General features: G+C 45.8%; 2 protein-coding genes and 1 pseudogene across 3 annotated transcripts; all 3 read left to right on the top strand.

Moving 5' to 3' along the window:
* The first annotated feature begins 10,266 nt into the window (after nt 1–10,266).
* LOC125516481 lies at nt 10,267–12,880 on the top strand (annotated as a pseudogene).
* A 13,557-nt stretch (nt 12,881–26,437) lies between these two features.
* On the top strand, nt 26,438–31,095 carry LOC125514918 (fructan 1-exohydrolase). The gene is made up of 7 exons (XM_048680289.1): nt 26,438–26,964; nt 28,631–28,639; nt 28,731–29,587; nt 29,694–29,852; nt 30,139–30,380; nt 30,472–30,565; nt 30,657–31,095. The coding sequence occupies exons 1-7, from the start codon at nt 26,739–26,741 to the stop codon at nt 30,861–30,863; spliced, it is 1,794 nt and encodes a 597-aa protein (XP_048536246.1). The 5' UTR covers nt 26,438–26,738; the 3' UTR covers nt 30,864–31,095.
* Nucleotides 31,096–35,677: 4,582 nt separating this feature from the next.
* LOC125517311 (fructan 1-exohydrolase-like) lies at nt 35,678–40,344 on the top strand. 2 transcript variants are annotated; one of them, XM_048682507.1, is made up of 7 exons: nt 35,678–35,722; nt 37,271–37,279; nt 37,367–38,229; nt 38,340–38,498; nt 38,714–38,949; nt 39,716–39,809; nt 39,897–40,344. In XM_048682507.1, the coding sequence occupies exons 3-7, from the start codon at nt 37,372–37,374 to the stop codon at nt 40,101–40,103; spliced, it is 1,554 nt and encodes a 517-aa protein (XP_048538464.1). In that variant the 5' UTR covers nt 35,678–35,722; nt 37,271–37,279; nt 37,367–37,371; the 3' UTR covers nt 40,104–40,344. The 2 variants fall into 2 exon arrangements, with proteins under 2 accessions (XP_048538464.1, XP_048538463.1); XM_048682506.1 differs by lacking the exon at nt 35,678–35,722 and adding an exon at nt 36,037–36,573.
* Nucleotides 40,345–72,089: the final 31,745 nt, after the last annotated feature.

Below are 72,089 nucleotides of genomic sequence, written 5' to 3' on the forward strand. Positions count from 1 at the left end.
TCTCGCATGTAATCCATCAACTAAATGTTTTATATTCTTATAAGTGTAACTAGCGCTCAATTTCATTTGATTTTGAATTAATAAGGTGGACTATACATTATATGTTCTCAATTGCTTGATTGGAACGTCATAGTTTTGCTAACCCATTGCAATGCACGAGCATTTTACTAGTATGGAGTAGTATCACTTTCAGTATGCGTGCTATCTTTATCAGGTTCTATTTGAAATCGCCTGGCTCACGGGTGGATAGACCCAACATGCAACTTATTTCTAGGAAAACTATTATACTCCGTACTAAAGTTGTACTAAAGCAACAACAAATAATTTGGATCGTAGAGAGTATTAAGTATTCATGAAAAAAATTATATGAGACCAGTCCTGATGGATGACACGTGACATTCACAAATCACAAAGCATCTAATCTCTCCCCCCCCCTCCTGATTTTAAGTGAGGGGTGAGGGATGATTTGTGATTTGTGAATGCCACATGTCATTCATCAGGATGGGTCTCGCGTGAGACCTGGTCTCATAGAATTCTTTTCCAAGTATTCAAAGATTGGGATCTCATCCCGGATTACATGCAAAACACAATCCGCGGGCGCATGGCATCATTCCTGACATATTTCATCTCCTATTGCAAGCTTAGCGAAAATATGAGCAGCTCGATTTGCTGAGTTGCCAAGCATCAATCCCTTAATATCTTCCATGATAGGCCCCATTCACGTGGCTCCCCATCACCCTTTGTTTTGTATAGAATTCACTAAACATCCCACTCCAATCATTAACCCATACTCCAAGTGCGGAATCGACACGGATAAGGAGTAGAATTTTATTTTCATGCCCATTCGGTGATGCATTTACGTACACTCTTATGACTTTAGAAGAATAGACGGGCGAGGTTCCGACAACTTGCGGGCTAACGCCGGTTTCAGTATGCACTTATTCTTTGCTGGATCCCACCGTGTTGAGTATCATGATTAGGAAACATAGGATGATGCATGGCTTATTTATACATTGTCTTGTATTTCAAATTGATCATGTACTTCTATATACATATGCCCACGAGGCTCACTCAATAAAAAACAATTCCATCAATCTTCTCTCTATTTTCTTGTACACATCGGAATGACCTAGGTCACGAGTAGACATGCTCAACACGCGAATTGCTTTGTCCCGTTGGGCAGCGGCACGTGCTTGTTACTCTGTCTAGTATTCCCGTTCGTGGAAACAAAGGCCGGCAAATAAAGTGTTTTTTTTCTTCTGTTGAGGCAGTTGAGTTAGTTTATTATGAAATTGGTTGTATACATTGTATACATACTCGCAGCGGAAAGTTAGAAATCGTCATGTTGGAGCCACCCAAGAGTAGCAGTGCCCTTTCAACAGACTGGAACGATAACTCAAGAAAGAAAGAAAGAAAAAAGAATTTAGAACGAAAACCACGTGAACATACTATAAAATCGAACGAGATAAAAAAGATTCCATGACAGAGGGAAAAGACACGCCGTAATGAGCTTCAGCCGCGAGACGCAAAGCGATGCTTCCACAGCGAAGAAAGGAAAAGGCATACAAGCTCGCGAGGCCCACGGCTCCTAATGGGGAACTCCGACGTTGTTGGGCATGGCGATCGTCCGCCAATTAGATTAGCCGTGCCATGGGCTGGTTTACCACAATCTGTCAAAATGAGCAGATTTTCGCTTGCGTGGCGACACGCGGACGCAGGTCGGCAAACGGCGCGGTCGAAACAAACAGTAACTAAACTTCAAAGCAGATAAGTATTGTAAAGTACTCGCTCTGAAAAAATATAAGATCATTTGGATCAGTAAAGAACAACGATCTTATATTTCTTTATAGAGGGAGTGCCTATTAGCGAAGCGACTTGCTGATGAACAGCAAACAGCACCACCAGGCGAAGAACGGCAAATGGTGCTGACGTTGCGCCGGTCAGGAACCAACGGGGCGCCAGTGGCGCCACTTGCATCTTGATTCCTGATCGGTGCTGATTAGGCCCAAATCGTCAAGTTTGAAGCCGGTGGACGACACCACGCACGCGGGATTGCGATGCGGCGTAGGCTAGTTGTGATCTGAGCTAAGCTCTGTTGTACCTTTCTCTCCCCTTCTGTGCCCATGATGGCCTTTACCTGTTTTGAGTGTGCCCCGTCAGCCACTGACCCCATCACTTATTCTTTTCCGTTTTGAACTCGCCGCACTTTGGTCTGTTGTAGACCGGGCGTCAACAAAAGGTTTTCTTCAGTGCAAAAAGAAAAAGAAGGTTTGCTTTGTTTTGTCTTAAACAAAGCAAGACAAACAGAAAGTGTAATTCAGATTTGGACTCCATTATAAAAAACGTTTTTGTTGAAGCATTTCTATAAGTCTGTTTTTGTATATGCTCTAAATATTGCACATCTAAATCTTATGTTATTAATTTACGCGGAGATGGAGTAGAAATCGTCACGCGGAAAACGGAAAGCTCATGGATGAAGTAGCAGTTCAAATTGAATGCATCAGCCACCGAAGTGTGGCAGTAGTAGTAGCGCCCTTTCATAAAACTGAAACGACAACTAAAAAAAAGCTGGAATGATAATCACGTGAACCTGCTATCAAACAAAGGTAAAAAGATTCCGTAACTGAGGGAAAAGGACACTTCGTAAGAGCATCTCCAGCCGTTCAGCTTCTCAGGGCGTCAAAAAAAAGCCTTCTGGGAGCAAGCCGACGCTAGGTTGGCCCCTGGAGGCGATCTAGCTCCCAGCCACACCCCCAGGCGCCGTCCCCCAATTTACGGCAAATTCAAACTTCGTCATTTCCGCTCACAAAAAAAACGTCCCAGTCCGGCGATCAGCGGCCCAGTTCGGCGATCGGATGAAAAGTTCGGCGTACAAAAAAAGAAAGGACGCATGGGCAACGCATCAAACGGCGGTGTCGTCCTCCCGCGTCGGCGGAGTCGGCGTGCGCGGGCTTGGCGGGGTCGGAGCTGCTTCTGTGCTGGGCGTCGCGGAGGCATCATCGCTCGGGCTTGGCGGCGGCGGCGGTGTGGGCGTGGGCGTGGGCGGCGCTAATGTCTACTACACAACCTTCTTTTGTAGACGTTGTTGGGCCTCCAAGTGCAGAGGTTTGTAAGACAGTAGCAAATTTCTCTCAACTGGATGACCTAAGGTTTATCAATCCGTAGGAGGCGTAGGATGAAGATGATCTCTCTCAAGCAACCCTGCAACCAAATAACAAAGAGTCTCTTGTGTCCCCAACACACTCAATACAATGATAAATTGTATAGGTGCACTAGTTCAGCGAAGAGATGGTGATACAAGTGGTATATGGATGGTAGATAAAGATTTTTGTAATCTGAAAATATAAAAACAGCAAGATAACTAATGATAAAAGTGGGTACAAAGGGTATTGCAATGTGTGGAAATAAGGCCTAGGGTTCATACTTTCACTAGTGCAAGTCCTCTCAACAATAATAACATAATTGGATCACATAAATATCCCTCAACATGCAACAAAGAGTCACTCCAAAGCCACTAATAGCGGAGAACAAACGAAGAGATTATGGTAGGGTACGAAACCACCTCAAAGTTATTCTTTCCAATCAATCCGTTGGGCTATTCCTATAAGTGTCGCAAACGGCCCTAGAGTTCGTACTAGAATAACACCTTAAGACACAAATCAACCAAAACCTTAATGTCACCTAGATACTCCAATGTCACCTCAAGTATCCGTGTGTATGATTATACGATATGCATCACACAATCTCAGATTTATCTATTTAAATCAACACAAAGTACTTCAAAGAGTGCCCCAAAGTTTCTACCGGAGAGTCAAGACGAAAATGTGTGCCAACCCCTATGCATAAATTCCCAAGGTCACAGAACCCGCAAGTTGATCGCCAAAACATACATCAAGTGGATCAATAGAATACCCCATTGTCACCACGGGTATGCCATGCAAGACATACATCAAGTGTTCTCAAATCCTTAAAGACTCAATCCGATAAGATAACTTCAAAGGGAAAACTCAATCCATTACAAGAGAGTAGAGGAGGAGACACATCATAAGATCCAACTATAATAGCAAAGCTCGTGATACATCAAAATCGTATCACCTCAAGAACACGAGAGAGAGAGAGAGAGAGAAATCAAACACATAGCTACTGGTACATACCCTCAGCCCCGAGTGTGAACTACTCCATCCTTGTCATGGAGAGCACCGGGATGATGAAGATGGCCACCGGAGAGGAATTTCCCCTCCGGCAGGATGCCAGAACGGGTCTAGATTGGTTTTCGATGGCTACGGGAGGCTTTCTGGCGGCAGAACTCCTGATCTATTGCGTTCCCCGATAGTTTTAGGGTATATGGATATATATATAGGTGGAAGAAATACATCAGGGGAGCCACGAGGGGCCCACGAGGGTGGAGGGCGCGCCCAGGGGGTGGGCGCGCCCTCCACCCTCGTGGCTTCCTCGTGGCTCCCCTGATGCGCGCCCTCCACCCTCGTGGGCCCCTCGTGGCTCCCCTGATGTATTTCTTCCGCCTATATATATCCATATACCCTAAAACTATGTGGGCGCGCCCCCTGCCTCGTGGCTTCCTCGTTGATCCCCTGACGTGCACTCCAAGTCTCCTGTATTGCTTTCTTTTCAAAAATAACTTTTCCGAAGGTTTCATTCCGTTTGGACTCCGTTTGATATTCCTTTTCTACGATACTCTAAAATAAGGAAAAAAACAAAAACTGGCATTGGGCTCTAGGTTAATAGATTAGTCCCAAAAATCATATAAAATAGCATATAAATGCATATAAAACATCCAAGGTTGATAATATAATAGCATGGAACAATCAAAAATTATAGATATGTTGGAGACGTACCAGGCGCCGTCGACGCAGCTGATTCAGGATGAGGCCGCGCTCTGCCAGGTACCACGCCTTTAGCTGCTCGTCGTTGCTCTAGAGCATGTCCGCCCCGCCCATCAGAAAAGCCGGGGCGGTGTTCCTCTTCTTCGCAGCGACGTTGGTTCGGAGTAGGTCGAGCTTGACGGCACTGTTCGTCATCAACACCGACCACTGCGCCTCGGTCTTCTCTTCACGCAGGGCGGCCCGGGCCTGTGCGTCGACGAGGCAATGGTCAATGGACTCTTGCACTCGCGCGGTAGCCGCGTCGGCGTGTTCCCCTTCTTGGCCCCTTTGTTGCTTTCGGGGCGCCTATTGCCCGCGCCCGGCGTTGGCGCGTCCGGCTTGTAGGTCTCCTTGGCCTTGACGAGGGTGCGCCGGACATCCGCCCATTTCTCGCACTTCTCAATCCACTTGAAGACGTGGAGGTACTTGAAGTCTTGGTCGCTGTTGTCCTGGTGATACATGACGAACATCCGCACCAGCTGCGCCGAGGAACAAACAGTTGACGGGCGCGCACGGCGAAAAGAAGTGGGAGACCAACGTGCCATACCTGATCCTCAGTGCTGGCGCCACTCTTCGGGCGAGCCGCGCTCCTCGATGATCCCATGCCTGCACGCCGACTGGATGAGCCCCCAATGATTCGCCATTGCCTTCGACCCGCACTGCATGTAGACGCCTTTGAAGTAGGGGTCGACGAGCTTGCGCTCGTCGAACTCGGCCTTGATGCGCTCTTAATACGTCTCGATGCTTTGGTTCGTGCCAGTGATCGGGTCGGGGCAGACGACTTTTCACGCTTCGGCGAGACACTCCTTCTCCTTGGACGCCCACTTGATGCGCGGCTCGCGGTCCTGGCCGCCCCCTTCTTCTTCTTCCGTTTCCTCACCGGTGCCGGCGCCAGCTCCTCCTCCTTCTCGTCCTCCTCCTCCTCCTCATCCGGCTCCTCCTCGCCGTAGTCGAGCTCGCCGTCCATGTCGCCATTGAGGTCCATTGTGTCGTCCTGGGTAGTGAACTCGGGGGACGCGGCGGCGGCGGTCGAAACTGCCGTGATGATGTCGTCCATGTCGGCTTCGGTCGCGTCGATGTCGCCGAGATGTGACGCAGAGGCTTGTGAGAAGGGCAGCGCGCCATGGCGGAGAAGGGGCGTCGGGGAGGAATCGTAGGCCGGCGGCGACTAGGTGTATGGAGGGTACTGCACGCCGGCGAAGGCGGGCGAGGGCGTGCGTTGGGTCGGGTGACCATGGGGAAGGTGATGTTGGGGTTGAAACCACCGTGCGCGTCCCCGTCGGCGTAGCCTCGCGATGGCGTGCAGCCCCAGGGTTGCGGCGATGACGAGAAGTCAGCCGGAGAACCGGCGCGTTGCTGGCTCCAGGGTGCGTACTGGCCGTGGACCCCGGGTGGATTCATCATCCCCACGCGAGCCGCCTCGGCTTGTTTGGCCGAGCGCTCCGCCTGATCCGCCGCAAGTGCCGCGCTGTCCCGGGCATTCTTGGCGTTGGCCCTGTTCCGCTGGTCGGTGGTGACAACCTCCCGGCGCTGAACTTCCGACATCCAGTCGGCGTTGGACATGCCCGGGGGCTTGGACGGCGGCGCCCTCGGCTTCCTCTGCTTCGGATGGGCGACGTCGGCAGTCGCGCCCGTCGCGGCGCGGGGGACCACGCACTTCTTCGGCCGCATGGTGGCCGGCCGGAAGGGGAGGAGGAGGAGATTGGCGGGAGAAATGAAGAGAATGAGAGGGAAGCCGGGGGAAAAGCGGGAAGAAACGGCGAAAAAAGACCCTTCTCTCGCCGACAAATCGGCCCCACGTCCTTTTCGCTTGTGCCGGCGCCTCCCAGCGCGCCGGGTTCGGCTCGGGTGCGTCAGCTGTTATTTCGGTCCAACCCGGCAAAAAACGAACTGCTGGAAACACGACCAAGCCGATTTTCGTCTGCCGATACTAAAAAATCGTCTGAAAGAACTTGTTAGAAGCGCAGCCGAAGATGCTCTAAGCATGAACCGCGATGCCACAGCGGAGGAATAGGGAAATGCGGCTCGATCGCGAGGCCCACGGCTGGAAATGGGAAACTCCGACCTTGTTGGATCTACCGTGGCTCGCGAGGCCCACGGCGATGAATATGATTGGTCGCCAATTAGCCTCTGCATAAGTACAATCTGTCAAAGCGAGCATTTTTGCTCTCTGACAAGCACAGTTTCGCTTGCAGGTCGGCAAACGGCGCGGTCGAAAGCGTGATTCTGGCCCAAATAGTAACTAGGCTCCGAGGAGAGAAGTGGCCAAGCTACTTGCTGGAGAACGGCAAACAGTACCACCTTGTTCGCGGGACTGGCCCCCACCTAATCCGCAACGGCCACATGAATGATTGATCAATAAACCAATGGTTGCCACAATTCCACGGAATGTCATGCGGTCGTTGCAATCAATCACCGGGACTGATCGAGCTCAAGTTGCCACGTTGATGTGATATTTTTCTTGTTGAGATGCCACGTTGATTTGAGCTTCCGTATACGTAACCTTTTTCTCTGTGCCATGATGGCTGATGTCCTTTATCTGCTCCGTAAGCTGGTGACCCCAGCATCTTACCTTTTTTTCTTTTCTCTTCCTCTGTTTAGAACCCTCTGAACTTTGGTCAATTATTGACCGGGCATCAATAAAACGTGACTCTTGTCTAAAGAAAAAAAAAACAAAGACATAGGAGCAGTGTAGTTTTCAAATTCAGACTACAAGAAAAGGCAGCAATAAAAGGTGTATTATGTCTAAAGAAATTAGTAGGCCACACGAACAGTTTAATTCAAATTCGGACTATGTTTTTCCTCTGTTTTTAAGATTCAACACTTTATTCAGTGTTACACATTATAGTCTCCAATATTTATGTATATTCCAATCGTTGAATAAAATCAGACGGACGCGCCAACCCACCCCATCGTACAAAGTAGTATCGCTTTTAGTATGCGTGTTATCTTCCTCGGGTTCTGTTTGGAATCGCTTAGCTCATGGGTGAATAGGTCAAACACGCAACTTTTTTCTTTAGGTTATTAAAGTTGTACTAAAGCTACGACAATTAATTTAGATGGTAGAGAGTATTAAGTATTCAAAGATTACATGCAAAACACAACCCGCTGGTGCATGGCATCATTCCTGACATATTTTCATCTCCTATTGCAAGCTTAGCGAAAATATGAGCAACTCGATTTGCTGAGTTGCCAATCATCAATCCCTTAATATCTTCCATGATAGGCCCCATTCACGTGGCTCCCCACCACCCTTTGTTTTTTATAGAATTTACTAAATATCCCACTTCAGTCATTAACCGATACTCCAAGTGGGGAGTCGACACGGATAAGGAGTAAGATTTCATTTTCATGTCCATTTGGTGATGAATTTACGTACACTCCTATGACTCTAGAAGAATAGACGGGCGAGGTTCCGACAACTTGCGGGCCAACGCCGGTTTCAGTATGCGTGTATTCTTTGCTGGATTCTACCGTGTTGAGTATCATGATTAGGAAACATATGATAGTGCATGGCTTATTTATACGTTGTCTTGTATTTCAAGTTAATCATGTATTTTTATATACATATGCCCACGAGGCTCACTCAATAAACAACAATTCCATCAATCTCCTCTTTATTTTCTTGTGCACATCGGAATGACCTGGGTCACGAGTAGACATGCTCAACACGCGAATTGCTTTGTTCTGTTGGGCAGCGGCATCGTGTTTGTTACTCTGTTTAGCATTTCCGTTCGTGGAAACAGAGGCTGGCAAGTAAAGTGTTTTTTTTCTTTCTGTTGAGGCAGTTGAGTTAGTTTGTGCAAATGGCTGTATGCATGCTCGCAGCGGAAAAGTCAGAAATCGTCATGTTGGAGACAGAAAGCTATTTAATTCGAGATGAAAATCACACGAGCCACGCAGGAGCAGCAGTGCCCTTTCAAAAGACTGGAACGACAACTCAAGAAAAAAAGAAAAAAAGAATTTAGAACGAAAACCACGTGAACCTATTATAAAATCGAACGAAATAAAAAATATTCCATGACAGAGGGAAAAGACACGCCGTAAATAGGCTTGAGCCGCGGGACGCAAAGCGATGATACAACAGCGAAGAAAGGGAAAGGCATACAGCTCGCGAGGCCCACGGCTGGAAATAGGAAACACCGGCCTTGTTGGATCGCTCGGGCTTCCGCGGGCATGGCGACCGTGCCATGAGCTGGTTTACCACAATCTGTTAAAATGAGTACAGTTTGGCTATGGCTTGCGTGGAGACACGCAGACGCAGGTCGGCAAACGGCGCGGTCGAAACAAACAAGCACGTCTCAGCAAGCACCTACACTACACTACACTACGCGCGTGTTTCTGGCTCAAACAGTAACTAGACTCCAAAGCAGACAAGTATTGTACACTGGTCGCTCTGTGTCAAAATATAATACAGAGGGAGCACTAGTACTAGCGAAGCGACTTGCTGAAGAACGGCAAATGGTACCACCAGCCGAAGGCTCGTGCTGGGGCAGAAATCACATATTCAACCTGAAAACGAAATCAAATCACAAACTAACCTGCTTCCGAAAAAAATTCATGCTGACCCTTTCATGTGGCGCCTGACAGCTAGGCGCTGCACACTACTATGCAGCGTCTCTACCTTAGGCGTCGCACCTCCTACCAGCGTGGCAGCCCTGGTCCAGTTGCGGCCCCGTAGACAGCACTGCAGCGCCTAAGGCTTAGGCGTCACACTTGTAATGTGCAGCGCCTAACGCTTAGGCGCTGCACAGTGACTTAAAGCGCATCGGCCCAGCCCGACCAGTCAGTTCTTCCCCCTCTCCGCTCTCTGGACAGAGAGCAGCGGCGGCGCCCCATCGAATCCCCTCCCCCCCCCCCCCCCCACATCCCTCTCAGATATGAAGATTTGATCCGTGGATTCAATCTCCGATCCATCCTACTAGGTAAACTCCTCTGTTCCTTTTCTTTTCCTCCGTAAATTTGTTGCCATTTTAGAGATTTGTCCAAGATTTGATGGAACCCTTGATTTGCTTGATTTAGGATGTGTAGTCATAGTGGTATTACCGTAGTGTTGTTGCTTAGTTCACAATATATGGTTCTTGTTAGTGAAACCCTAGATTGTTTAGTTTTTTTAGATATATATGAGATGCCTATTTTTATAGATAACTATGAGATGTTGAGTTTTGTAGACATATATGAGATGTTTGTTTAGATATATATTATATGTTGAGTTTATTTGAAATATTAGATGTTGAGTTTATTTGAACACATATGACATATTCATTGTGTGAGAAGGAGATGTTGAGATTCTTGTAATTGAACACATATTAGATGTTTAGTGTATACCGATATTTGAGATGAAGATGAACTCATATATGTTTATTGTTTGAACTTTGTAAGGATGGTTTGGCTTCCCGACGATGTCTACGACACGAAACACCAGGCCTACATGATGCGCGAGAAGGAGATGGTAATAACGAGTAATCTAAATATTTTGCAAATTTGCCTTAAGTTGAAATTTGCATGCCCTAAGATTTGTCATTACTTGTTTTTTGCAGAAGCTTGAACCTTTGAAGATTCGGTATCACGGGGTCTCTGGTCCTACCATGCCTTACGATGAGCGGTACACACTGTACATCAAGCAGGCAGGACTACTCCCGTGGATTCAGTTGGTCAGCCGGTCCACGCCGAATCTGAACGCTCCACTAGTGTCCGCTCTTGCTGATCGGTGGAGGCCGGAGACGCATAGTTTCCATCTTCGGACTGGGGAGATGACCGTGACGCTCGAGGATGTCTCGTTGATCACCGGTCTTGCTATCGACGGGATGCCTCTCTGTATGAGCACCGATTCTGATGGGTGGCGCGAGCAGATGATTGCTCTTATCGGTATGGCTCCTACGGAGGCTGAGGCTGATGTAGAGGAGGGAGAAGAGAAGAAGAAGAAGAGGGAAAGGAAAGCAGCCGGAGCTGCTTTCACGTGGATTCAAACTCACTTTGCGACGTGCCCTCCGGATGCCACTGATGATGTGATCCAGACACATGCTCGTGTCTACATGTGGTATGTTGTGTCGAGGACTTTGTTTCCTGACTCCACTGGCAAGAACGCTCCATGGATGTGGCTGAAGGCGTTGACCGTCTTTGATAGCAAATGGAGCTGGGGTTCAGCGACTCTTGCCTACTTGTACCGACAGGTAGTTGGTCTGTTTTGTGATCAACTCATTTCTTCATTAGCAATGCAAGCTTGCTGTCAAGTTAACATTGTTTTTCTTTCATATGCAGTTGGACGATGCGTGTTGCAGGATCACAGATAGTGCAGGCATTGGTGGTAATATGCTTCTACTTTCTGTATGGAGCTGGGAGCGTCTGCCTATTGGACGCCCGAAGAGCGTCAGGTTTAATCCTTGGTATGAAGATGAAGATGACGAATTACGGCGCCCCACTTGGGCTTACAAGTGAGATGTGGTTTCCGAGATGACGAACGATGTCAATCTCATGTACCAGAAGTACGTTGCCGAGTTGGACACGATTACGCCTGAGCAGGTAACGAGGTCATTACTTCAGTCATTTCTCATGTTTGCCTGAAAAAAGTCACCATTTTTGCATTGTTGCCCTATTTCATAGGTGGAATGGCAGCCATATGGCACCGATGACAGACTTGGGTACACCCCGGAGTTTACCATCAACCCGATGTGCTTGCGGGATAGGGATCTCTGGCTTATGCGGTGCCCACTGATATGCAACTGGGCTGTTGAGTTTCATTTTCCACATCGCGTGTTTCGTCAGTTTGGTCTGTTCTAGCCTCACCCGCCGGAATGGGTGGATACGGACAAAGCACTTCATAGGTAAGAGAGCATGAACCGTATTGACTAAGCATCGTCACTCCTTGATTTTGCTAATGTTTGGTTTTATACCATGCAGGTTGGACAGGAGAAGGCAGCGGAAGATAAAGGACTGGGACAAGCATCATGCTTCGTATGTTACCCGCTTCCAGCTTTGTGTGGAGCAAGCTCGTAGTAGTGCATGCGCCAAGCTTCGTGAGCATAGTCCACTTGCTTTTGATAACTACATACGATGGCATCTTGAAAATACTCGAGTTGAGATATTCCCGCCGGCATATAATGAGGATATTCTTGAAGAACCCGTAAACTTTGAGGATCTATCAAAGGGGAAGTACAACAGAGATGTCAGGGTAGGGCACGGAGTCCCTGCTGTTCCGGTGATTAACTATGTGGTAAAGTGTTCCTTCTTTACTTTCCCATTGGCCGTATTACACATGTTTGAATGGCTAACATGTTCATTCTTTCTCATCTGCAGTCCACCGAGATTAAGAAAGCAGCTGATGAGAGCCAGTCTATTCTAGAGGAAACACCGGTTGGAAAAGGCAATGATGATGGTTCACTATGAGCATTTCTCAAGGTACATATCGCATTCACTATGAGAGCTAGTCTATGTTGCGGAGTCTGATATCTTATACACTTGTTCATGTTACAGCAACATGCCAAGAAGTTAAGGCGGTTATCGAATCTTCTCAGTTGCCGCGATCCCGGATTTGATGAACCATCTGCCTCTAGGTCTGGTACACCATCAGACCCCTTATCTCACCATCAGAGGGACGATGTGAGTTTCTCATATGCTTATCTGGATGATGAGGGTGCGGTCACCCAAGAGGTAAGACTAATCCTTTAGATGTGATTCTCACTTGATTACGACGTCGGTCTTCACCATATTGTTTGATTGTGTGATAGGGAGATGAGCTTGATGATGACATGACTTTGGCAGACGCTCAACTTCGGTCCCCATATGTGTTCAAGCCTAGGCAGCCCAGACGCCGGTACACGCCCAACGACTTTGACAACAGGGGCAACCCAAAGATGGTCATAGGGACCTCGCGGATGGCTAGCTTGAATCATGAGGCGGAGGCGGAGGGGGAAGTGCAGGAAGAGGAGGCTCGTCCACCCAGGAAGAAGAAGATTGCCTGCAGGCGTGGCACTAGGAACACGCGGGGAAGGCATTAGTGCTTGTGTTTGTTAGTGCTCTTGTAGCCGTTTCATTAGGTTGATGAACTTGTGACGTTATGTTATATGTTGGTGAACTCTTACTAGTGTGGTATTTGTGTTTGCGAACTAGTAGTAATGTTGAATTGTCCTAAATGATGTGATGTTCAAGTTATTAGTTGTCTTTGTTCAGTATGTGCAGTTTACAGTAATTTTAGCGATGTTCAAGCAAGTTATGTGAGTGCTGCATGAGGCCAAAATGGCATCTGTTTCTATAGTTTGGCAGTTAACAGCACTGCAACGCCCAACACCCAGGCGCTGCACTGTACTGTGCAGCGCCCAACGCTTAGGCGCCGCACCATACAATGCAGCGCATGTCTCGTAGGCGCTGCTCAACTGGCCATGGCTATCCAGAAAGCCACAGAAGGCTTGCAGCACTGACCGTCAACGAAAAATACCAAGTCAGAGTGCAGCGACCAAGATCCAGGCGCTGCACTGTAGTGTGTGACGCTTATCCCTTGGGCACTGCAGTGTATAGTGCAGCTCCCGTGTTCTGGGCACTGCACGGCTGTTTACTGGAAAAACAGAGTTTACAGCACGTTCATTTCACCGGAACATCATAATACTTACAATGACTGCAGCATCACAGCAATTTGAACAAACACAAATTTTATGCCGATGAGTTCATAACTTAAGACAATTCAAACATTACTACGACATGGTTCATGACACATTCATTACAAATGACAAATGGCAGCTTGCCCTAGAAGATAGTTCACCAACATCTCACATGCCCTCACAAGTTCACGACACATTCATTAGAAGATAGTTGACGATGAGTGCACCGAAGTGAAGTCCCTACTGAGTAGAGCGAGGCCATTTTCCCTTCTTGTCACGTGCCGAGTCCTCCTCTTGCGCCTCGCGAGCCTTTGCAAGCTTTCTTTCCCTCTCCTCCTCACGAGCAAGTTTCGCTTGGCGTGCCCTCTCCCCTCTCGTTTCTTCCGCTCCATCCTCTCCTTCTGACGACGCTCTTCCTCCAAGCCTTTTCGAAACGATTCTTCGAACCGCCGTTGCCGCCTAAGACAATCTTGGTATTAGTCCTTTTTGACATCTTCTGGCACTTCAAGATCTATCCACGTGAAGTACTTGCATAGAGGAGGCGGTGACTACATACAACATTTTTGTTAGTGTTGACACACATTTGAGATTAACATTTTACTTCTCGAGCTTACCGGTGGTTGGTCATAGGCATTAGTTGGAAGTGCACCATCATAAGCATAGTTCGGGCATACAAAATATCTCCGCCCTTCCGTCCATGATTTCTTTCGGTCGGTGGACACCTTCACCTTGCAAACATCTCCACACCAACATGGCGGGATATTGACATCTTTCTCCTTCACCTTGTCCAAAGATGCGTCCTCTCACTTGTTCGGCATGTCTTCTTGGTTAGCACATGGTGGCCTCGTCATGGAACCGGATGAAGCCATGCCTACAAAACCGAGAATTCTTGGTTAACCCTAACCCCCACTTAACAATAACCACAACCCTAATCATAGCATAACCCTAACACCAACATCAAACACACATAACCCTAACCCTAGCATACTATGAAAGCCTAACCATACCAAATTAGCAAAGAAACATAACATGATTCAACACAAATTTCCAAAACCAAGCCAAAACTAGGGTTTCCCCAATGTAGCAAGATTTGAGCAAATGTGACAATTCCTATGAATGAAAACGAGGGGATCGGAGCAGAATACCTTAAGGGAGGGGTTGGCTTCGAAATCAACGGTCAAGGACTCCGGATCTAAGAAGGATTTGAGAGGGGGAGAGAGGAGGGCAGAGGGGAGGCACTAAGCTTCGGGTTTGTGTGGGGGTGGGGGTGTGTGGGGGTGGGGATGGGTGGGAGGGGGGTGAGTGCAGCCTAATAGATGTCTAGATGTGCAGCGCCTAAGGCCACGGCGCCACACTACATAGTGCAGCGCCTTGACCTTAGGCGCTGCACACCTGGACATGCCAGTCCAGAGAGCAACAGAGCCGTTCCAGTAGCTTTTGCACCCGCAATTCCGGGTCCGGCCATAGTTGAACTCCATGATACTCCGGCCATTGTAATTGGTCCAAGTATGGCTGAAACCGGGGAGCCCATGTATTCTTTACCGTCATGATTGAGAACTCGGACTCCCTCACGATAAGAGGGTGATTGACGTCCACATTCCTAACACGGGATGCGTTTAACAAGTGCGAGCCTGAGAGATGAAGCAACGATGGCCTCATGCAGCTGCAATCACACCGTGTTAGGGAGACCTTGAAAGCGCGACCTCCGTGTTGGTGGCCATCGTTTGTGATTCCTCCAGGCTCTTTCACCTCATACTTCCACTCGTTGTCGTCATATAGTATAGATTCTTGGGAGTCTGCCTTTCGTGATTGAAAGTCCAACCATTCTTCAACCTTTGGTGGGAAATAGCACTTGTGCTTATCCTTGTTCTCACCAGCAATCTGCTTATCCGTCTCCATTGAGTACTTTAAAAAGTATACATTCATCTTGTCAAATGTGTATTGAACTATTGCCGTCACGGGTAATGCATGTACACCCTTGAGCACCTTATTGAAGCATTCTGCCATATTGCTTGTCATTTGACCGTACCTCCGGCCATCTTCATCGAAAGCACGTGCCCACATATTCCTTTCGACAAGGTTCCTATTGAGAAATTGAAGACCACCGGGGTCAAGTTTCTTGTGTCTGAGCAATGCATTGAACAATGTGGCAAACCGCTTGTTGGTGAAAGCGAGACAACAATCTTGAAGATCATCGGCCAACTCCTTGATACCACATGCCCTATAGAAGTTTGCACAAAAGTGCCTCATGCACCATCGATGGTGCAACTTTGTATGTCCAGGAATGTCAACCACCACCGCATTTAGAATTCCTGGATGGCGATCCGATATGAAACAAATTTCCCTTTCAGCCGGTAATACCCTTGTTCTCAATTGACGCAAGAACCACTCCCAGTTATCATTGTTCTCCACCTCAACCAAAGCGAAAGCCAAAGGCAACACCCGGTTATTGGCATCACTTGCTATTGCAACCAACAAAGTGCCCTTGTATTGTCCGATCAAGAACGTGCCATCAATGGCGATGACGGGCCGACAATGCTCAAATGCCCTCACGCATTGCTCAAACCCAAAATGCACGGCCAAATACTCGGACGGTCCTCCCGTTATGAATCAATGTTTGGTGCCCATGAGGCTCAACCACGTGAACCATGCCTGGGTTTGTGGCGGCCATAGCTAACAACAACCTAGGGAGTCGGTTGTATGCTTCCTCCCAATTGCCATACAACATCTTGAATGCGGCTTGCTTCGCCTTCCATGCCTTGACGTACTTCACCTTGTAATGAAAGATGGCTTTCACAAGGTCAATGACACTCTTGATGCTCATTATTGGAAGTGTGGATATTTGGTTGGATAACCTGTAAGCAATGAACTCAGACATGAGTTGTCTGTGTTGTTGGTACACAAGCTCGCCATCCGCATTTTTGTGCCGGCACATGTGAGTTGGTAGAAAACTCACTATGCACCAAGTGGGACCTCCTTTCCATGGCCTTGCACGCACAATCCATGGACATCTTGGCACTTCACATTTGACCGTGTAACGCACATTGACATCCGAGTTGGCCACTTTATGTGGTCGGTAATGTGTAACCGAGTAGTTGTCGAGTCACATCTTCAATTCCAAGAAGGATTGAAACTCACAACCGGGATATATCCCGTTCTTTCCGTCTTCCAAATCACGGTGAGAACTTGGCCTGGCTCCAAGAGATATGCATTTGCCACCATCTACAACGGCTTCATCCGCGAGACTAAGATTCTTGAACAATAGTGTCTTGTGATCCCGCCCGAATACCTTCTTGAATGCTTGGGCCTCCTTCAGCGTGAACCCCTCCTCATCAACTTCTTCATCAGGACCATCGTCATCCGAGTCCGATGCATATGCACGGGAAAAAGGGATGGATTGGTCCATTGTCTCTTGCACATGATATTGGTCGAGATCACCCACATTGTTGTCATGGAGATCAATTTCGTTGTCATCCTCCTCGTATTCATCATTCTCCTCTTCAAAATCTTCATTTTGGTTGTTTGGATTCGGGCTCAATGTTGGCCAATCTTGTTGCGTGAAATGAGGTTCACTCATTTGATCTTGGTTAATGGGTGGGGGAGTGCTAGCAACCAACGGGGAGGGGTTCCGGTTCAAGTCCAAATTCAAAGTAGACTCAACCTTCTTGGAGGCAAATAACTCAAGAGCCTTGTCTAGAGATTCGGCAACCGTCTCCTTGTATGCAACCCAACGTTGCACAGAGTTCACACGCATTGTCTTCCAACGGATGTGCATTCCAAAACCAACATTATGCCTTCCCTCGAACTCAACAACGTCACTTGGGTCCATCCAATTCAAATCCTTCCTCACTTGTTCCAAGAACTCCGCATAGCTAGGACTACTCTCAAACACCATGTCAAGCTCATCCGGGTCCGTCTCAACATTGCCTTTCAAAAAGGCCTCTTTATCCACATGATGAATATAAACACATGTTCTCCCCATCCCTATAATAATCAAAAACACATATATATCAAGTAAGTACTTAACAAAAATATTTGCACAAAATGCATATGCCCTAACATATATATGAATTAATAACCATAACCCCCACATAATAATTACCACAACCCTAACATAGCATAACCCTAACACCAACATCAAACACACATAACCCTAACCCTAGCATACTATGAAAGCCCAACCATACCAAATTAACAAAGAAAACATAACATGATTCAACACAAATTTCCAAAACCAAGCCAAAACTAGGGTTTCCCCAAACTAGCTAGATTTGAGCAAATGTGACAATTCCTATTGATGAAAACGAGGCGATCGGAGGAGATTACCTTAAGGGAGGGGTTGGCTTCGAAATCCACGGTCAAATACTCCGGATTTGCAAGATTTGAGAAGGATTTGAGAGGGGGGAAGAGGGGAAGAGAGGAGGGGCGCAAGGCTAAGGGTTTGGGTGGGGGGGGGGGGGGGGGGGGGGGGGGGGGGGGGGGGAGAGAGGGTGGGGCCAGCCTAAGTGGCACACAGACTGTGCAGCGCCTAAGAGACGGGCGCTGCACATTACAAGTCTGGCGCCTAGGTCTTAGGCGTTGCAGTGCTGTCTGTGGGGCCGCAACTGGACTAGGGATGCCACGCTGGTAGGAGGTGCGACGCCTCAGACCGAGACGCTGCACATTAGTGTACGGCGCCTAGCTGTCGGGCGCCATACGAAAGGGTCACCATTGTGAAAAAAATTTCAAGAGTAGGTCAGTTCGTGATTTGATTTCGCCCTTAGGTCAACTATATGATTTCTGCCTCGTGCTGGTGAGCCTGTACAGCTGCATGCTTTTGGAGTGTTCTACAACGACCACTCAAGTGCTCAAGCAGTAACTAGACTCCAAGGAGAGAACGGCAAACAGTACCGTACCACCTTGTGCTGTGGACATGTGCAGGTGCATGCTTTGTTTGCGGGACTGGCCCGCCCCTGTGGGCCCACGTAATCCGCAACGGCCAAGTGAATCAATGATCAACCAATGGTTGCCACAATTCCACGGAATGTCATGCGGTCGTTGCAATCAATCACCCGGGCTCATCAAGCCCAAATTGCCACGTCGATGTGATATTTTTTAGTGCCAAGTTGATGTGATCTCACCTATAAGCTTCCGCATAAATTTTTCCTCTGTGCCATGATGGCTGATGTCCTTTATCTGCTCCGTAAGCTGGTGACCCCAGCATCTTACTCCCTCCATTCCATAATGTAGTGCTTTCTCTATCCACGTACTTCAACTTTGACCGTAAATTTAACTATCAAGACCGATTGCGGCGGGAGCAAAAATTATATCAGTGAATTCGTATTTGAAAGAAGTTTTCAATTATATAATTTTTTCTCCCGCCACAGTTGGTCTCGTTGGTTGAACTTATGGTTAAAGTTGGACCTCGAAAAGCGCGGGCACACTATATTTTGGAATGGAGGGAGTACCTTTTTTCTTTTCTTTTCCTTTGTTTAGAACCCTCTAAACTTTGGTCAATTATTGACTGGGCATCAATAAAACGTGACTCTTGTCTAAAGAAAAAAAACAAAGACATAAGAGCAGTGTAGTTTTTAAATTCAGAATACAAGAAAAGGCAGCAATAAAAGGTGTATTTTGTCTAAAGAAATTAGTAGGCCATACGGACAGTTTAATTCAAATTCGGACTACGTTTTTCCTCTGTTTTTAAGATTCAACACTTTATTCAGTGTTACACATTATAGTCTCCAATATTTATGTATATTCCTATCGTTGAATAAAATCAGACGGACGCGCCAACCCATCCCATCGTACAAAGTAGTATCGCTTTCAGTATGCGTGTTATCTTCCTCGGGTTCTGTTTGGAATCGCTTAGCTCATGGGTGAACAGGTCAAACACGCAACTTTTTTCTTTAGGGAAAACATTCTACTCCGTATTAAAGTTGTACTAAAGCTACGACAATTAATTTAGATGGTAGAGAGTATTAAGTATTCAAAGATTACATGCAAAACACAACCCGCTGATGCATGGCATCATTCCTGACATATTTCATCTCCTATTGCAAGCTTAGCAAAAATATGAGCAACTCGATTTGCTGAGTTGCCAATCATCAATCCCTTAATATCTTCCATGATAGGCCCCATTCACGTGGCTCCCCACCACCCTTTGTTTTGCATAGAATTTACTAAATATCCCACTTCAATCATTAACCGATACTCCAAGTGGGGAATCGACACGGATAAGGAGTAAAATTTCATTTTCATGTCCATTCGGTGATGCATTTACGTACACTCCTATGACTCTAGAAGAATAGACGGGCGAGGTTCCGACAACTTGCGGGCCAACGCTGGTTTCAATATGCACTTATTCTTTGCCGGATTCCACCGTGTTGAGTATCATGATTAGGAACACATAGGATAGTGCATGGCTTGTTTATACATTGTTTTGCATTTCAAGTTGATCATGTACTTCTATATACGTATATACCCACGAGGCTCACTTAATAAACAACAATTTCATCAATCTCCTCTCTATTTTCTTGTACACATCGGAATGACTGGGTCACTCGTAGACATGCTCAACACGCGAATTGCCTTGTCCCGTTGGGCAGCGGCACGTGCTTGTTACTCTGTTTAGTATTCCCGTTCGTGGAAACAGAGGCCGGCAAGTGAAGTGTTTTTTTTTTCTTCTGTTGAGGCAGTTGAGTTAGTTCATGAAGACGGCTATGTACATACTCGCAGGTCGCAGCGGAAAGTTAGAAATCGTCATGTTGGAAACGGAAAGCTATTTAATTTGAGATGAAAATCACACGAGCCACGCAGGAGCAGCAGTGCCCTTTCAAAAGACTGGAACGCCAACTCAAGGAAGAAAAAAAAAGAACTTGGAATGAAAATCACGTGAACCTACTTCTATATATATATATATCAAATCGAATGAAATATAAAAAATTTCTGTGACAGAGGGGAAAAGACACGCCGTAATAAGCTAGAGCCACGAGACGCAAAAAGCGATGCGACAGCGAAGAAAGGGAAAAGGCAGCTCGCGAGGCCCACGGCTAGAATAGGAAACTCCGGCCTTGTTGGATCGATCGGGCTCCGCGGGCATGGCGATCGGCCGCCCGTCAATTAGGCCAACTCTATCACGCGACTTTAAACGAACGTCCGCTTTGTCCGAATTTTATTCATTTGGATAGAATAATGAAGCTGTGTCCAGACCTATTTTGGGATGCGTGACCGTGCGCCCAGCGCGCGACCGCATCCTTTGGCCCCATCTTGCCCGCCTTCATTTAAAAACAACAACATTCGAAATATTAGGCCCTAGTTCAGGCCAGTGGCCCTAGTTCACGTCGGCAACAGAGTCAACGGTCTACACGTCCTCGCCGACAACAGAACCAGCCTCCAAAATAAATAATTTTGTTCGCCCGTAACACAGCCAGTTTTCAAAATAAATGTGTTTCTCGCCGGCACACAATCAGCGGCCCAGCGGACGACACCCATACCAGCCTCCAAAAAAGAATGGCCACGGTCGATCGGACGACCTAGTTCAAGCCGTCGGCGTCGAACATCTCCTTCTGCCTGGCCTCAAACCAGCTCCTTGTCTTCTCGCTCATCTTGGTCAAGTCCACGCTCATGATCGCAAATGGCCATCTCCTTTGATTTGGTTGCGGCATTGGCGGCCTCGATGTCGAGCTACCTTTGCCGGGACGCCTCCTCCATGTCAATCTTCCTCTTCTTGGCCGCCTTCTCCATCTCAAGCTTCTTCCTTTGAAGCTCTAGGTATTGCTTCATTTGCTCGTCCTTGCTTTGCCGCTTTTTCTCGTCCCTCACATCCTTTTGAGACAACATGCCATGCAAAGTCTCATGCAAGACCATGGATGAGGCATCACGTATGTCGTCCATCTTGGAGTTGGTCTTGCCCGTCGGCCTCTTCAACGCCTCGCCATCTCCACCTCCGGCCAATTTGGCTGTCTTCTTGCCTCTCTTCCTTTGAAGTTCACGGTATTGATCCTTGAACTTAAGGCAATTTTTGATGATCATCCAGCAATGCGTAAGAATGAATGGCTTGTCATTGTGTCGGGCCTTGAATGCTTTCAAATATTGAAATGCCTACACCACATGATCAACAACAATTGAACATGCAAACATAGAAGTCTCATGGCCATAGCAACGAAAGAACTAGGATGAGGAGAACATACCATGTCCCCAACGCCAAGACCACTCACGGCCCGTACTTCAACGCTCTCAAGTGCGGCGCAATACTTGTTGCACTCTTGCTGGATGAACAACCACCTCTTTTGAATCGAGGTGATGCCACGGTTGCTCGTAATTTGATAGGGCTCAAACATCTTCCTTTCCTGGAATGTTTTGTGGACTCTCGTCCAAAAAACAAGGCCCTTTTGTTGCACGCCGGTCGTCGGATCTTGGCTAATCTCTATCCAACATTGGCAAATCAACTTGTCCTCCTCTTGTGAATATGAACCCGTGTGAATGCTCTTCCTCCTCTTTTGTGCTTCCGCTCTTTGGGTGAACTCGTCGATGAACAATGGCTCGTCAATAATATCAATGTCATTGCCTTCTTCTTCATCACCATCACCTTCGCAATAGATGTCATCGTCTTCATGCCACGAGTCACCATGGTCGTAGTCAGCACGGTCGTCGGCCTCTTCATCGACAACGTACTGAGTGCGGCCATCCCGACTTTGGGTCTCGTCAGGATCGTAGGCACGGCCATGCCCACCCTCGTAGATCACACCCTCCACGAACTGGTTGTAGAAGGGGTCATCGACCGTTGGCGTTGGTGTTGGCATTCCGTCGAACAAGACACGGGGGGACGGCATGGTGCCCGTAAACGGTGGTCGTGCTTGCTTTCTTTGCATCTCGACGGACGGCCGGCCGGCCGCCGCTGGGCCCCCAGCGTGACGTTGAGGTCGAAGACGGCCGAGGGGCGCGGGGTGGACGGAGCGATCACGCCAACGTCCGGCGACCTCGAGAAACGGGTCTGGCCGTCGTGCCTTGGCGGGGGAAAGCCGGGCGACATCGGCGTGGTCTGTGACGTCGGCGACTGGCAGTGCGGAGGCCTGGCGACCGACGAGCCTGTGCTCGCCGGGCCGACGGCCGCTGCAGAGAAACCCGCCAGACAACAAATGCCAAGCATGAGGAGGGCGTGCGCTTTGTTGACGATGGCCTCCTTCTCCTCGACCTCGGCCTTGCGCTGCGCGGCTTCTATCGCATCGCGCTCGGTGGCGAACTTGGCCGCGGCGGCATTGCCCTTGACGACCGCCCTCCGATTCCTCCTCTTCGCCGATTCCGCGTCCAACTTGGCGAGCTCCTCCGGCGTGCACTCTAACCGCGGCTTCCTTGGCGCCTTGGCCGCCTTCTTCACCTTTCCGGGCGGGTCGACGTCCAGGCCGCCGAAATTCGGCTGGGCGTCGGCCATTGACGAGGAAGACAGGGGCCGGCGGGACGTGGGAGGGTTTGGGGGTGCCACCGACAGACGGGCTAGGGAAGGACAAGCGCGTATCCCGCCCGTCCGCGTGCTGTCCGTTTCACCATAAAAACGGCACAAGTTTGGACCAAGAATGAATTGAAAATGAACAAAAAATAACAAAAGTCTGTTTTGCTCTCGCACGCTGGGCCGTCTGATTCATTCATTTTATTCCAAACGAACACACCCAGACACAATGGATCGCGCGATGAATTAGTTTACTACGATCTGTCAAAATGAGCAGACGCAGGTCGGCAGACGGCGCGGTCGAAACAAACAAGCACGGGCCGTGTTGCCTCCTCGCAGTCGCAGCAAGCACCTACACTACACTACACTAGACGCCTACACTACACTACACTAGACGCGTGTTTCTGGCTCAAACAGTAACTAGACTCCAAAGCAGACAAGTATTGTACACTACTCGCTCTGTATCAAAATATAATTAATACAGAGGGAGTACTAGTAGTACTGTAGTAGCGAAGCGACTTACTGAAGAACGGCAAATGGTACCACCAGCCGAAGGCTCGTGCTGGTGAGCCTGTACAGCTGCATGCTTTGGAGTGATCTGCAACGACCACTCAAGTGGTCGCCACAGTACGCACAGAATGTCATGCTGTCGTTAGGCCGGTCAGAAACCATTTGCATGATCAAAGCATCTACAGCTGACTTGGCAAATCCAGTCACCCATACATTTTTGGGCACGTCTGAACGCGTCCGCATACAACACCTTTTGCCCCCTCATATTTTGTGCCCCGTATCCATATATCAAAAATTCGGACTCTCGAATCCATGCGTGTCGCTCATACAAATCAATGCTGCACATAAATAACAAATGTTGATACCAAAAATCCATGCACGTCGATCATTTGATCAAGCTCCGTCGGTCCATACTCCTCGTCAAAGTTTGAGGCTAGTTGTGATCTGAGCTAAGCTCTGTTGTGCCTTTCTCTGTCCCTCTGTGCCCATGATGGCCTTTACCTGTTTTGAGTGTGCTTCGTCAGCCAGTGACCCCATCACTTATTCTTTTCCGTTTTGAACTCGCGCCACTTTGGTCTGTTCTAGACCGGGCATCAACAAAAGGTTTTCTTCAGTGCAAAAAGAAAAAGAAGGTTTGCTTTGTTTTATCTTAAACAAAGCAAGACAAACGGAAAGTGTAATTTAGATTCGGACTGCATTAAAAAAGATAGGGACCCCCCGCAAAAAAATAAAGGAGACGCAAATCCAACTGTGGACAAATCAAGGTGGTCAATCTTGTCGGAGCTAATTAGCATTTAGTGTTGCACTTTTCTTGAATTGGAGGAAGTATTTTTTTGCCACATACTCGTATATGGCAGATAATTAGAGAGGAGCATATTCATGGGGGTGGGGGATGCTAGTGGCCCTTGTACAGTTGTACCCCACATGATGTTTGCAAAATCTGAGCATTGTCAAACATAAAGACTACAAAATGGATATTGTATTTATTTTTTGTACAATGCTAAAATAATATTGGCCTTGTCTATAGTCAAACTTCTTACTTTGCATATTGGCATTGTCCATAGGTCAAACCTCATGAAATTTGACCAATTTTATACTAAAAAATATTAAGCTATATACTTCTTACTCCATGGAGCTCGTTTTGCAAACAAAATTTTAAATATATTTAAATCTTTCAAAAAATGTCAAAAAAAATTCTGCAAATGCATATGCATATTCTTCAAAAAAATATTTAAACTTTTTTTCAGATTTTTTCGAGATGTGGAAAAGGTTTTTTTTTGCTGAAAAAAATAAAGAGCTCAATGGAGCTTTGCCTCTGTAAGCCCTTTTCGTACCCCTCTCTCTCTCTCTCTGCGCCATGATGGCCTTTACCTGTTTTGAGTGTGCTCCGTCGGCCAATGACCCTATGATGGCCTTTTCTGTTTCGTTTCCGTTTTGAACTCACTGCACTTTGGAATTTTGTAGGCCGGGCATCATTAAAAGGTTTACTTCAGTGCAATAAAAATAAAATAAAAGGTTTATTTTGTCTTAGAGAAAGCAAGACATATGAACATTGTGATTTAGATTCGGACGACATTTAAACAAATAGAGAGAAGCAACTCCATCAGTAGACAAATCAAAGTGATCAATGTTGTTGAAGTTAATTACTACCTCCGACATGGTTTATTAGTCCCCTTTGTATTATGTGCCAAATTTTGACCTTAAATTTAACTAACAATATGTTAATGCATGTCATAAGAACATATCATCAGAAACTATGTTCAAATATGAATCAAACGATATAATTTTTTATGACATGCATTAATATTTTGTTAGTTAAATCTCTAGTCAAGATTTGGCACAAAACACGAAGGGACCAATAAACCTGGACGGAGCCACAGAGGTAGTAGCATTTAATGTCGCACTTTTATATATTTTTGCCATACATATAGCAGATAATTAGAGGGGATCATATTCATGGGGGTGGGGGAGGCTAGTGACACTTGTACCCCACATGATGTTTGCAAATGTTTTTGTTTTGCTTTTATGATGTTTGCAAATGTTTTTTTTCGCTTTTATGATGTTTGGAAATCTGAACATTGTCAAACAAGACTACAAAATGGATGTTGTATTTCCCCGCAAAAAAAAGTGGATGCTGTATTTGTTTTTAGTATGACGTATATGTTATTTATTACTACTCCCTCCGTTTCAAGTTACTCGTCGCAGAAATTGATGTATTTAGAACTGAAATACATATAGATACATCCATACTCATGACAAATAATTCGGAACGGAGAGAGTACATATTAAATGGTACATCCAGGCTGACGGACCCTACGACACTAACTACAGTAAATATAACTTCAGCTCGTGTTGCCTAGTTGAAGATCGGCACAACTTTTTTTCTTTTTTTTACTTAACATATTAGCATCGTCTTAAGTCAAATTTCATGAAGTTTGAGCTACTTTATTTTGGAAAAACATTAATCTATATAAGTGAATAAAATATGAAAATATATTCGATGATAGATCTAATGATATTTATTTGGTCTATCTTAGCTTCCCGAGAAAAAAAAGTAAATGACACTAGTAAAAAGTACTTAATTTCATTTACTAGGTGTCGAGACCGTTGATGTATCAATCACGAAACAAGCATGCGCCAATTCACCATCTAAAGAAAAAACCAGTTCATGTAAAATGTGCAATTCTTAAAATTCCATACTGCTACTAAGTTTTGAGCTCTCGTTTTTAATTCCTGGATCTTAAATTTGGAACTTCCTGTATGTGAGAAGGACTGTTAATTCACAGATCATGATGTTGCCACAGAGCAAAAGGACCAGAGTGTAAAATGGAGAGCAAGTGGGCATAAAAAAACCATGCCCAATCTAACCAGAATATATCTGCGAGAGGGACTGTTTAGCAGCCATTGTCATGACATGCCGACCGCTGTCACCTAATAAAACAAATGGAATTTAACAAATTTGATAAAGCCTCCGCGTCTCACCACAGATCCCCATACATCCATCGCAGAAAAACAGTACAGTAATCCCCACTATACATCCGATCCTTTGCATCCTTCTGTCCCCAAGGCCCAAACCTCGGGCCGTCTTCCTCCTCCTCCTCCTCCTCCTCCTCATCTTCTTCTACAGGAGCGGCGGATCTACAGTCTCCGGAGCTCCGGGGGAGGAAGGAAAATATCCGCGAAGGAAAGAGACTGATGAGCCAAAGGCTCACCTAACCAGACCCCTCCTTAAACAAAGCCTCCCCGTCTCACATCGCACCCGCTTGCCTCTTATCGCCTCCTACCTCACTCCCTCTCCCCTCCTCTCTCCCCCCGTCTGCCGCCATGGCCCAAGCTTGGGCCTTCCTCCTCCCGGTGCTCGTCTTCGGCTCCTACATGACCAGCCTCTTCTTCCCCACCTATATATCCGGCCCCCTCTGCGGCGGCGATGGGGGAGGCAGATCCTTGTTCCTCTGCGCGCAGGCTCCCAAGGACCAGGACCCATCTCCTGCTGTCAGCACCATGTACAAGACCGCCTTCCACTTCCAGCCCGCCAAGAACTGGATGAACGGTATACGCTGATTTCCTCTCTGAATTTCCCCCCCTTTTGAGCTTGCTCTGTGATTTCTTTTCCTTTTTAAGCTTCCTCTCTGCTTTGGGCCGTCTGTTGACTCTTTGTTCGTGGCAAGGGCCAATCGGGGAGCCCCTCTGATCTGGTGTGCTTTTCTTGTTCGTGGTCCAAGAGAAAGCAGGCGATCAGATTGGTTACTGTTTCTTTTCTCCCAACTTGGGCAGTACCCGATCTTAATTTTGCCTGCCAGTATATTAAAACTTATGCTCCACGTGTTAAAATATGTAGTGCATATTTTTGTGTCAACAAAAAGTTTTAGGCGGCTGAAAGGGTTGGTGGCTAGCTACCTCATTGCTTCTGCAAGTCGGTCGTTGCTGAATGATGCTCGGTGTGAGGGCGCTGCAGATAGATTTTGAGTATAGGCATACTCTGCAGATGCTTGAGCAAAACACAAGTACTCCCTCCATTCCAAATTACTCGTCATGGTTTTAGTTCAAATTTGGAACGAGTAATTTGGAACGGAGGGAGTAGTATCCATTGCAGAAATGGTGAACTAATTTCAGAGCAAGTGTTATGTACCTTCTCACCAAAGTGTATGCCACTTCCATGCTGGTATTGTCTGAAACTGTCCGTGTTTGCTCCACTGTTAGTGTCTTTACTTTTGGTCAGAAATCATTCAGTTAGGCAACACAGAAGCATCCATTGCACAAATGGTGAATTATTGCCAGAGGAAGTGCTAGTATGCGCCTTGTCACCAAGGTGTATGACATTTCAATGGTAGCGTTGTCTGAAAATGTCCATGTTTGCTCCACTGTCAGTGTTACTTTTGATCAGAAAGCATTCAGTTAGGCAAACTAAACAGATCTGTTATACTCATATAGTACGACACAAGGGAAGCACTGACCTGTTGATTCCTGTTTGTGGCAAGGCCAATCAGAGAGCCTCTATGATTGGGTGTGCTTTTCTTCTTCTTGGTCTAAAAAAAGCAAGTGATCTCAACTGTTATGTCTTCCCCTGCTGGAGAAGCTAAGTCAAATCTAGTAGCTGATCTTAATTTTGTGTACTAATATTCCACGTGTAAAAATATGTAGTATATTCTTGGCAGCAGCATCGTTGCAAAACTGTTTTTATGTAAAAAATAATTAGACAAGGGATAGGGTCGGTAGCCAGCTCATTGCTTGTTCAGGTCTGTTGCTGAATGCTGCAAACAGTAGGTGCTCAGTGTAAGGGCGCTGCAGTTAGATTTTGAGTGGTCCTGCCATAATATGATGATAGCCACATATTATTTTGATGCTTGCACAAAACAGGATTATTCATTGAATTACTTTCATAGATAGTGTACCTTCTCACCAAGGTGCATGCCACCTGAAAATGTCCACATTTGCTCCACTGTTAGTGCTGTTTTTGGTCAGAAAGCGTTCAGTTAGGCATGTCGCTTTTATCGTCCATACCAGGCCAAACTACAACACCCTAAATTATGTGTTGGAAAAATATTGGGCATGTCTGTTATATACCCATACAGAAGTAATGAAGTACTGGCCTGTTTTGGAATCTAGATTATCTTTGGTCCATATCCTATTAATTGTGCATCTGTTGCAAGTCACTGACGTTCTCTTACCTTTTTCAAACATCTGATGGATTGGTGAAATCTACGACAATACAAAAGATCCATCTGGTATGAATATCTCAGGCACAGAAACTTCTAAATAAAAAGGAGAAGAAATTGAAGCATTCTACAACTCATACTGCCTTTATACAACTTTCAGGACCAATGTACTTCAATGGCTTCTACCATGAATTCTACCAGTACAACCTGAACGGCCCCATTTTTGGTGACATAGTTTGGGGCCATTCGGTTTCAACAGACCTCGTCAACTGGATCGGGCTTGAACCCGCGTTAGTGCGGGATACCCCAAGTGACATAGACGGTTGCTGGACCGGCTCGGTCACCATTCTGCCAGGTGGTAAACCAGTCATCATATACACTGGTGGCGACAAAGATCAACATCAGGCACAAAACATCGCGTTTCCCAAAAACCGGTCTGACCCATACCTGAGGGAATGGATCAAAGCAGCCAATAACCCGGTGCTCCGACCGGACGAACCAGGGATGAACTCGATCGAGTTCAGGGATCCGACAACCGGTTGGATTGGACCGGACGGACTGTGGAGGATGGCAGTTGGTGGTGAGCTGAACGGCTACAGTGCTGCACTTTTGTACAAGAGTGAAGACTTTCTGAACTGGACAAAAGTTGATCACCCACTGTATTCACATAATGGATCCAATATGTGGGAGTGTCCGGATTTCTTTGCGGTATTGCCGGGCAATAACGCTGGACTGGATCTGTCCGCAGCGATTCCACAAGGCGCCAAGCATGCCCTCAAAATGAGCGTGGATTCAGTTGACAAGTACATGATCGGGGTGTATGATCTCCAACGTGATGCCTTTGTGCCAGATAATGTCGTAGATGACCGTCGGCTGTGGCTGAGAATAGATTATGGCACTTTCTATGCTTCAAAATCATTCTTTGACTCGAACAAGAACAGGAGGATCATATGGGGTTGGTCTAGGGAGACAGATAGTCCTTCAGATGACCTTGAAAAAGGTTGGGCAGGACTCCATGTAAGAAAATCTCCCCCTAATTGGCCGTGCTTCATGTTGAAATAATGATTTAACTGATTTAGTAAATGACTGTAGCATTTTTAACCTCAGTTTTTATTACATTTAGACAATCCCCAGGACCATTTGGTTAGCCGACGATGGCAAGCAGTTGTTACAATGGCCAGTTGAGGAGATTGAGTCCCTTCGAACAAATGAAATCAGCCATCAAGGAATAGAGCTCAACAAGGGAGATCTATTTGAGATCAAGGAAGTTGACGCTTTTCAGGTAGTTTCCTTTTCACAGACATGCTTACTTGGTCTTCCGAAGAACCCTTTTTTTACTTCAAAAAAGTGTTATGCCAGTAAAAGCTGTAGGGTCTTCTGATAATAACTAAATATGGATATTGGATCATACTACCTCTGTAACTAAATATAAGACAACTTATATTTAGTAGTTACAGAGGTAGTACATTTTTGGCAACAAAAAGATAGGCATACATACTTAAGCTTTGGTGTGTTTTGTATTTTTCAGAGAAGCTGTAGCTAATTAGGCACACATTTTCTTGAAACAGGCTGATGTAGAGATAGGTTTTGAGCTGGCGTCCATCGATGACGCCGATCCTTTTGATCCTTCCTGGCTTTTGGACCCCGAGAAGCATTGTGGGGAAGCGGGTGCATCAGTTCCTGGTGGTATAGGTCCATTTGGACTTGTCATTCTGGCCTCCGACAACATGGACGAGCACACTGAGGTGTATTTCAGAGTCTACAAGTCAGAGGAAAAGTACATGGTACTCATGTGCTCTGATCTAAGAAGGTCAGTGATTATGTCTTTTGCCTTAATTTTGGTTAGTCTTCTCCATAAACGTCTGAAAACTAAATTGAAATATCTTCTTTTGTTTGCACAGGTCTTCCCTGAGACCAGATCTGGAGAAACCAGCCTATGGAGGCTTCTTTGAATTTGATCTTGAAAAGGAAAGGAAGATATCACTCAGAACTCTGGTAAGCTGAGCTGGGAGGCTCTGCCATTTCTCCTGCTATTCATCTCCTACATGTCAGAACTGAAAATGGATGGATGGATGCTGCCTTGCAGATTGACCGGTCGGCGGTGGAGAGCTTCGGCGGTGGTGGCAGGGTTTGCATCACATCCAGAGTTTATCCGGCGGTGCTCGCCGACGTCGGCAGGGCCCACATTTACGCTTTCAACAATGGAAGTGCCACGGTCAGGGTGCCACAGCTCAGCGCATGGACCATGAGGAAGGCACAAGTGAATGTGGAGAAGGGTTGGAGTGCTATTTAAAAGAGAGGATCAAATTGATTTTCTCGATTCTTTTACTGTCATTCATGAGCATTGCCTGGCAGAAATAAGGACATTCAGCAGGAAAAAATAGCCTATCATTTCTTTGATCTCTAGTATTCATATATTGTACTAGTTACTACTTAGTATGCCCTTCCCATCTCAGTTACTTGTATCAATTTTTAAAGAAACGCACACTAGTCCTGAAATTCACGGGATGAGTACTTCAGTCACACATATGAATCTCTTGAAACGTTTTAAAGTGGTTAAAAGACTCGGTGAGCAAACATGTCATATGCCCCTTCACGGTGTTGAGATGTCCTGCTGACTTGTCTTTCTTGTTGCAAAAAGTACACTGGCTCTATTTATGGTGAGAAGTTCAATGGAAAAAATGTCTGGCTCTCGCATCGTCCCCACGCGGGCGATTTGAGGGTGACTAGGGTACCTCCCCTCCCCCCCCCCCCCCCCCCCCTATTTTCCTCGTCACCGTCGGAGGCGGCCACTGAGATTGCCTGTGCGGCCGCCGATGAGGGTGGTGGTGATGTCTCTGCTATTTCCTTGCTCGGGTGGAGGGACATTGGGTGCCGAGGTGGCATCCTCGGGTGGAGAGGCGACATTATTTGAGCGCCAAGGGTGTCTATTGATGCGGGCTGGCGAGGCGCCGCCGAGTGGTGGATGGTTCATGGGCTGTGGCGGTGGTCTTTGGCATCAGATTTAATGGTCGACGCCTCACCTTCCTCTCTGGCTCACTTCCCGACAAATCAGTTGCTGGTCACCGCCTCACCGGTTGGGTTGTATGACAGACTAGGTGGTATGAGTATCGGGGCCAAAAGAGGTTCCTGCTTGGCTTGGCTGACCACGATGGTCGCAACGCCCGAAGGAGTTGCGCTCCTCCTATGAGGCATCGCCGAGGTTCCCTTCCTCCTTTGATCCTAGGTGAAAGCATGCAATCCCATTCGCATAAGGCAGTGGTGTCATGACCCCCCTGGGGTAGGGGGTGGCGTCTATCATGGGGGTGCATGTGAGTGCTATGTGTGAAAGGTGCCGACTTTGTTTGAGAGGCAGCTTTGGTGTCGAGACGTCGAGTTCTGATCTGCTATACTTTGTTTTAGTGCTCGCCCGTGGACGTCCTCCTATTGCGTGGTGGTTCGCCACCCTTGATCCTGCATGGGATCCCTTCCTCAACATCAGCATCGCGGTGGTTCATCAAGTCTCCGAGCCTTCTTAATGGCTGTAACACTTGCTCGGATGCTTGCCATTTTCCTTGAACTATCTGTTCCTTTGGTTTCAGTATGTTTCCCCTGCAGCTTATCCTCTTCTGGTTTGGTCATGGGCGAGCGACAACATTGTAGCTGTCGATGCCTGGTCGCTGTGGCAAGGGGGTCACATGTAGTTGATCTGCCTTGGTGGCCTCAAGACAACACATTTCGTAGGTCTAGGGGTGAACGACTCCTTCGCCGACGGTGTGGCGTCCTTGAAGCCCAGACGAGGGGGTAGGGTCCCTCTTCGGTGAGGGAGAAAGAAGGTGGAGGATCTCCATGGTCCTTAATGATGCGTCGGTGGTAGCGTTCTTTAGGTGGTTGGCTGCTCCTTTTGTGGTGTATTTGTCTTCTGCTTCGGTGACCAAGTGCAAAGGGCTACCCCTTCTTCAAGCGAAGCTTCATTACTTTCAGTTTGAGTGCTTGTTGAGTGGGTTGTGTTGTAAGTTGTTTTATTATATCCTTGTATCTTTCAGTTCTTGGCTTTTCTTTTTTCCTTGCTCTCTTTTGATGGCATTCTTGTTGGTTGTAATCTTGATCAATTGATGGATCTGTTAATGTAAAGCCGGGCTCTTGGATCTTCATTCTAAACTAGGGCCCGTGCGTTGCAACGGGAGAAAAAAAATCATCATCTCCAATGGTCATGAACTCATGATCACATTTTGCAGCATCACCGAGATACACTATCACGCTCAATCTCATGAAATCATAATTTTTTTTGAAACACCTGAACATATTTGAAATCGTGAACATTTTTTAAATTCATGAACACTTTTACAATTTTTCAAACATTTTCTAAAATCCAGAACATTTTTGAATTCATGGACATTTAATAATGTTTGCAAACATTTTTTTAAATTGTGAACAATCTTTTAACAATTTTCTTGAATCAATGAACATTTCTAGAATGGACGAACATAGTTTTGGAAATTGGTGGAACAATTTTTGAAATTCATGAGTATTTTTTTGATTTAATGAACATTTTTTTAAATGCATGATCATTCTTTGAATCAGCGAACATTTTATGAGAGAATAAACTATTTTAAGTCACGAACAATTTTTGGATTTTTATGATAATTTTCCATTCATGAACATTTTGTGAATTTGCGTTTTTTTTTCAGTTTCATTGACATTATTTAATACACGAACTTTTTAAAAAATCATGATTTTTTTTCATTTCCCGAACATTTTTTTCAAAGTTTTTTTAAATTTCGAATAAAAACATTTTTTATAAAATTGTAAACATTTTTTCAATCCACATATTTTATGATTTATTAAATATTTTATTTCAAAATTCTCATTTTTTGAATTTTGGGAACTTTTTTGAAGTCCAAAATTATTTAAAATAGGAAAAAACGAAAACGGGAAAAATAATAATAAAAAACAAAATTTAAAAGACAGGCCGCGCAAACATGGGCCGGCCCAAACTGGCACGCTGCGTTTTCTCCCAACCCGCAAAACACAGTATAAGAGGTCCCTACTGCATGGGACAACCCAGACAGGTATGCCCATGTGTGAAACTTCTTTTATCACCTATAGGTGGCATTGGTGGGTGATATTTTACAATTTTTGTGATAATTTCTGTGACGTTCCGCAACAATCAATAACCCCTTTATTATTACTAGCAAACATGCCCGTGCATTGCAATGGGAGAAGAAAAATCACCCCTTATACACACTGAATGATATAGCAAATCGCTTGAAATCTTAATAAGTGGTGTTGCGCAAAATTGTAATGATTGGATGATTTTTGAAGTGTACTCAAGGTGTTTCCAAAACTCTTTATGGGCACAATTTCAAAAAAATAAATAAAATTGGAGATCAACATTAAGCCACTTGTTTAGATAAAAGGTTGCAAACAGTTTAGTGTGTATCATCATATATTGGTTGGTTATTGTGCGCGATAGGAAATCGGATGACTATGTACCTATTGTAACTTTTAGCATATGGTAGCTAGTACGAATCAACACCCCTTATAATGCCAATACTATCTTTTATGAGAGCATTAAACTATCATATCTACTCAAGTTAAATGGGATAGGATACATATGTAATAGGCATTTCCAAAATACCCTATATAGAGAAGTAATTAAGGTTTCATCGTAAGCTTTATTCTAGAAATGAGTAACATGCAAGATAATAGCATATTCGAAAATCTATATATCTTTCTGAGCGATTTCATATATAACTTGTTAGATTTGAAGTTAGGGTTTAAAAGATATAAATATTTTAAGAAGTATTTGAATTGTAAAAAAGGAGAAGTGAAAAAGAAAAGGAAGAGGGGCTGCGGTCGAAATCATGTCTTCTGGGTGGTGGAGTAAGGACCTTGCTAGTTAGTGGGCTGGTTGTGTTTGTTTTTAAGTTAGGGATCACACAATATATAAACCCAAAAAAGGCCCATGTAGTGGAGCGGACTGTTTCTCCATTTTATAGGTGGTATAGTGGATAATTTCTGTCAACTTTGGAGATAGTTTTAAGGCGGACGAACAGAAGCAGTAGTCTTTTTATTATTAGGTCGATATTAGGTATAGATACAAATATAGATTTTTTTTTATGATAATGTACTTTGCGATATGCCGGGTCAAGTGGGAATACCTTAGTGTGGCATTCCGTCGAACATCTTCAGGCCAGTCTCCCCACTCCGGGCTGCCAAAGCTCTTGACGCGCTCGCCGCCAGGCATGCGGTGCCGCTCATGGTGCTTCGCCTCGGCTCCATTCTGCCAACGCGGTACGGCATGGCCTTCAACCACGGCTACGGCGCTAAGCAACGGTGGAGCTGGGCCCAGTCAATGGCCTGAGCCGTTAGAAACTTTCCCAGCCCTATATCTTTTATTCTCGAGTCTGCCCAGCCCCATATCTAGAAAAAGGAATTCGGCCTGGGGCGCAGCCCACTTCTAATCCTAGCTGGACCTGAGACTCAGCCCAATAATACACAATGATCAAAAAAAAGGAGAAGCAGTGCGACCGTGCGGCTGCGCCTGCGCGAGCAGTCTGACGAGAAAGAAAAGAACCCTACCCTGCCTGGGCTGCCGCCTGCCTGCCGCCGCACGCTCGCCGCCGGCAGCCGTGCCCCGCCGCGGTCGACCCATTATTCGTTCGCCATGCCCAGCTGGCCAGCCCCATGCGGCAGAGGGCAGTCCAGTCCTCCCCTTCTTCTCCTTCTTCGAATCTTGGTTGACGGCTTCCTTTGCAGCCCCGGCGAGGCGACGATCGCCCTGTTCGTCCAGTCCAGGTCTCGAGGAGAGGAGCAACAACAGCTCATCTCAATCCCGCTAGCAAATGCCACTGTTTGATACCTCGAATGAAATTCAATGTTGTTTCCTTCCCTTAGTCTTGTATTGTAATTCTGCAGTTTTGTAAATGTTGAAACCGATTCAGTAATTTTTTTTTGCATGTAATTTTACAGGAAGACAAAATGAAGATGAATAAGAGAAACAAGACAATGATGTTTTTTTTCTAGTTCAAATCGCGGGATCCACAGGAACAGGTCCTTTAACTCAAAAAATTGATAACGTTCCACAGATTATATCTATTGAAGATGTGCTGATTTGCATTTCAAATCATTGAAGGTTTACCTTCTTCTACTATTGAAGATGTACTCATGGTAAGCTCAGATCGATAAATCATTTGATTTGGTACCATCTTTTGTATCATTTATTTATGCTATATATTATTTTTGATATGTTTTACTTTATTAGTTGAACCGTCATTGAACAAATACTGCCATTGAATATTATGTTTGGGATTTGGTTAGTTATGCAATATAGTGTGACTTTTGTATGCCTTAAAGTTGGGTTTTTAGGTGTTTTTTGACCATTAGTTTCTCGCCTGGGGCGTCAGCCAATCCTGGCTCCGCCACTGGCGCTAAGTCCAGCCGACCGGGCGTTGTATGCCCCCGTGCCGCCCACGCGCACCACAGCCGCCTCGGTGCTCATTCTCTACCACGGCATTTCCTCCATCTCCTCTCTAAACCGGCACCGCCTATTCCAGCATGTCGACGAATACATTGAGCCCACGCAGGTGCCGCTGCCCTCCTCCTCCTCCTGCAGCCTCTTCCTCTGCAGAAGCAAAGAGGGAGATTCCTCCTCTGTCCAGACTGTCCACACTCTTGAGTGTCACCCCTAACTAATCAGCTTCTTAAGCGACAACGCCTTCACATGTCACAACACACCCCCATAAAATCTTTGATTCCTTCTCCTCAATCTCTCATTCCTTGTGCCGCCATGGCGCTACCTTGGGCCTTCGTCCTCCTCCCTGCCCTCTTCTTCCTCTCCTCCTCTGTATCCAACCTCTTCTTCTCCAACAGCAGCAGCAATGGGAGTGGAGGGAGATGCTCCCTCTGCCCAGAGTCTCCAGAGGTCTCCTTCTGTCCACTGTCTCCAGAGGTCCCCTATATTGTCAGCACGAGGTACAGGACTGCCTACCACTTCCAGCCTCCCAGGAATTGGATCAATGGTATGTTCATGTGATCATGTCTCTGGTTTGGTTTCCTCTCTATTTATTTCCTTTAGGTTTCATTCATCTCTGCTTTCTGGATCATCTGTTGGTGTATGCCACTCTGCTTTCGTGTGCTTTTTCTTGTTCTTGGTCCATGAAAAAGCATGTGACCTCATTGTTTAGTGGCTTGCCCACATGGAGAAGCCAAGTTGAACACACTACTCAATCTTAATTTTGTGTGCCAATATTAAATAATATGCTTGTTAAAGTACATAATAGTTTTGGCAGTACTATCATTACAGAACTGCCATTTTTGTGTCAAAAATGAATAGAGACGATGGAAAAGTTTGGTGGCCAGCTCATTGCTTGTGCAAATTTCTTGCTGAATGCTGCAGTTAGATTTTGAGTAATACTGCCATAAGATGATGATAGCCATAGATGCTCGCGCAAAATAAAATGGAAGTATTCATGGCAGAAATAGTGATATGTACCTTCTCGCCAAGATTTATGCCACTTGCATATTGTCCATATTTGCTCCACCGTTTGTGTTACTTTTGGTCAGACCAAATTCAGTTAGGCAAAGTAGGATGCTTTTCCCTTCCATAACTGGCCACATGGATCATTCTATATCTGTTGCATGAAATTGACATTCTCTCACTTTTTTCCAAATATCCGATGGATTGGTGATCCTCCGGAATCTACGATGACACAAAAGATCCATGTGGTATGAATATCTCAGCGCAAACACCTCTAAATAAAAAGGAGGAGTTGCAGTATTCTAACAATTATACTTCCTTTATAAATATTTCAGGACTAATGTACTACAAAGGCATCTACCATAATTTCTACCAGTATAACCCCCACTGCGCCCTCTGGTGTTGGGGTGACATAGCTTGGGGCCATTCGGTTTCGACAGACCTTGTCAACTGGATCCAGCTTGAACCCGTGATAGAACCGGATAACCCGAGTGACATAGATGGCTGCTGGACCGGTTCAGCCACAATTTTGTCTGGTGGTCAACCGGTCATCCTATACACCGGTGTCAGCATAGACAACTGTCAGGTCCAAAACCTTTTGCTTCCCAGGAACCTTTCTGACCCGTACCTGAGAGAATGGACCAAAGCAGGCAATAACCCAGTGATCCAACCGGTAGTACCGGGTTTGAACAGAAGCTGCTTCAGGGATCCGACGACCGGTTGGATCGGACCAGATGGACTGTGGAGGATAGCAGTTGGTGCTCAGCTGTACAGCTACACCGCTGCACTTTTGTACAAGAGTGAAGACTTTCTGAGTTGGACAAGAGTTGATCACCCACTGTATTCTCATAATTTGTCCAATATGTGGGAGTGCCCGGATTTCTTTGCGGTATTGCCAGGCTATAACAGTGGACTGGACATGTCCGTAGCGGTCCCAAGAGGCGCCAAGTATGCCCTCAAAATGAGCGTGGGTTACTTTGACAAGTACTTGATTGGGGTTTATGATCTCAAACGTGATGCCTTTGTGCCTGATACTATCGTAGATGACTGTCGGCTATGGCTGAGGATTGATTATGGCAATTTCTATGCTTCAAAGTCATTCTTTGACTTGAAAAAGGGCAGGAGGATCATATGGGGTTGGTCTCAGGAGGCAGATTGTCGTTCAGATGATGTTGCAAAAGGTTGGGCAGGAATCCATGTAAGCAAATTCGCCCTAATTGGCTGTGCTTCATATCATATTGGAATAATGATCTAATTTATTTAGCAAATCAATGTAACATATTTAAGCTCAGTTTTTATTATGTTTAGACAATCCCCAGGACGATTTGGTTAGACGACAATGGCAAGCAGTTGCTGCAATGGCCAGTTGATGAGATTGAGTCCCTTCGAACAAATGAAATCAACCATCAAGGACTTGAGCTCAACAAGGGAGATTTGTTTGAGATCAATGGAGTTGACACTTTTCAGGTAGTTTCCTTTGCACAGCTTACTTGGTCTTCAGGAGAATTTATGTTATTTCGAGAAGTGTCAAGCCAGTAAGAACTGTAGGGCCTTCTGATAATTCTAATTATTTGTATAGTGCATTTTTCAGGAGAAGGATAGGTATATATTCCGAAGCTTTGGTGTGTCGTGTATTTTTCAGAGCAATTATAGCTAATCAGACACAAGTTTTCTTGAAACAGGCTGATGTGGAGATATATTTTGAGCCGATGTCCATCGATGCCGCCGAACCTTTTGATCCTTCCTGGCTTTTGGACCCAGAGAAGCATTGCTGTGAAGCATCGGTTCATGGTGGTATAGGGCCATTTGGACTTGTTATTCTGGCCTCAAACAACATGGATGAGCACACTGTCGTGCACTTCAGAGTCTACAAATCACAGCGAAAGTACATGATACTCATGTGCTCTGATCTAAGAAGGTCATTGCTTCTGTTTTTGAGAGAAGTGCATATTTCAACTCCAAACTCTTGCCCTAGTCTAATTTACAATCCCGAACTTCAATACCGTCTAAATTACAACCCCCAAGTCTTAAAACCGGTCAGAATTCAACCCTCCCCTCCCTGTTGACCGGGTCCAATCAGCATGCCACGTCAGATTTTTTTCCAAAATTTCAAGAAAAGGTAAATAAAAATCTGTAAGATCAGGAAAAAATATTTAAAAATCAAAATTCCGAAAAAATTGTTTGCGAAAAAAGCTAGGGAAAATAAAAAAAATGTTTTTTATTTTTTCTGGAAATATTTTTTTCGGGAATTTGAGTTTTTGGGTCTTTTCTAGAAATTATTGTTCTTTTGGAAATTCATTTTTTTATTTTCCCTGTTTTTTGGAAATTTGATTTATTTTTTCTTTTCCTGGATTTTCTTCGATTTTACAGATTTTTTTTCTTGGAAATTTTGCATTTTTGCTGACGTGGCATGCTGACTGGATCTGTTGACTGGATCTGTTGACTGGTCAAAACTGGTCAACCAGGTCAAAACCGGTCAACAGAAAGGGGAGGGTTGAATCCTAGCCGGTTTTGAGAGTTGGGGGTTGTAAGACGGTATTGGAGTTCGGGGTTGTAAATTAGACTAGGGCAAAAGTTCAGGGTTGAAATATGCATTTCTCTCTCTGTTTTTTGCCTCAGTTTTGCTTAGTCTTCTCCATAAAAGTCTGAAAACCAAATTGAAAGTTTTTCTTTTCTTTGCACAGGTCTTCCATCAGACCATCACCGTACACACCAGCCTATGGAGGCTTCTTTGAACTTGATCTTGCAAAGGAGAGGAATATATCTCTTAGAACTCTGGTAAGCTAAGGAGGCTCTGCCATTTCTCCTTTTATTCACTTCCTATATGTCAGAGTTGAAAATGGATGGATGGATGCTGCCTTGCAGATTGATCGGTCGGCGGTGGAGAGCTTCGGTGGTGGTGGTAGGGTTTGCATCACGTCCAGAGTTTATCCAGCGGTGCTTGCTGGTGTCGGCAAGGCCCACATGTATGCCTTCAACAATGGAAGTGCCACGGTCAGGGTGCCACAGCTCAGCGCATGGACCATGAGGAACGCACATGTGAATGTGGAGAATGGTTGGAGTGCTATTTAAACAGAGGAGCAATTTATTTTCTCGATTCTTTTATCATTCATGAGCACTGCCTGGCAGAAATAAGGACATTCAACAGGAGAAAATAGCCTATCATGGACATGGAGTATGTGAGCTCGAGCTCACGTGCACCCTTTGCTACAGTAAAATCGGAAAATATGTATTTTTTTTAAAAACTGTTTTTTTGCAACAAAATTGATGTGTATTTCACATGCATGCCAATTTTCGTGATGAAATGAGATTTGTGGAGGTCTTGAAAAAAAAAGAAAAATCCATGTGGGCGATCCGAGGGTAACTAGGGTACCGCTTCCCTTCCCCACTTCTCCTCGCCACCGCCGGAGGCAGACACTAGGATAATCTGCGTGGCCGCCGATGATGGTTGCGGTGAGGTCTCGGCTGCTCCCTTGCTCGGGTGAAGGGACTATGGGTACCAAGGCAAGAACCATGAGTGGAGAGGCGACATTGTCTGAGCGGCAAGGGCGTTTATTGATGCGGTCCGGCGAGGCGGCGCCCAGTGCGGTGTGTGGTCCGTGGGCTGCAGGGACGTCACCTCTGGCATCCGATTCAAAGGTCAGTGCCACATCTTCCCCTTTGGCTCACTTCCCGGCAAATCTAGTCGTTGGCACTAATGGTCGTTGGTCACCAGTTGAGTTGTATGACGGGCTAAGGTGGTATGAGTATCGAGACCAAGAGAGGTCCCTGTTTGGCCTGGCCGATCACTATGGTGGCAACCCTCACTGGTGTTGTCCTCCTCATAGGAGGCACCGCCGAGGTTTCCTCTCCCCCCTCGATCCAAGGTGAAAACCTACAATCCCATTCGGATTGAGCGGTGGCGTCGTGACCTCCCTAGGGGCGTCGTCTAGCATGTGTGTGATAGGTGCCAACTTTGTTTGAGAGGCGGCTTTGGTGTTGAGCCGACGAGTTCTGGTCTACTATACTCTGTTTGGTGCTCGCCTGTGGGTGTCGTCCTATTGTGTGGTAGTTCGTCACCCTCGATTCTACGTGGGATCCCCTCCCCGACATCAGCGTTGCTGCGATTCATCAAGTCCCTAAGCCTTCCTAGTGCCTGCAACACTTGGTCTGGATGCTTGTCGTCCTCCCTGAGCTTTATGTTCCTTTGGTTTCAATATGTTTACCATGCAACTTATCCTCTTTTGGCTTGGTCATCAGCGGGCAACAACGTTGTGTTGTCAAGGTTTGCCCGTCGCGGCGAGGCAGTCACATGCAATTGTTCTGCCTTGGTAACCTAAGACAACACATTTCCTAGGTCTAGGGTGAATGACTCCTTCGCCCAACAGGTGTAGCGTCCTTGAATCCCAGACGAGGGGGTAGGGTACCTCTTCATTGAGGGAGAAAGAATGTGTGGGATCTCCGTGATTCTTAACGCATGTGTCGGTCATAGCGTTATTTAGGCAGTCGGTGTTGGGGAACACAGTAATTTCAAAAAATTTCCTACGCACATGCAAGATCTATCTAGCTGATGCATAGCAACGAGAGGGGAAGAGTGTTTGACAACCCACAAGTATAGGGGATCGCAACAGTTTTCGAGGATAGAGTATTCAACCTAAATTTATTGATTCGACACAAGGGGAGCCAAAGAATATTCTCAAGTATTAGCAGCTGAGTTGTCAATTCAACCACACCTGGAAACTTAGTATCTGCAGCAAAGTGTTTAGTAACAAAGTAATATGATAGTAGCGGTAACGGTGATAAAAGGTAACAGTAGCAAAAGTAATATTTTTGGTGTTTTGTAGTGATGATAACAATAGCAACGGAAAAGTAAATAAGCGAAGAACAATATATGGAAAGCTTGTAGGCAATGGATCGGTGATAGAGAATTATGCGGGATGCGGTTCATCATGTAACAGTCATAAACTAAGGTGACACAGAACTAGCTCCAATTCATCAATGTAATGTAGGCATGTATTCCGAATATAGTCATACGTGCTTATGGAAAAGAACTTGCATGCCATCTTTTGTCCTACCCTCCCGTGGCAGCGGGGTCCTACTGGAAACTAAGGGATATTAAGGCCTCCTTTTAATAGAGTACCGGAACAAAGCATTAACACATAGTGAATACATGAACTCCTCAAACTACAGTCATCACCGGTAAGTATCCCGATTATTGTCACTTCGGGGTTAACGGATCATAACACATAATATGTGACTATAGACTTGCAAGATAGGATCTAGAACTCTCATATATTGATGAAAACATAATAGGTTCAGATATGAAATCATGGCACTCGGGCCCTAGTGACAAGCATTAAGCATAGCAAAGTCATAGCAACATCAATCTCAGAACATAGTGGATACTTGATACGTCTCCAACGTATCTACTTTTCCAAACACTTTTGCCCTTGTTTTGGACTCTAACTTGCATGATTTGAATGGAACTAACCCGGACTGGCGTTGTTTTTAGCAGAATTACCATGGTGTTATTTATGTGCAGGAGCAAACGTTCTCGGAATGACCTGAAACTTCACGGAGCCACTTTTTAGAAAATAAGAAAAATACCTGCCAAAGATGAAGGCCAGGGGGCCCACCGTCTCTCCACGAGGGTGGGGGGCGCGCCCCCTACCTCGTGGGCCCCCTGTTGCCTCTCCGACTCCAACTCCACCTCCATATATTGAGTTTCGGGGAGAAAAAAATCAGAGAGAAAAAATCATCGCGTTTTACGATGCGGAGCCACTGCCAAGCCCTAAAACCTCTCGGGAAGGCTGATCTGGAGTCCGTTCGGGGCTCCGGAGAGGGGAATCCGTCGCCATCGTCATCATCAACCATCCTCCATCATCAATTTCATGATGCTCACCGCCGTGCGTGAGTAATTCCATCATAGGCTTGCTGGACGGTGATGGGTTGGATGGGATCTATCATGTAATCGAGTTAGTTTTGTTAGGGTTTGATCCCTAGTATCCACTATGTTATGAGATTGATGTTGCTATGACTTTGCTATGCTTAATGCTTGTCACTAGGGCCCGAGTGCCATGATTTCAGATCTAAACCTATTATGTTTTCATCAATACATGAGTGTTCTTGATCCTATGTTGCAAGTCTATAGTCACCTATTATGTGTTATGATCCGTTAACCCCGAAGTGACAATAATCGGGATACTTACCGGTGATGAGCGTAGTTTGAGGAGTTCATGTATTCACTATGTGTTAATGCTTTTTTCTGGTTCTCTATTAAAAGGAGGCCTTAATATCCCTTAGTTTCCGTAAGGACCCCGCTGCCACGGGAGGGTAGGACAAAAGATATCATGCAAGTTCTTTTCCATAAGCACATATGACTATATTCGGAATACATGCCTACATTATATCAATGAACTGGAGCTAGTTCTGTGTCACCCTAGGTTATGCCTGTTACATAATGAACCGCATCCGGCATAATTCTCCATCACTGATCCATTGCCTACGAGCTTTCCATATATTGTTCTTCGCTTATTTACTTTCCCGTTGCTATTGCTATCATCACTACAAAATACCAAAAACATTACTTTTACTACTGTTACCTTTTGCTACCGTTATCACTACTATCATATTACTTTGCTACTAAACACTTTGCTGCAGATATTAAGTTTCCAGGTGTGGTTGAATTGACAACTCAGCTGCTAATACTTGAGTGTATTCTTTGGCTCCCCTTGTGTCGAATCAATAAATTTGGGTTGAATACTCTATCTTCGAAAACTGTTGCGATCCCCTATACTTGTGGGTTATTAAGACTATTTTCTGGCGCCGTTGCCGGGGAGCATAGCTTTATTCTTTGAGTCACTTGGGATATATATATCTGCTTATCATTATGAAGAAATTGAGGGATCCAAAAACCAAGATCTATCCCTCAACTACGAGGGGAGGTAAGGAACTGCCATCTAGCTCTGCACTTGATTCACCTTCTGTTATGAGTAAGTTTGCGACACCTACACCTGCTTCTGCTATTCGTTCTGATATGTCGCATGTTATTGATGATGCCACTTTTGCTATGCATGATACTTATGATGAAACTACCTCTATGCCTGATACTACTATGCCACTTAGTGATTTTCTTGATGAACAACTTGCTAGAGCTAGAGAGATTGAAAATATTGAATCTGATGATACTGATGAAAGTGATGATGAAGAATCACTTGTTATTCCTAAGGGTTATGTCTTTGATCAAGAAGCTTCTTTAGCTATTTTAGCGTGCGAAAATAGAACTGAACTCAAAAGATTATTAGCTAAATGGAATAAGCAATCTTTAAATGCTAGAATGAAGGGCCAATTCCAGTTCTGCCCCTGAGTCGAACCCACTACTCAGTTTTGCCCCTAATTTTTAGGTATGCTCAGTTTTGCCCCTCCGCCGTTAGTCTCACTTATAGAAACGCCCTTTTGCGCCGTTACCGTCCGGTCAATGTACTTTGACCATCCAGAAAAAAATAGCAAAAAAAAAAATCAAAAAAATATGAAATTTTGTGGGATCGAAGATAGTCATGTCCGCAAGGCGCGTGCAAATTTTTGTGTTGGTTGGACTCTCCAGGAGCTTGTGGCAATGGAAAACAAAAATAATTTATTCCTATGAACAATAAATTCAAAAAAATAGCAAAAAAATTCAGAAAAAATTGAATTTATTTGGCGTCAAAGAGGCTTGAGTGCACAAGGTGCTTGCAAGTTTTGGTGATGAAATGACGTACGAGGCGCTCTAGAGAAAAAAACAAAATAATGCATTTTTTCAAAGTTTTTTTGACCTAAAATTTGTTTTTTTCTCCACGAGCTCCTACGATGTCCAAACACAACAAAAATGCGCACACACCTTGGGCACCTGAGTATCTTCAGTTCCACGAAATTTCATATTTTTTGAATTTTTTTTCTATTTTTTGAATTTACGGTTCACATGCGTACACAAATTATGTTTTCCTTTTCCACGAGCTCCCAGGGTGTCCGAATGACATGAAAATTTGTACACACCTTCCAGACATGAGTATCTTCGATCCCACAAAGTTTCATTTTTTAAATATTTTTTTGCTATTTTTTCAGGACGGTTAAAGACCTTTGACCGGACGGTAACGACAGAGAAGGGCATTTCTATAAGTGAAACTAACGGCGGAGGGGCAAAACTGAGCATACCTAAAAATTAGGGGCAAAACTGAGTAGTGGGTTCGAGTTAAGGGCATAGATGTAAATGTCCCTAGAATGAAACCTGACCCTGCTTTTGCTACTTCACCTATCTTTGTTACTGATAAGGATTATGAATTCTCTGTTGATCCTGATATAATTACTTTGGTTGAATCTGATCCTTTTCATGGTTATGAATCTGAAACTGTTGTGGCACATCTTACTAAATTAAATGATATAGCTACCCTGTTTACTAAAAATGAGAGAACTCGTTACTTTTACATCCTTAAAATATTTCCGTTCTCATTAAAGGGTGATGCTAAGATATGGTTTAATTCTCTTGATCCTGGTTGTGTGCGTAGTCCCCAGGATATGATTTATTACTTCTCTGCTAAATATTTCCCTGCTCATAAGAAACAAGCTGCTTTAAGGGATATATATAATTTTGTGCAAATTGAAGAAGAGAGTCTCCCACAAGCTTGGGGGAGGCTTCTCCAATTACTTAATGCTTTGCCTGATCATCCTCTTAAGAAAAATGAAATACTTGATATCTTTTATAATGGACTAACCGATGCCTCCAGAGATTACCTGGATAGTTGTGCTAGTTCTGTTTTCAGGGAAAGAACACCGGATGAAACTGTAATTCTATTGAATAATATGTTGACAAATGAAAATAATTGGACACCTCCGGAGCCAATTCCTAAGCCTATTCCTAAACCAACTCCGAAGAAGAGGGGTATTCTATTTCTCAATCCTGAAGATATGCAAGAGGCAAAGAAATCTATGAAAGAAAAAAGGTATTAAAGCTGAAGATGTTAAGAATTTACCTCCTATTGAAGAAATACATGGTCTTAATTTACCGCTTGTTGAAGAAACATATGATCTTGATCCATCACCTATTGAAGAAACTCATGGTCTTGATAACCCGACACAGGTAGTAAAGATAAATTCTCTCTATAGATATGATAAAGCTGTAATCCCGTTTACTAAATTTGCTAGCCCATGCTTAGATGAGTTTGATAAATTTATGGCTAAGCAAGAAGATTTTAATGCTTATTTTGGTAGACAATTGAAAAACAATTCAAATATGCTTGAACACTTGGGTGATTATATGGCTAATGTTAAAGGTGAACTTAAACTTATTAGTAAACATGCTTCTATGGTTACCACTCAAGTAGAACAAGTACTTAAAGCTCAAAATGATTTGCTCAATGAATTGAATAGTAAGAATAATGATAATGATGTTAGAGTTATGACTAGAGGTGGTAAAATGACTCAGGAACCTTTGTATCCTGAAGGCCACCCTAAGAGAATTGAGCAAGATTCTCAAAGAAATAATATAGGTGCACCTAGTTCTTCTAAAAAGAAGAAGAAGAAAAATGATATGACTTTGCATGCTTCTAGTGATCCTATTGTTGAAACACCTGAGAATCCAAATGATATTTCTACTTGATGCCGAAACTCAATATGGTAATGAACCTGAAACTAGTGATAATGTTAATGATAATGTTCATGATGATGCTCAACCTAGTAATGATAATGATATAGAAATTGAACCCACTGTTGATCTTGATAACCCACAATCAAAGAATCAACGTTATGATAAGAAAGATTTTGTTGCTAGGAAACATGGTAAAGAAATAGAGCCTTGGGTTCAGAAACCCATGCCTTTTCCTCCCAAACCATCCAAGAAAAAGGATGATGAGGATTTTGAGCGCTTTGCTGAAATGATTAGACCTATCTTTTTGCATATGCGATTAACTGATATGCTCAAAACCAATCCTTATGCTAAGTATATGAAAGATATTATTACAAATAAAAGAAAGATACCGGAAGCTGAAATTTCCACCATGCTTGCTAATTATACTTTTAAGGGTGGAATACCAAAGAAACTTGGAGATCTCGGTGTACCAACTATACCATGCTCCATTAAAAGAAATTATGTTAAAACTGCTTTATGTGATCTTGGAGCCGGTGTTAGTGTTATGCCTCTCTCTTTATATCGTAGACTTGATTTGAATAAGTTGACACCTACTGAAATATCTTTGCAAATGGATGATAAATCAACTGCTATACCTGTCGGTATTTGTGAGGATGTGCCTGTTGTAGTTGCAAACGTTACTATTTTAACGGACTTTGTTATTCTTAATATTCCCGAGGACGATAGTATGTCTATTATTCTTGGAAGACCATTTTTGAATACTGCAGGGGCTGTTATTGATTGCACTAGAGGCAATGTCACTTTTCATGTTAATGGTAATGAGCATACGGTACACTTTTCGAGGAAACAACCTCAACTTCATAGTATCAACTCTATTGGAAAAATGCCATCGATTATATTTGGAGGTTTTGAATTTCCTCTTCCTACTGTCAAGAAGAAATATGATATTCTTATTATTGGGGATGTGCATATCCCCGTTGAGGTAACATAGTGTTATTCGAAATTTCTCCAGTTCCATGTTATTCGAAATGAGTTCGTTAACAAGACTTGATCAACCTTGTTAGTGGATTCCTTTTGATGATCATGAGATGGATGAAACTAGAAGGCACAACCTTCTGTACCCCACTTTTACTTTCTGTTATTTATATTAAATAAAATAAAAATAAATATTTTTCTGTCTGTTATCTGATTATCCGTGCAATATAAAAATACCTTGAAAATAAAAGTTCTCCAAATGCCCTGAAATTTAAATATGATGTTTTCTAGAATATTTGAGGATTTATGGAACTGAGAACACACCAGGGGGGGTCAACCACCTGCCCACGAGGGTGGAGGGCGCGCCCACCCCTCTAGGGCGCGCCCCCTGCCTCGTGGGCCCATGGTGGCCCTCCTCCACTTATTCTTTCACCCATACACTTCATCTTCCTCCCACAAACACGAATAACCAGCTCAAACCCGAGTCCAAGCTCATTTTGCTGCCATTTTCGATCTCCTTGCTCAAAGCACCTCTCACAAAACTGCTTGGGGGAGATTGTTCCTTGGTATGTGACTCCTCCATTGGTCCCATTAGTTTTTGTTCTAGTGCTTTATTCATTGCAAATTTTTGCTGCTTAGGTGACCCTGTTCTTGAGCTTGCATGTCAAATTTATATGGTCAAAAGTAGTTTTGATGCATGATATAGGCCCTAGGCATTTGTAGGAGTAGTTGCTATCAATATTATTGAGTTTGGTTTACTTTTATTTTGAAGTTACTAAAAATTTTCAGAATTTTTCAGAGGAAGAAATATGCTTAGGAAAATGTTCCAAGGTGGTTCTTCAAGGAAGCAAGGACCCAGGCTTGCAATGTGTGATGCTGATGAAGAGCCACCAAGAGACGCTCTAGTGCGTCCTTGTGAATGGCCTTTTAAGAACTTCATGGATCGAGCGGGAATTAAGAAAGAATTTAACGCATATTTGCGTAACGCTGATCTTGTGAGCTTCGAGGAAGAGAAGTGCAGCTAGTATCACTATCTCACCAGTACCTTTGTGAGGAGGTTTGAATTTTCAACTTCACGTAATTATCCAACTGTCCTGTTTGATCTTTATGATAAATCTTACACTATGGACTTAGAGGATTTTACCACTGCTTGCAAACTTCCACAATGGGGTAGTATAAGGGATCCTCGCAAATCTGAATTTAGAGATTTTCTTGCTAGAATAACTGTGGGGGAATCTAGAGATATTACACAAGCTACCATAGGGAGCATTCACTTTCCTGCTATACATTATTTTGCTCTCTTCATAGGTAGACGCATTAATGGTAAAGATGGGGCATGCCACATGTGTGTCCCTGATCTTAGTATTCTTAGGAGTGCTGTGTTAGGAGATAAATCATATAATTTGGGAGCCATTGTTGCACGTAGGTTGCATCTTAATAGACTTAATGGAGATTTCTTTGGTGGAATTTATGCAACCTGCATAGCTAATTTTCTTGGTATAGCCATACGTGAAGATGATATTGAATTACCTCCTGCTTATCTAGATTTTAATGCTATGGTTCACCACCAGTTTGTCGAGAGGAACGAATCACCTCTCCAGTATCGACTAATCTTTGACAGAAGCCGCGCTGTCCGTATTACTCTCCCTGCTCCTGCCTTCTTTGATTATTAGGCAAGAGGAGGATATACTATTACCAGAGAGGAGGCAGATGAGTACGAGAGAAGAGAGGAGGCCGCTCGTCGCCACGCCGCGGCTCAGCAGGCGATAGCTGCTGCATCGCAGTACGACCCCAACTACTATTATGGATATCCGCCAGGCCAGCCGTGCCAGGACCCCGATTCTAAGTCACACCGATCTAGCCTGTAACACCTCATATCACTTTGTGGCCTCACGCACGGTATTCCCACGGGTGTCGCCTTACCATGGCCCGGGACCGTTTGCGCCTTTTGGCTCACGTATATGATAGTGTCGCTAGCATCCATATGACAGAGAACCCGGGCCGACATGACTAGTCATGAACCCAAAGTGGCACTAACTTACGGGGACAGGCATACATGAATCAACTTCGAGCATGTCGGTCAGCAGCGTGCGAATCCGGGCTGTAGCACTGGGCTAACAGGACTCCGGTAACCCGGGCTGTAGCAGGCTAGGCAGGACTCCGGGTGTCACCGCGTGACATTTCCCCGAAGGGACGGACACAGGAACAAAGTGAAACACATGCCGGCCAGTCAAGTGTTCCGGAGCAGTAGTGCTGGGCTAGCAGGACTCCGGTGAACCAGGCTGTAGCGGACTACTATGGCCCATGGAAGCACAAGACTACATTTCCCAATAAGAGAGGCTACCAAGGATAAACAACTAGGTTGTCGGATCCCACACATACCAAGCATTTCAACCATACACACAATATGCTCGATATGTGTAAATACAACATGGCATCACAACATAACTCTACGACTCAAGTATTTATTCATTAGGCTCCGAGGAGCGAGATATTACAAACATGGGTCTCATGACCCAACATTCAGAGCATACAAGTCAAAGCACACGCGGAAGATTAACATGTTTGAGTACAGACATCTACAAATGAAAAAGGCTGAGAAGCCTGACTATCTACTAGATCCTACCGAGGGCACAAGATCGTAGCTGAGGTAACAAGCTAAACGTCGAAGTCCACGCGGAACTACTAGCGAGACTGACGTCTCTCTGCAAAAACATAAAATAGGCAAACGTGAGTACAATGTACCCAGCAAGACTTACATCAGAACTATGTACATATGCATCGGTATCAACAAAGGGGGTGGTGGAGTTTAACTGCAGCAAGCCAGCTTTGACTTGGTGGCTATCCTAAACTACGACTGCAAGCAACTCTTTTGAGGTGGCGCACATGAGTCCACATGTTCACCATATCAATACAACACTATGGATCCGCTCCGTCTCCCAACGAGAAGGCCATCCATAGCACTCACGCTTATCTTGCGATTTTTAGAGTATCCACTTTCACTTGTCTATGAACTATGCAAGGGGTCCAAGTTTCCATATCCGAGGAATCCGACTATTCGAATAGATAATGATAGCCCTGCAGGGGTGTACTTCTTCACACACGCTCCCACCACTTACCGTCGTTTCCACGACATGTACTCGGCAACCTTCAAGCGGAAGCCCAACGAGGGTGTCGGCCACGTCCTACCTAAACACTCAAGTTTCTAGTCCAGGTTTATCACCTATCCAGGTTCCATCCGCAGGGAGTCCGGCCGAGGTTTCCACATACGGCCCCGAATGATGTGTACAGGGTTCCGAGACACCAAACGGGCGCCCGGCATGCCCGGCCACTGTGTATCTACCGCATCATAGCCCACCCCTAGGGTCAGCGCTATGCACGGCCGCCAACACATAACCTACAAACACCAGAAACTAGTTGCAACTCCTGGACAGAGTACTAGGGTGATTAAGAAGCCGAGAGAGTGAATTAAGGATCCCAATGAGTGGTAGTAACTGTTCATGGATCACAGACACAGAACTCAGTTCCTGAGAACGGCTGCAATGAGACAACCCACCATGTACTCCTACATGGCCTCTCACCGCTACCTTTACCAAATTGTGTTCACACACTTAGCTCTCAACGGTAGGACATGTTCACCACGTTCCAATTCATTCCCAATGAATCAGACCTGACTCAACTCTAAGCAGTAGCAGGCATGACAACAAGCATGAATGAGTAGGCACATCAGGGCTCAAACAACTCCTACTCATGCTAGTGGGTTTCATCTATTTACTGTGGCAATGACAGGTCATGCAGAGGAAAGGGGTTCAACTACCGCAGCACGTAACAATTGAATCGCTGTTGTCCTAATGCAGTAAAAGAGAGCAGGAGCGAGAGAGTGGGATTGTATCGGAATGAACAAGGGGGTTTTGCTTGCCTGTCACTTCTGAAGATAGTATAGTTCTTCATCGGTGTCATCAAATTCATCGCTGGATCAAAGTCTACTGAGGGGGGACAAACACCGGCAACTGAGAAAGAACACAATCAACACATGGCGATATGCAACAATATGATGCATGCTATGGCATGGCAATATGAATGTGTTTTGAGCTAATGCAACAGAAAGTCATTTTAATTGAAGTGGAATTCAAAACTATATCAAATTCCAACTCCAAACCTATTATGAAATTTGCCCTAATCATGTTTCATCCTAAACAGTGAGGTTAACTTTCTCAAACATGCATGAAAATGCCATAAACATATTCTTTGTATTTTTCTGATAATTTTTCATATATAAATTATTTCATTTGGAGTTATAGATAATTTTCTATGATTTTTAGAAGTTTTGGGCATTTTCTGGAATTTCCTGGATTATTTTTAATCCAGAAAACGATTAACTGCGTCAGCATTGTGTCATCATGATGTCAGCAAGTCAACTGGCGCCGCCCAGGTCAAACTGACCAGTGGGACCTGCGTCTTAGTAGCTAAACTAACTATCTGGGTTGATTAACGTTTAACTTAAATCTAACCTAAGTTATTTAAGGGGCTGGGCCCGCATGTCAGCGAGACAGGGGAGGTCAAACCCCCTGGTTAGCGGGGTCAAACCTGGGTCAACTAGGTCAACACCTGCCGGCGACTTGACACCGGCGAGGCGAGACGTGGCGGAGAGCTGCGGGTTTCGCGCTCCGTCGACCAAAATGGCGGCCGAGGGCATCTATGCGTTGCGGGTGCTCGGCCGCATCCATCTACGCAAGAGGGAGGGGCTGAGGTCAGCCAAGTTCGCCGGAATCAAGCTCACGGAGGCGGCCAGAGTTCGGACCTCGACGGAAACGAAGCTACGGTGGACGTGAGGACGAACGGATGCTTGTTCTGGGATCCTGGGACCACACCGAGCACAGACACGCGCTCAAACGCGGGCGGCAGCAACTGTGGCCGCGGCGGTTACGTGGCCGGCGGAGCAAAGCTCTTGGCCGCGACGGAGAAGCTAGCTAGAGGGAGAAATCGACACGGGGAGTAGAGGGGAACGGCGGAGGGGCTCACTGCAAAGTCGAAGAGAAGCTCGGCGGCTCGGGGGAGGCTCTGGAGTCGACGGGTCGGCGGTCGCGATCTCCGGCACCCGAGGAGGAAGAAAGCGAGGTAGCCGGCGATGCAGGGCAGCAGGCGTCGCGTGGCTCTGCGTAGACGACGAGGACGACGCTGCGGTTCTTCAGTGCGGGTCGGCGAGGCGAGGGGTGGACGATGGCCGAGGCTAAGGCGAGCGGCGGCGACGGCTGCGCTCTGGCGAGGTTCGGCCATGGATACAGGAGGCGGGGGGGGGGGAGCAGAGGGAGGAATGAGTGGCCGGATCGATCGGGACGGCACCGAGGAGGAAGACCCGCGGCGTTGCGCTGTCCCGAGGACGCAGGCAGGCAGGTGGCGTGGCAGCACGGCCGTGCGCGCGCGTCGGGCACGCGCTCGGCGTCTGACTGGCGCGGTGGAGATGACGATTGGTAATTGGGCCAGTGGGCCGCACTACTGGACTGGGTAAGTGGCCAGGTATTCTCTCTCTCTTTTATTTTTGTTTCTGTTTTCTATTTATGTTATTTTGTTTTGATTTAGTTTATAACCCAAATCATTTTAATAAATCCTGAAAATAATTGTGGGCATTAAATGAATTATTACAGAGGCCCTTAACTATTTTCAGAATTATTGGAGCATTTAAAAATATTAATAGTATTTAAATGCCCCAATTCAAATACAATATGAGTTATTCAAAAATCCAGAATGGCCTAAAAATATGTGCATCATTTTTGGCAGAGGTTTTCACCTTTATAAAAAATAATGAACTTTTCTAAAGGGCATTCTGGGTTCATTGAAAATATTTTTATTTTGATCCTAATTGCATTTCATTTAGTGCTAGGGCTTGTCATCCCCATTTCAAATTTCAAACAAATATAGACATGATGCATGGATGCTTATGAAACTAATTGCAATGAAATTCTAGGGCTGTGACAACTCGCCCCCACTAAACAAGAATCTCGTCCCGAGATTCAAGACGTGAGGTAAGAAGACAGAGGGGACACCAATCTAACACGATCTTCATGATCCAATTGCCTTTCTCGAAGATGTTGATTCATTGCTTCAAATTGATCTTGACGTCTTTGCTTTCGAGATCTTCATCCAACATGACAGTGACAGAAAGAGAGACTATATGAATCCATCTTCTCGAAGATCGAACAACTGACGATCAACTCATGGAATGAGACATAACAATATCTCTCGAGTTGAGACGCAAAACACACATCAGTAGCAATGGAAACAAGCAGATGACAAGGGTTCAATTTGGTAGGCAACAATCCCACACTTAAAAGGATGGTGGATGCGGTTCAAAGTAGCGAGGAGCTAAATTGCCATGATTCCATAATGGGGCACCTTAGAGTAGGTGGCTCGTTGATTTATTCCCTTAAGTGGCAAAAAGAATTACTTTTGATACAAGGATCATTGAAACTCTCTATACAGGCCTAAGGCAAATCACAATCGATCGTTTGAAAGAATTCAAAAGGATGGCATACTCAGTTTGGAAGGAAACTACGGTTATAGAACAACTCGGTAAACGGAAGGCACATTCCAGTTGATACCAAGGATATAACCTAGTGACTGAGCGTGCTCTCAAGAACTTGAGCATTTCCATATTCATCAAGGTTTTACCAACATCTGTGCCAAGATCCCGGCAACACATCTTACTACCATGATGAATAGTGATAGATAATGCAGATGCAAAGGAAGACAACACTTTCTCAGATTTTACCTTGACAATGCCAAGGAAACAAAATCTGGATGATCGACCAAGAGACATTTAACACTCCGCTTCTAATGTTCTCCTTGATGTACCAGCTTAACCCAATATCATTCAGTATCTGGAACATCAAGTAAAGGTCTGACTTCGGGAGAACAAAAATCCATAAGGAACAACTTGTGGAATAAGTCATACCAAATCCTCATGGAGAAAATGGTCGAATTGCTCGTTCAAGATACTACAATAATAGATCTTCCGGCTAGGTGTATCGGCCAGAACATCAACCTCGTCGGGACCTACATCATAGATCTTGGAAATGTTCCAGCCATCATATCTGCCTGAGATTCAGATCTGGCTGGTAACAAGATTTTTCAGACAACATGTCCAGAAAAGAAAAGGTTGCAACACAAGTCGATGAGATAACGTCGCGAGACTCTTGGGAGATGAACTATGATAGCAAGCTTCAAAACATGAGCTGGTTCCGCTACACACATGTGAACATGTTGTCCAAGACAAGCATGACCACAGAGTAGTCTTACAATAAAACACTACCAAAGTTCAGGTGAGGAACCATCATTGAGGATATTGAAGTCTTGTGCACTTAAATTAGACTTGTTTACCTAGAACAAGTCAATCAGTGGCTTGGTGTGCTACGGAATTCATATGGAGTGGAGGTAATTAATCTACCAAACCGTAGTATACTTTGCACGTGCATGACTGATTTGGGACGATTCCAAAGGAAGGAAAACTAACTTTCTCAAATTCACGGCGGCAACTTGCATCGAATGCACATGAATGAGAGGAAGTCACTTCTTTCATCCAAACATATACTTCATGAACGGGGAAAGAAGAAAATGCTTACACAAGTTTCCAACACTAGCTGGATGTTCAACATGAATCATGGAGGAAACAAGATGCTGCTGATGGGCTCAACAGCAACTCATCGGAATTTCCATATCACTGGACTTCCACCATTATGTGAACATGGTGATAGTATCGGCCAGACCAAAAGATGTAATGGTGTATGCTCGAGGAATCAACCACGAGTAAGACAACATTACGAATACCGTTGGTTCTAACTTGATTTGACGATAGCCCACACTCAAATCAAAGGATTGATAAGACAATAGGTCCAACAACTGATCACAGGGACCAATCGATGAAGATATCATCTTTCTTCAACACACACTACACAAGAGTATCTCTTTGGAACGAACTAAGTTAGGCAAGCTTTTATCTTCCAACTCTCCAAGTTGTTGTTTGGCTTAACCAACTAGCTCAGGGGTATCCAACACAGATTCTTGGAGAATGGATGGTTTAAAGAAAAACCAACATGATCATGAAATCAACATAGCGATCAGGGAACAACCTGGTAATACTTCCGAGAAGATATTCGGAAAATCACAACCCACCGATATGTTATTAAGCTCGAGAACAATCTTGCTTTTCAGGGCAAGACGATATGATCAAGGAGTGAGGGATTGTCACAATCCTAACTCATTGGTCGATGAGTGCACCCGGAAATATGGACTAGGTAGCACGATCAATCTTAGGATGATGATTCGATAACCAACACGCTAAGAATGATAATAATGTCCATAACTACCAAGCAACACAGTTGCTAGGAGTATTGATTTCACACATCATGGTTCACTCGTCGGCATTCCGGTTACAACAACACGGGACCGAGGAATGAATAATGATGGAGAGAAGTATCACTGCGTCAAGAGTTCATAGGAGGAGGTGCAATTCTCATGACATTCCTGTCATAAAGATGGTAACACTCCAAGGTAGAACAGAGCAAAAGAAGTACAACTACTTTGACCCAATCCTGGATATGGATGAGGTACTGGAGTTTTGTTTCTCCTAGTCATTCTAAAATAGAACGGCTTGACAGACCACAAGAATACTAGGCATCAATGAACACGAATGCACACATACTCCTGACTATCAATTGATAGATGAAGATCAGAAAACAACTAGGGATGAACAACTCAAAGGAACATATATCTTTCTGAGTTGTGGATGCATAGATTAGTATGTCGAGCAAAGGTCAACATTTCTTCCGGATAACCCATGCAGAAAGGTAGAACTGGCGGATTCACAATGTAAAATGGAGAACTCATCAAGAGCACTCTGGTTGTGATCTTTTGGTTCAAAAGAACTTCTACCATAATCAGTTCATGGTATTTGGAAGAAGGAAGTACCATAGACCTCGAGGACTGTTGCAAGGTTACTAATATCCTAAAGGAACGAGCAACACTTTCTACATGAATTAAGTAGAGTGAATCTTGGGTTCAAGAACCCAGAAATAGAATGCCTACTAACTAAATGGCATCACGGGATGCTTTCGAGAATGATGGCCAGAATCATCACACTGGGAATACAAAACATTGCTAGGTTACTAGGTGGCTCCCTAAGACACCTAGGGACATAATAATAGCTCCAACATATATGTCGAGGCAATAGAGTACCTCAACTCATCGACGTGTGGTTAAACTGGCCCAAAGGGACATCGGGAACAGAAAGAAGGGATTTGCAAATGCATCAGACTAGTTAGAAACCTGGGATGACTCGGACAGCATAACGGATGTAAATGCTCAAAATGATTTGAGACATCCTGCAAAATAGTGGCATGACCACTTAACATCACAATATCAAGGTTCTGAGATCAACTGTCAACACACAGAAGTAGTAGGAACTGAACTAAGCCTTGAATCCATCAATCCTATAAGTCTACGGATTAGTAACACGTGATCCTGATAGAAAGAAGAGAAAGCCTAGTTTCTTAACCCCATAGGAAAGATAGTATGACTCGGATCAGAAGGGCATAAGGTATAAGGACTAAAAAGAGCCTTACGTCCCTTCCCACAATCAATTCCCTTACATATAACTAAAGCATTTCTAGACTCAACTTCGACCAGTTTGGCTTGGTAATCCTACAGGCAGTCAGGCTCTGATACCAAACCTATCAGGACCCCGATTCCAGCGCCCAAGTCCACATCCTTCTCCTCAACCCTCTCCAAACATGTCCGGAGCGGGAGGCAAGTGGATGGTCTCCTCCGTTACGGAGGGAGACATCAAAAAGCTACGCGGGGCCGGATACTTAGCCGCGGATATCGCACACCGGCTGCCAGCCGCGGGGCAGATCGTCCCTACCCCGGAACCTTACGAAAGGGTGGTTTTCCTCACCCACTTCGTCCACGGACTGGGGTTTCCCCTCCATCCATTCGTCCACGGCCTTATGCTCTATTATGGGCTGGACTTCCATTATCTGGCCCCGAATTTCTTCCTCAACATCTCGGCGTTCATCGTCGTGTGCGAGGCTTGCCTCCGCATCCGGCCCCACTTCGGCCTGTGGCTGAAGACCTTCATTGTCAAACCGAAGGTAGTAGGCGGCCAACAAGCAGAATGCGGCGGAGCCATGGTGGGAAAAATGCCCAACGTTACGTGGCTCGAGGGATCCTACGTGGAGATCATAAAGGGGTGGCAATTGGGGTGGTTCTACATCACTGAGCCACGCGACACCAACTGGGTGGCGGCCCCAAGTTTCGATCCGGAATCCCCACGCGGCTCACTTCCTGGAAGGAGAAGGGCCTGTCATGGGGCTCATCGGTGGAGCTGGACGGACTCCAGAAGTGTATCCGGAACATGATAGGCAAGAAACTCAAGCTTGTCAACATAGTCCAGGTCATGCTCTTCCGCCGGATCCTCCCGTGTCAACGACGGGCTTTCAACTTATGGGAGTTCGACCCGGCCCAGCACCAGACTCTACGCGAGCTCTTCGACACGACACATAAGGACGTCTGGAAGGTGCTGTTCAAGGGCACCGAGGTCCCCCCTTCCCCTTACCGAGGACCGTGGGCTAAGCGCGACACGCCCTGCGAATCCGGTAAGTTCTGTACACCTCGTAGGGTATTTATTTTCCATAGTTTAACCATGTGCGGGATCTGATGTCCCATGCCTTTGACAGGACTGGGTGGAGACATCGGAGCAGATTGACTGCCCGGCCCCTCTGCCCGAAGACCCTGCAGACGCTCTCCTGACGGAGATGCGGACCCCGGCTCCTTATGAGGTGCCGGAGAAGAAGATCAAGAAGAAGACCACGGGAACCTGAAAGAGTTCCCGGCGCCAGGTGGTATCGGACTCATCGTCCGAGAACTCCGTGTCACAGCCCTAGAGTTTGCTTGTAACGAGTGGCTTTGCATCCATGCATCATGTTTAAATTTCATGAAACTTGAAATGGGGATTGTTGAAACCCTAGCACCAAATGAATTCAACTAGGTTCAATAAAAAAATATTTTCAATGATCCCAATTGCCCTTTAGAAAAGTTCATGATTTTTGTTAAAGGTGAAAACCTCTGCCAAAAGTCATGCACATATTTCTAGGCCATTCTGGATTTTTGAATTAAACCTTATTGTATTTGAATTTGGGCACTTAAAATACTATAAATATTTAAAATGTCCAAATAATCCCAAACCAAAATGTTCCATGTTTGATATATTCTAAACATTGGGCATGCACAGTTTGGTGATTTTTGAAAGTGCCTAGATATTTTTAGTAATGCCACAAACTTACAGAACAAAAGAAAAATAGAAATAAAAGAAAGAGAGAGAGAGAGAAGGACCTACCTGGGCCACTTGCCTGGCCGGCCCAGCTCGCTGGCCCAGCCCACTGGCCTCCTCCCCGTCGTCTTCCTCCCCTGCCAGGAGGACGAAGGCGCGTGCTTGCCGCGCGCATCCACGCGCGAGCCACCTCCTGCTTCCCCGAAGCGCCCTGAGCCTTCCTTCGCGCCACGCCACCCCCCCAGACCCGTATGGATTAATCTCTCCCTCCCTCGCTCTCCCCCTCAACCGTTCCCCGCCATGGCCGAAGCCTCCATGGACGCACCGCCGCTGCCGACGAGAACCACCACGGCCAGAGCCACTCCCTCGCTCCCTCTCCGCGTCCCCGAGCTCCGCCACGACCCCGTGGAGCAACACAACCGACGCACGCGACCAGAAGAGGCCCCAGTCGACCGGAGCGTCGTCGCCTTCACCTCCGGTGCCCGGAGATCGACTCCGTCGATTCGCCTCGTCCAGAGCGTCCCCGAGGCCGCTGACCTGCCCTGCCGCATCCCTGTGAGCTCCTGCTCCTCCCACCTTGATCATGCCCTCTGTTTCCGTGCCTAGCTGCCTCTCCCACCATGGCCGCAAGCTTCTCGCCGCCGACCATGAGGTCGCCGTGGCTAGAGCTCACGCGCGACGCGTCTGAGAACACTCCTGAGCTCAGTGTGCTCCCAGGAACCCGTGGATCCCCTCGGCTGCTCTCGCTGTGACCCATAGCACCGCGGCCATCAAACCCGTGCTGCGGCCGCCGCCAAACCTCGACGCCGGCGTAGTTTCCGGCCACACTAGCTCCAACCAGTGACACTACTAGATGCGGCGCACCCCCACGAGTCGGACAAGCCCAGCTGCGCGTCAAACCATCACCGGACGGCGATTTCCGCAGATATCCGCCGCCGTTTTCGGTCACCGGCGGCTAAACACCGGCGGGCTGACGTGGCTAAGTCATTAGCCGCTAACAGCCCCACTAATTAACCCTAGAGGCACTGACAGCCGGGCCCCACCATATAACTAAACATGGTTTAGTATTTGTTTAGATTAAACTAACCCCGCTGGTCCCACAGGTCAGTTTGACCTGGCCACGTCACCTGTTGACCCGACCCCACCTGTCAGTGACAATAAACAACATTGGGTCACTGACCAGTGGACCCCACCGGTCAGGTCTGACCTGGACCGCCCCTGTTGACCCGCTGACGTCATGCTTACGCATTGCTGATGCAGTTAATCGTTTTCTGGATTAAAAATAATTCAGAGAATTCCAGAAATTAGTATAAACTTCTAAAATTCATAGAAATTCAACCGTAACTCCAAATGAAACAAGTTATATATGAAAAATGATCAGAAAAATGCAAAGAATCTGTTTATGGCATTTTCATGCATGTTTGAACAACTTAACCTCACTGTCTAGTCCAAAACATGATAATGCAATATTTGAATTCATAGTTTGAATTTGAATTTGAACCTAGGGTTCAAACCAACTCCATTTAACATGTTACTAGTTGCATTAGCTCAAACCACAACATATTGACATGTCATGATCATGCATCATATTGTTGCATCGCATTGATTGTGTTCTTCCTTGTTTGCCGGTAATTGTCCCCTCTCGGTAGACGCTGCTCCGACGCTGTGATCGTTGACACTAATGAAGACTCAATGTTATCTTCAGAAGTGCCAGGCAAGCAAAACCCCCTTGTTCATTCCAATACAATCCCACCCTCTCGCTCCTGCTCTCTTCTACTGCATTAGGACAACAATGATTCATCTGTTACTTGTTGCGGTAGTTGAACCCCTTATCCTCTGCATGACCTATCATTGCCACAGTAAATAGATGAAACCCACTAGCATGAGTAGGAGTTGTTTGAGGCCTGATGTGCCTACTCATTCATGCTTGTTGTCATGCCTGCTATTGCATAGAGTTGTGTCAGGTCTGATTCATCGGGAATGAATCGGAGGTGTGTGAACATGTCCTACTGTTGAGAGCTAAATGTGTGAACACGATTTGGTAAAGGTAGCGGTGAGAGGCCATGTAGGAGTACATGGTGGGTTGTCTCATTGAAGCCGTCCTCAGGAACTGAGTTCTGTGTTTGTGATCCATGAAAAAGTTACTACCATGCATTGGGCCCGAAACTAATGGACCCTCTCGGCTTCTTAATCACCGTAGTACTCTGCCCAGGAGTTGCAACTAGTTTCTGGTGTTTATAGGATATGTGTTGGCGGCCGTGCGTAGCGCTGACCCTAGGGGTGGGCTATGTTGCGGTAGATACACCGTGGCCGGGCATGCCGGGCGCCCGTTTGGTGTCTCGGAACCCTGTACACATCGTCCGGGGCCGTATGTGGAAACCTCGGCCGGACTCCCTGTGGATGGAACCTGGATAGGCGATAAACCTGGACTAGAGACTTGAGTGTTTAGGTAGGCCGTGGCCGACACCCTCATTGGGCTTCCGCTTGAAGGTTGCCGAGTACATGTTGTGTAAATGGCGGTAAGTGGTGAGAGCGTGTGTGAAGAAGTACACCCCTGCAGGGTTAACATCATCTATTCGAATAGCCGTGTCCGCGGTAATGGACTTCTGGGTTGCCTATAACAGTTCATAGACAAGTGAAAGTGGATACTCTAAAATGCGCAAGATAAGCGTGAGTGCTATGGATGGAGTTCTCGTAGGGAGACAGGAGCGGATCCATAGTGGTGTACTGATATGGTGAGTATGTGGACTCGTGTGCGCCACCTCAAAAGAGTTACTTGCAGTCGTAGTTTAAGATAGCCACCGAGTCAAAGCTGGCTTGCTGCAGTTAAACTCCACCACCCCCCTTTTGTTGATACCGATGCATATGTAGTTAGTTCTGATGTAAGTCTTGCTGAGTACTTTTGTACTCACGTTTGCTTAATTTATGTTTTGCAGAGAGACTCCAGTCTCGCTAGTAGTTTCACGTGGACTTCGACGTTAGCTTGATACCTCAGCTACGATCTTGTGCCCTCGGCAGGATCTGGTAGATAGTCAGGCTTCCTAGCCTTTTCCATTTGTAGATGTCTGTACTCAGACATGTTAAGCTTCCGCATGTGCTTGAATTGCATGCTATGATTGTTGGGTCATGAGACCCATGTTTGTAACATCTCGCTCCTTGGAGCCTAATGAATAAATACTTGAGTTGTAGAGTTATGTTGTGATGCCATGTTGTATTTACACATATCGAGCATATTGTGTGTATGATTGAAATGCTTGGTATGTGTGGGATCCGACAATCTAGTTGTTTAGCCTTGGCAGCCTCTCTTATGGGGAAATGTAGTCTAAGTGCTTCCATGAGCCATAGTAGTCCCCTACAGCCCGGTTCACCGGAGTCCTATTAGCCCAGCACTACTGCTCAGGACACTTGACTGGCCGGCGTGTGTTTCACTTCGTTCCTGTGTCTGTCCCTTCGGGGAAATGTCACGCGGTGACATCCGGAGTCCTGCCTAGCCTGCTACAGCCCGGGTTCCCGGAGTCCTGTTAGCCCAGTGCTATATCCCGGATTCACATGCTGCTGACCGACACGCTCGATGTGAATTATGTATGCCTGTCCCCATAGGTTAGTGCCGCTTTGGGTTCACGACTAGCCATGTCGGCCCGGGTTCTTTGTCATAGGATGCTAGCGACACTATCATATATGTGAGCCAAAAGGCGCAAACGGTCCCGGGCCATGGTAAGGCGACACCCGTGGGATACCGTGCGTGAGGCCGCAAAGTGATATGAGGTGTTACCGGCTAGATCGATGTGACTTGGAATCAGGGTCCTGACAGCTTTGGTATCAGAGCCTGACTGCCTGTAGGATTACCAAGCCAAAATGGTCGAAGTTGTGTCTAGAAATGCTTTAGTTATGTAAGGGAATTGATTGTGGAAGGGAACGTAAGACTCTTTTTACTCCTTTACCCTATGCCCTTCTGATCTGAGTCAACCTCTTCTTTTCTACGGGGATTAAGAATTAGGCCTTCTCATCTATCTATTAGGATGACGAGTTACTATGGTAGAGACTTATAGGATTGTTGAGTTCAAGCCTCAGTTCAGTTCCTACTACTTCCATATGTCATAGCTGGCCTCAGAACTTTGATATGATGTTGTTGAGTGGTTATGCCACCATTTTGCAGGATGTCTCAAATATTTTTGAGCATTTGCAGCCGTTATGTTGTCCGAGTCATCCCAGGTTTCTAAATAGTCGGATGCATTTGTAAATCCCTTCTTCTCATTTCCGATGTCCTTTTGGGCCAGATTAATCACACTAATCGGTGAGTTGAGGTACTTTGTTGCCTCGACATATATGTTGGAGCTATTTTTATGGCCTAGGTGTTTTAGGGAGTCACCTAGTGATCTAGCCATGTTTTTATCCCCAGTGTGTGATTCTGGCCATTATTCTCGAAAGCATCCCATGATGCCATGTAGTAGTAGGTACTCTATTCATGGGTTCTTGAACCCGAGATTCACCTTACTTACCTCATGTTGATAGTGTTGCTAGTTCCTTTAGGATATTAGTAACCTTTGCGATAGTCCTCGAGGTTCATGGTACATCCTTTTCCAATTATCATGAACCATTCTTGGCAGGAGTTCTTTGAACCAAAAGGTCACGACAGAGTGCTCCTGATGAGTTCTCCATTCTATGTTGTGACTCTGCCAACCCTACCTTTCTGCATGGGTTATCCGGAAGAAATATGTTGAACTCGTTCGACATACTAATCTATGCATCCACAACTCAGAAAGTTATATGTACCTTTGAGTTGTCCCCCTTCCGTTATATTCTGATCTTCGTCTATCAATTGATAGTGAGGAGTATGTGTGCATTCGTGTTCATCGATGCCTAGTATTCTTGTGGTTCGTCAAACCGTTCTATTTCAGAATGACTAGGAGAAACAAACTCCAGTACCTCATCCATATCCAGGATTGGGTCAAAGCAGTTGTATTCCGCAGATCAAAATGCAACCCAGCTTTTGGTTCTGTTCTACCCTGAAGTATTACCCACTTTATGTTAGGAGCGTCGTGAGAATTGCACCTTCTCTTATGAATTCTTGACGCAGTGATACTTCTTGCCATCATTGTTCATTCCTCGGTTCCCATGTTATTGTAACCGTAATGCCGACAAGTGAACCATGATGTGTGAAATCAATACTCCTAGCAACTAGTTGCTAGGTAGCTAATGGACAATAATTTCTTTCTTAGCGTGTTGGTTATTGAATCATCATCCTAAGATTGATCGTGCTACCTAGTCCACTTTTCCTGGTGCACTCTTCGATCAATGAGATAGGATTGGGTCAGTCCCTCGCTCTCTTGATCATATCGTCTTGCCCTGAAAAGCAAGATTGTTCCCGAGCTTAGGAACATATCGGTGGTTCGTGATTTTCTGAATATTTTCTCGGAAGTATTACCTGGTTGTCACCTGACCGCTATGTTGAGTTCGTGATCAAGTTGGTTTCTTATAAACCACCCCTTCTCCAAGAATCCATGTTGGTTACCCCTGAGCTAGTTGGTTAAGCTAAACAACAACTTGGAGAGTTGGAAGATAAAAAGCTTTGCCGAATTTGGTTCTTTCTGAAGGGATATCCTTGTGTTTATGTGGGTGTTGAAGAAAGATGATATCTTCACCAATTGGTCCTCGTGATTAGTTGTTGAATCTATTGTCTTGTCAAAATTTTGACTTGAGTATGGACTATCGTCAAGTCAAATCAGAACCAACGATGTTCGTAATGTTGTCTTACTCGTGGTTGATCCCTCGAGCATACACCATTACATCTTTGGTCTGACCAATGCTATCACCGTGTTCACATGATGGTGGAAGTCCAGTGATATGGAAATTCCGATGAGTTGCTGTTGAGCCCATCAGCAGCATTTTGTCTCCCCCCATGATTCATGTTGAACATCAAGCTAGTGTTGGAAACTTGTGTAAGCATTTCTTGTGTTTCGTTCATGAAGCATATGTTTGGATGAAAGATGTGACTTCCTCTAATTCATGTGCATCTGATGTAAGTTGCCGTCGTGAATTCGAGAAAGTTTGTTCTTGCTTCCTCTGGAATCATCCCAAGTCAGTCATGCATGTGCGAAGTATTCTATGGTCTGATAGACTGATCATCTACATTCTATACGTATCCCTAGCACACCAAGCCACCGATTGAGTTTCTCAAGGAGGAGAAGTTTCTTCTTAAGAGTTAGACCTACGCAAGGACTTCGATATCCTCGTTGATGGTTCCCCCCTAAACTCGGTAGTGTTTCATTTTAAGACTACCAGGTGACCATGCTTGTCTAGGACAACGTGTTCACATGCTTGTAGCAGAACCGGCTCATGTTTTGGAGCTTACTACCGTAGTTCATTCCCCCCGAGAATCTCGCAACGTCGTCTCGTCGATTTGTGTTGCAAACCTTCATTTTCCTTTCTAGACTCAATGAGTCTGGAATGTCCTGACACCAACCAGATCTGAATCTCAGGCAGATATGATGGTTGGAGCATTTTCCAAGAACTATAATATTGGTCTCTCGATAACCGGTAAAGTGGATGTCGTGGCCAACACATCCAGCCGGAAGACCTATTATTGTAGTATCTCGATTGAAGAAAGTTGGCCACCTTCCCAAGAGGATTTCGTCGGATTTACCTCTGTAGTTAATCCTTACGGATTCTTGTGCTCCCGAAGTCCGGCCTTTTACTTGATGTTCTATATATAAAACCATATCTATGAATGGGATACACTAGCACATCAAGGAGAACATTAGAAGCGGAGTGCTATATGTCTCTCGGTCGATCATCCAGATTTTGTTCCCTTGGCCTCGCTAAGGTGAAATTTGAGAAAGTGTTATGTTCCTTTGCATCTGCATCATCCATCACCATTCATCATGGTGGTATGTTGTGTTGCCAGGATCCTTGACACGGATATTGGTAAAACCTTGATGAATATGGAGATGCTCAAGTTCTTGAGAGCAGGCGCAAGCACCAGGTTTTACCGTTGGCGTTAATTGGGATTTGCTTCCAGTTTCCTCGGTTATGTTATAACCTTTTTAAACAGTGGACTCACTCTCGACTGTTGAGTTCTTCCCCAGTTACCAGAATCATTCCCAACATTTGCATTTTGTTCCCAGCTTGCACCTTAGTAGTTGTTGTTCAGGATCATCTTCAACAGTGGACTTACCATGGGTCCCATCCATTTCCGATGATAAGCAAAATCATCCATTGCGTTGTCTTCAACAAGGTAGTCCACATCATCCATTCTAGTATGAGTATGCCATTTCTTCAAGCTCCTTCACGCAATCATTTGTGATTGCCTCAGACTGGTGAGAAGAGTTTCAATGGTCTCTGAATCAAAAGTAATTCTTTTTGCCACATAAAGGAAAATTCTACGAGTCACCTCCCCTAAGGGGCCCCATTATGAAATCATGGCAATTATTTCATCACTATCTTGAGATTTTGCCCACCCTTTTCAGCGTGAGATTTCTGCCTACCCAGTAAAACCTTGTCATCTACCTCTTTCCATCACTCCTAGTGTGTGATTCGCGTCTCAGCTTGTGAGATGTATCTATGTATCATTCCGTGAGTTAATCCTGAGCTGCTCGATCTTTGAGAAGATCGATCCTTCTAGAGTTTCTTTTCCCTCTCGTTGTCATGTTAGTTGGAGTTCTCGAGGAAAGACATCAAGACAATGTTGGTGATCGGATCAATGTTCATATCAAGTGCAACCTGGATCGTGAAGACCGTGTTAGCTTGTGCTCCCTCTGTCTTCTTACCTCACGACTTGAATCTCGGGACGAGATTCTTGTTTAGTGGGGGTGAGTTGACAAAGCCCTAGAGTTTGCTTGTAACGAGTGGCTTTGCATCCATGTATCATGTTTAAATTTCATGAAACTTGAAATGGGGATTGTTGAAACCCTAGCACCAAATGAATTCAACTAGGTTCAATAAAAAAATATTTCCAATGATCCCAATTGCCCTTTAGAAAAGTTCATGATTTTTGTTAAAGGTGAAAACCTCTGCCAAAAGTCAAGGACATATTTCTAGGCCATTCTGGATTTTTGAATTAAACCTTATTGTATTTGAATTTGGGCACTTAAAATACTATAAAATATTTAAAATGTCCAAATAATCCCAAACCAAAATGTTCCATGTTTGATATATTCTAAACATTGGGCATGCACAGTTTGGTGATTTTTGAAAGTGCCTAGATATTTTTAGTAATGCCACAAACTTACAGAACAAAAGAAAAACAGAAATAAAAGAAAGAGAGAGAGAGAAGGACCTACCTGGGCCACTTGCCTGGCCGGCCCAGCTTGCTGGCCCAGCCCACTGGCCTCCTCCCCGTCGTCTTCCTCCCCTGCCAGGAGGACGAAGGCGTGTGCTCGCCGCGCGCGTCCACGCGTGAGCCACCTCCTGCTTCCCCGAAGCGCCCTGAGCCTTCCTTCGCGCCACGCCACCCCCCCAGACCCGTATGGATCAATCTCTCCCTCCCTCGCTCTCCCCCTCACCCGTTCCCCGCCATGGCCGAAGCCTCCATGGACGCACTGCCGCCGCCGACGAGAACCACCACGGCCAGAGCCACTCCCTCGCTCCCTCTCCGCGTCCCCGAGCTCCGCCACGACCCCGTGGAGCAACACAACCGACGCACGCGACCAGAAGAGGCCCCAGTCGACCGGAGCGTTGTCGCCTTCACCTCCGGTGCCCGGAGATCGACTCCGTCGATTCGCCTCGTCCAGAGCGTCCCCGAGGCCGCTGACCTGCCCTGCCGCATCCCTGTGAGCTCCTGCTCCTCCCCCCTTGATCATGCCCTCTGTTTCCGTGCCTAGCTGCCTCTCCCACCATGGCCGCAAGCTTCTCGCCGCCGGCCATGAGGTCGCCGTGGCTAGAGCTCACGCGCGACAAGTCCGAGAACACTCCTGAGCTCAGCGTGCTCCCAGGAACCCGTGGATCCCCTCGGCTGCTCTCGCTGTGACCCATAGCACCGCGGCCATCAAACCCGTGCTGCGGCCGCCGCCAAACCTCGACGCCGGCGTAGTTTCTGGCCACACGAGCTCCAACCAGTGACACTACTAGATGCGGCGCACCCCCATGAGTCGGACAAGCCCAGCTGCGCGTGAAACCATCGCCGGACGACGATTTCCGCAAATCTCCACCGCCGTTTTCGGTCACCGGCGGCTAAACGCCGGCAGGCTGACGTGGCTAAGTCATTAGCCGCTAACAGCCCCACTAATTAACCCTAGAGGCACTGAAAGCCGGGCCCCACCATATAACTAAACATGGTTTAGTATTTGTTTAGATTAAACTAACCCGGCTGGTCCCACAGGTCAGTTTGACCTGGCCACGTCACCTGTTGACCCGACCCCACCTGTCAGTGACAATAAACAACATTGGGTCACTGACCAGTGGACCCCACCGGTCAGGTTTGACCTGGACCGCCCCTGTTGACCCGCCGACGTCATGCTTACGCATTACTGACGCAGTTAATCATTTTCTGGATAAAAAATAATTCAGAAAATTCCAGAAATTAGTATAAACTTCTAAAATTCATAGAAATTCAACCGTAACTCCAAATGAAACAAGTTATATATGAAAAATGATCAGAAAAAATCCAAAGAATCTGTTTATGGCATTTTCATGCATGTTTGAACAACTTAACCTCACTGTCTAGTCCAAAACATGATAATGCAATATTTGAATTCATAGTTTGAATTTGAATTTGAACCTAGGGTTCAAACCAACTCCATTTAACATGTTACTAGTTGCATTAGCTCAAACCACAGCATATTGACATGTCATGATCATGCATCATATTGTTGCATCGCATCGATTGTGTTCTTCCTTGTTTGCCGGTAATTGTCCCCTCTCGGTAGACGCTGCTCCGACGCTGTGATCGTTGACACTAATGAAGACTCAATGTTATCTTCAGAAGTGCCAGGCAAGCAAAACCCCCTTGTTCATTCCGATACAATCCCACCCTCTCGCTCCTGCTCTCTTCTACTGCATTAGGACAACAACGATTCATCTGTTACTTGTTGCGGTAGTTGAACCCCTTATCCTCTGCATGACCTGTCATTGCCACAGTAAATAGATGAAACCCACTAGCATGAGTAGGAGTTGTTTGAGCCCTGATGTGCCTACTCATTCATGCTTGTTGTCATGCCTGCTATTGCATAGAGTTGTGTCAGGTCTGATTCATCGGGAATGAATCGGAGGTGTGTGAACATGTCCTACTGTTGAGAGCTAAATGTGTGAACACGATTTGGTAAAGGTAGCGGTGAGAGGCCATGTAGGAGTACATGGTGGGTTGTCTCATTGAAGCCGTCCTCAGGAACTGAGTTCTGTGTTTGTGATCCATGAAAAATTTACTACCATGCATTGGGCCCGAAACTAATGGACCCTCTCGGCTTCTTAATCACCCTAGTACTCTGTCCAGGAGTTGCAACTACTTTCTGGTGTTTATAGGATATGTGTTGGCGGCCGTGCGTAGCGCTGACCCTAGGGGTGGGCTATGATGCGGTAGATACACCGTGGCCGGGCATGCCAGGCGACGTTTGGTGTCTCGGAACCCTGTACACATCGTCCGGGGCCGTATGTGGAAACCTCGGCCGGACTCCCTGTGGATGGAACCTGGATAGGCGATAAACCTGGACTAGAGACTTGAGTGTTTAGGTAGGCCGTGGCCGACACCCTCGTTGGGCTTCCGGTTGAAGGTTGCCGAGTACATGTCGTGTAAACGGCGGTAAGTGGTGAGAGCGTGTGTGAAGAAGTACACCCCTGCAGGGTTAACATCATCTATTCGAATAGCCGTGTCCGCAGTAATGGACTTCTGGGTTGCCTATAACAGTTCATAGACAAGTGAAAGTGGATACTCTAAAATGCGCAAGATAAGCGTGAGTGCTATGGATGGCGTTCTCGTAGGGAGACGGGAGCGGATCCATAGTGGTGTATTGATATGGTGAATATGTGGACTCGTGTGCGCCACCTCAAAAGAGTTACTTGCAGTCGTAGTTTAAGATAGCCACCGAGTCAAAGCTAGCTTGCTGCAGTTAAACTCCACCACCCCCCTTTTGTTGATACCGATGCATATGTAGTTAGTTCTGATGTAAGTCTTGCTGAGTACTTTTGTACTCACGTTTGCTTAATTTATGTTTTGCAGAGAGACTCCAGTCTCGCTAGTAGTTTCGCGTGGACTTCGACGTTAGCTTGATACCTCAGCTACGATCTTGTGCCCTCGGTAGGATCTGGTAGATAGTCAGGCTTCCTAGCCTTTTCCATTTGTAGATGTCTGTACTCAGACATGTTAAGCTTCCGCATGTACTTGAATTGCATGCTATGATTGTTGGGTCATGAGACCCATGTTTGTAACATCTCGCTCCTCGGAGCCTAATGAATAAATACTTGAGTTGTAGAGTTATTTTGTGATGCCATGTTGTATTTACACATATCGAGCATATTGTGTGTATGATTGAAATGCTTGGTATGTGTGGGATCCGACAATCTAGTTGTTTAGCCTTGGCAGCCTCTCTTATGGGGAAATGTAGTCTAAGTGCTTCCATGAGCCATAGTAGTCCCCTACAGCCCGGTTCACCGGAGTCCTGTTAGCCCAACACTACTGCTCAGGACACTTGACTGACCGGCATGTGTTTCACTTTGTTCCTGTGTCTGTCCCTTAGGGGGAAATGTCACGCGGTGACATCCGGAGTCCTGCCTAGCCTGCTATAGCCCGGGTTCCCGGAGTCCTGTTAGCCCAGTGCTACAGCCCGGATTCACACGCTGCTGACCGACACGCTCGATGTGAATCATGTATGCCTGTCCCCATAGGTTAGTTCCGCTTTGGGTTCACGACTAGCCATGTCGGCCCGGGTTCTCTGTCATATGGATGCTAGCGACACTATCATATATGTGAGCCAAAAGGCGCAAACGGTCCCGGGCCATGGTAAGGCGACACCCGTGGATACCGTGCGTGAGGCCGCAAAGTGATATGAGGTGTTACTGGCTAGATCGATGTGACTTGGAATCGGGGTCCTGACACTCCGAGATGCACTCCTCCCATGAAAACGAGGAGGAGGAAGATGAAGATTCTCCCCCTCCAGCCGGGGGAGACAAGAAAAGGAAGGCCGCCCCAACCGGGGAGGCCGAAGGGTCCAAGAAGGGAAGGACTCTCCTTTCGGACTGTTCCGCCACCGCCGCCGACAGCGAAGACGAGTGGTTACTCATGGCCAAGCCCCTGGGGAAGTCGTAAGTATTCGGATACCAGAGTAACTCATAGCATACTTTTATTGCACTGATTTTCCTAACGCCGAATATGATCATGCAGTCCACCCCGAGCCCGTATCGACGTATCCTCGTCAGGCGGTTCCTTGGACTCGTCGGATATGAATAGTGAGTCACTTCCAACCGCCTCCTCTCCTCGCCCTATGGACAATGTCGAGGTATTGTGTCAAGGGGCACCGAGCCGGGGGGAGATAGTCCTGGGGGCGCCTCAAGGCGACCTTCCGGACTCTAGGCGCAAAGGGAGCAAGACTCCCAAGGGCTCCAAGTTCGGCCCTCAGTGGAACGCCGCGCCGGAACCTCCAGTGGTTCCGGACTCCGGCAGGCGGCCCCCTTCCAAGAGGGGCAAGCCGCCCGTGCCGATGACCTCTATCCATCCAGAGGCACCGGACAACCTGCTGGGAGCACTTCGCGGCGCTTCCATCGACGAAGAGCACCACACTATTATGAGTGTGGTGATCAAGAAGGTTCATTCCGCCAAGAGCAGACTGACTGAAGCCTGTGCCAGCCTTCTAGCAGGCTTTGAGGTAAGTATTTAAAATATAGGAAAATATTACCGCATAGACAGTAGCCCCTGATGCTCTGTTTGGTGTTCACAAAGAAAAGCTGAATAGAGGATCAAATAATATCTGCAGGAGTCTAATATAAGTATGTCTGTATGCGTATGCAGGCTTCGCTACTGACCTCTGCCGCACTGACTGCGGAGGTCACCGCACTGAAGCAGAACCTCGAGCGGTCCGAGAAAGAGCTCGGCCTTACCAAGAGGCAGCTCGAGGAGAACAAAGGTAAGTAATACCTTGTCTATATATAAAAAAATGTGGTTGCAAAATGATAGGATCATCATGGATGTGCCAGGGGCAACGACCGAAGTGGTGACCCTGAAGCAAGCGTTGTCCGA

The sequence above is a fragment of the Triticum urartu genome, chromosome 6 (assembly GCF_003073215.2).
Source record: "Triticum urartu cultivar G1812 chromosome 6, Tu2.1, whole genome shotgun sequence".
NCBI lineage: Eukaryota > Viridiplantae > Streptophyta > Magnoliopsida > Poales > Poaceae > Triticum > Triticum urartu.

Excerpts from the sequence above, each read along its gene's own strand:
- LOC125517311 (XM_048682506.1), top strand. The coding sequence starts at position 36,276 with ATGTCACAACACACCCCCATAAAATCTTTGATTCCTTCTCCTCAATCT. Across the intron at positions 38,950-39,715 it reads ATGTGCTCTGATCTAAGAAG|GTCTTCCATCAGACCATCAC; the intron begins GTCATTGCTTCT and ends TTCTTTGCACAG. Across the intron at positions 39,810-39,896 it reads ATATATCTCTTAGAACTCTG|ATTGATCGGTCGGCGGTGGA; the intron begins GTAAGCTAAGGA and ends GCTGCCTTGCAG.
- LOC125514918 (XM_048680289.1), top strand. The coding sequence starts at position 26,739 with ATGGCCCAAGCTTGGGCCTTCCTCCTCCCGGTGCTCGTCTTCGGCTCC. Across the intron at positions 29,588-29,693 it reads AAGGTTGGGCAGGACTCCAT|ACAATCCCCAGGACCATTTG; the intron begins GTAAGAAAATCT and ends TATTACATTTAG. Across the intron at positions 30,381-30,471 it reads ATGTGCTCTGATCTAAGAAG|GTCTTCCCTGAGACCAGATC; the intron begins GTCAGTGATTAT and ends TTGTTTGCACAG.